The sequence below is a fragment of the Conger conger genome, chromosome 8, assembly GCF_963514075.1.
Source record: "Conger conger chromosome 8, fConCon1.1, whole genome shotgun sequence".
In the NCBI taxonomy this organism is placed as follows: domain Eukaryota; kingdom Metazoa; phylum Chordata; class Actinopteri; order Anguilliformes; family Congridae; genus Conger; species Conger conger.
This window is the reverse complement of record NC_083767.1, coordinates 33,632,990-33,686,874: the sequence shown is the minus strand read 5'-3', so window position 1 is coordinate 33,686,874 and position 53,885 is coordinate 33,632,990. Positions and strand designations below refer to the sequence as shown.

Here is a 53,885-nt window from a genome sequence, read left to right as displayed (position 1 = left end):
ATCCTAGGTTGTTAGTATCATGTCGTCCTTGTTTTTGTCTCCGCCCTTGTGGAAAAGTGTGTATGAGAGTCTTACTATGACTGACTCAAATCAGAGAGCCGGTAAGCTCTCACTTCCTGTTATTTCTTTGCAAATAAATACGAAAGTTAAACTCAAGTATATTGGTGTTTTACTGTGGATCTGTTTCATCAGACGATGCTCACATGTGATATGTAAAAAGGGCAATTTCCCAAACAAAATAGACTGATGAGTTGATAATGCAATGCATTTGATCTATAATTTTGCTAATGCTTAATACGTACCGTAATAATGCCATTCAATGTAGGTTGCAACAATACTGTGTATTGTTTTATTATAATGTTATTTGGATTGCAAAAATGAAATTGAAGTAGTTCTCTACTTACCCAGAGTACTATCTATCCAGATAATTTATCTGAGATGTAACAGATTTTCTAAGCTTAGATTTTATGACTTTTAGAGGCAGTTCACCGTGATATAATGAAACATTCACAACAAATGCCTGTTATTAATACTCTGTAAATTAAATATGCACAATGTTCATTATTTGGGTCTATCAATGTCAATAGTATTCAGAGAAAGGACTGATAACTGATCATTGTCAATAGTATTGAGAGAATGGACAGATTGTTTTTATTGTTCTTTTTTTAATGTATTTGATATAGGATTTGCGGATATGTGGGCAATGATTACTAGTAATAATACAATAATACAATAATAAATACTAGGCCTATCTGAAGAGACTTCCAAAATTGGCTGTTTTACTGATTTATGAGCATGTGCCTTTCAATAGTACATTAAGCCTTTTTACATACTGAGCATAAATAGACTCTTGGAAGACATGACAATGAATCTAGCATCATCTGTGTATTGAGGATGGTTGGTATTCAATATTAAGTATGGACACTCCAGTGAAATAATGTTGGTATTAGATGAAGATTATTAGATGAAGATTATTAGTTTCCATTGACTAAATCTACTTTGTCAACAAACACTATGAAAATTAATAAAATATTACTAAAACTAAAATTATATTTAGTTTGAAGTCTATGACTAAAACAAATTCATAATTTGTTCTCAAAATTAACACTGGGTACACACTGACAAAAATCAGTCTTCTACTAAAACACAAAACAGAGCTTGGCAAAATTGCTACTGAATTACTTGCCATTATACCTGCTTTTGTCTCATGAGTTGAAGGGTAGTTCTGACATGTCAAGAGAATATGCATAAGAAAGAAGTGAATACCAGAATACAAGATCACACTGGTCGGATGTCTTTATGGTAAATCACGTGTTTGCACGTAAAGCACCTGAAACATAACACTTCCTCTTAATCTAAAGAGATTTCATAGGAAGGGAAACTTCAACAACTTCTACTAACTACTAAAACTAACCGGTGTGAAGTAAAATTGAAAGACTTGCATTTACTTTTTACTCAATTATCAACATGTAGCATTCATTGTATTCACTTTAGTCTACAAAGTGTTTGTTGACAAAGTAGAAAGAGGAGAGTTAACTGAATTTTCAAGTAAGAAATGTCAATATGGTTGAAACATGCTGCCTTGTTTACAAAGGTTCAGCCTGCATTTTTATTTGATTATTTTTGGCCATTAGAAAATCATGTTTGTCACTAACATTAGCAGGCCAGGTTCAAACTGCCTGTCAAGCCTGCTGAAATGAAAAAGGTTAATATCCAGCCTAACATGGGGAAGAAATGCTCCATGTTGATAATTGAATAAAAAGTAAATGCAAGTCTTACAATTTTACTTCACACACCGGTTAGTTTCAGTAGTTGTTGAAGTCGTCAAACTGAATGAAAAAACTTTTGCTTTTAACTGACAAAGTTAATGACAAATGTTGATTTTACTTGGGGCATAGTGTACACCGGTCATACTGTAAATGGTTTTCAAATGTTTAAGAAAATGTCTGGTCATTGTCTCTTATGAACAGGACTGTAACATTAGAAATGAAACTGGTTCATTATAGCCATTATTGTCTTGTATTGTTCATCTTGTTTTAAACTATTTTTGCTGCAGCTGCTCCTGTCTGTTAGAACACCCAGTTTTAACTGTGGTTTCTCTTTCAGTCTTTGCTTCATCTGCTGCATCTGACCAAATTAGCCTGTGAAAGGAAGAAGCAGTGGTAATGCTACTACTCACCTTCCTACCCCTGCCTTTGCAGAATTAGCAGGGGTGCCATCAGGGTTGCGCACTACTTTATTAGGTAGACTAGCCTGTTAATATTTTATCAGTCAATTATGTGTCAGCAACTAAATGCATACAAGCATAGAGATATAGCCAAGATTTTTCATGTCAAAATGAGGAAGAAATGTGATCTAAGTGACTTTGGAATGGAATGATTGTTGGTGCCAAACAGGGTTGTTTGAGCATCTCAGAAACTGTTGATCTCCTGGCATATTCAGTTTGCAAAGAACATCCAGTGAGCAGCAGTTCTGCAGGAAGGCGTTGTTAATGAGAGAGGTCAGAGGAGAAGGGTCTGAATGGTCGAAGGTGACAGTAACGTAATTAATGCGGGCCAAGTGGATGGAGATGTTGTACGCCATATCCAAGGGGGCAGTGTCCGCTGGTTCCATACTGGCTAGTTTGTTCTGTCATGGATAAAGGACAGAGGAACCAATAGCAGACTCAGGGGTTATGAGAGAATGGCAGGTTTAATTAAGGCAGATGAAGGTGCAGACAGAGCGTAATCAAAACAGGCAAAGTTCAAAAACCAGAGTTCAGAGAAGAGCCAGGCAGAAAAAAACAAAACAGAATACTGCAAGGGCAAAAGTACAGGGACAAGGAGGCTAGAACAAGGGGGACGGGATAGAAGGACTCAGAACTCAAAATCAGGAAAAGACAAACTAGCTTAGAGCAACTGAAAAGGACAGGTATAAATAAACAGGGGAATGAGACAACCTAGGTGGGGCATGGGAGTGAGGGCGGTCTAACCAATAAACATCAGGTGAGACACATGAAAGAGCAATCATACAATGATGAGGGAAGAACGAAAACGCAGGATTGGATTCACAAAGACACACATGTACTACAAACAGCTCCGGACTAGGGAGTAGACAATTGCACAGAGTTAAGGGCGGCCTGTAGCGTAGTGGTTAAGGTAAAGGACTGGGACAGGCAAGGTCGGTGGTTCAAATCCTGGTGTAGCCACAATAAGATCCGCACAGCCGTTGGGCCCTTGAGCAAGGCCTTTAACCCTGCATTGCTCCAGGGGAGGATTGTCTCCTGCTTAGTCTAATGAACTGTATGTCGCTCTGGATAAGAGCGTCTGCCAAATGCCAATAATGTAAAGGAATGTAGTGATAGGGGAGAGCAGGTGCGAACACTTTGCTGAATCAAGGCAAGCAATTTAGGGATAGAACAGGGAGGCAGAGTTATAGAGCAGTAAAGAAGTAGAGAGTTAGTCTGTTAGTTATGTGATTAAACTATAAATACCCAAAACTAGTGAATGTTAGTTTGTTAGACAAACATAGTAGTGTGTTAATATAATTAGTACTGTACAAATTCTATGTTAGTTGTTATTAGTATATTTGTGCTATCTACAAACATGAATGGAGAAAAGCAGGAAGTAAGCGAAAACGAGAATGGGAAGGAATCGTGGGAAACCGGGAAATTCTGAAACCACCCAAATAGTGAATCACAAAGACAGGGAAGTGACTCAGACTCAGAATTATATAAAGACATAAATTATATTTTATTTAACCAGGTTAGTCTCATTGAGATTAGGAAATCTATTTTCCATGAGAGACCTGGCCAAGAAAAACACCACAAAATTACAGACACGCATAATACATCACATTAGTACAAATAAAGGAATCTAAACATTTTTAAAGAAATTAAGAGGAAAAGCAAAACCCACATCCGATTACACATTGAAGCAGACAAGATTATTTTTAACAATTTTACCTCTCATGGGTCAAAACACTTACAGCATTTCATTTTCCTCCATGCCTTTTACCCTAGCTTTAAAATGATTTAGCGAGATAAGCTCCTTCAGTTTCATTTTTCTTTGAAGCTCATTCCAGGCCAAAGGGGCAGACAACTGGAAGGCTTTTTTGCCAAACTCAGTCCGAGTCTTTGCTACTGTCAGCAGGACACTGTTTTGAGAACGTAGCTGGAAGTTGGTATTTTGCTTCAGGGTAATGAATGAATGGCTATTCCTGTGCAAAGTTAATGAGGACCAGCCTACTCTCATAAAGAGGGTACAATGATGTTTTAGAGATTTGTAATTTGTGACAAACCTCAATGCTCCATGATACATGGTGTCCAGCTTATGTAATGCTGTAACAGGAGCATGCATATAGAGTATATCGCCATAGTCTATTGCCGGCAAGAAGGTAGCCAAGACTAGCCTCTTTCTTGCCTCAAAAGAAAAACATGGCCTGTTACGGAAGTAGAAACCTAACTTCAGTTAGGTCTTTGTGTGACTAATTCTGTAAGAATTATGTAATAAATTACAAGAATAACAAACAAACTAACAGACAAAACCCAGGATCATGACAGTTTAGGAATATTGCTGTGCTCACATAGCAGAATGCATGTTGACGTGCGTAACCATCCTATGACCGTTTCCCTTGCAGGTCAGTCAGAAAACTGTGCAGAATACACTGCACTTTCACCACAGGGATAGGTTGTAAAACTAGTTTTTAGCTTATCCTGGGGGTATTTATCTGGCTGTTGTGCATACATTACTGAAGGATACGTCGGATATGTCACAGGACAGTTTTTTTAGCGTGTGCATGGGTTGAAGTTTGTTGATACAGCAGACATAGTGATTTTGGTCTGTGAATATTCCAATATTATATTTTTGCAAATAGTTTCATGTTTGTTTGCATGCTAAAATCCAACCCCACGTCCATTTCGTATGAGAAAATGATGGACTTGGACTTGCTATAGATAAACCTGTAATTGTACTAGCTAACAGGGCTCTGGTAAACCTAATTTTGAAATAAAGTTCCATTTTAAATGTGATGCAGGTTGGTTATAAAACATTAAGGCGAGTAGTCCCTTTTGGAGAGGTTTCTGAACATGATGGAGAGCTTTATAAAAACATACTCTCATATACTGAACACTCTTATAGAACTGGAATGCTTCTCAATATCTTTAGAAAATTGTGTACACAAGTTGACATCACTTTGTGCAGAAATATAAAGGACTTCTGGTTAGTCCTTAACTTAGAAATCATTTGGATATTCAGTGCTAAACAATAACAACATAAGGTGTTTTGGATTTTTTGTGTATACTGTATGTACATGCTCTGACATGAATTTGTTCCGTACCATTTCTGAATGGTACACGCCTCTTCTTTAATTTAAGTCTTTAACCATGTGTGTGCAGTAAATCATTTTTGAGATATTGACACTTTTATAGGACGAGTACAAAATAAGATAAAATCACACAGAAAGCAAAGCCCTTGTGTTGCCTTGAGGGTAAAATGACCAGCCACTATGTTTAACAGTAGAGAAAATCCCCAAAATGATCTTTTTTCAACTTGAAATTTGATGACAAAATTTGATAAGTGACAGGTTGTTTTTTCTTGCAAAATAAAAATTCAATTAAGCTGCTTTATTTGTTTAGTGAAGGCGGAAAAGGGGAAAAGGGGAGTATACAGAATGTTAAGACTACACTAGGGTTAAAAGGCTGAGAACGTGACATCTAGTTTTTGACTTCTCATTGAAATGAAACTTTCGCTTTTAATCTCACAATGCTATCAATGGCTGTGTATGATTTATAAACAATACAAATGTCAGTCAAAGAAGATTGGCTCAAAGAAATGGGTGTAATTATTTTTCTGTGCTTTGTTTGTGGGCCATTGTCCATTGTAATCTTGAGTACATTTATTTTACTGTGTTTTGGCTCTCTGGGTAAAAAATGCAGAATATGCAACCTCTGCTTTTGAGTGGTAATCCAAATGTTTTGTTTCAGCTAAAGCACTCACACTGTAACCTAGACCTTGATAGCTGGTTAGTTAATAAAACAACACATGGGGTAGCCTACCAGTTCTATTAGTCTTAAACTTTTAAAATAAGATTGATTTATTTAGTAGCCAGGCTGATTTTCAGCTAGCTAATGTTAAACTGAAAGAGTGAGTCAGACATTGTGATTGTGGCAAATGTAAAGGCTTTTTAGGAGGATCCACTGAATCCTGTTTTGTAGCTTAATATGTAGACAACCTTACTTGCTGTGTTCTTTCTGAAGTGCCCCGTTGGCTATTGTTTTCAAAATTTGAGGGGGGAGTACTTTCTCAACACGGAGGGGGACACAGTTCCTGTTTCTGTTAAACCCATGTGATTTACGATAAAGAGAACTTCACCACCAATCTGAACAGAGCAATTTGATTGGCTTGTTAGCTGGCTGTATTGCACAATTGAGTCATCAAGCATTGGAGAGAGATCCTTTACTACCATATCCTATGATGCCGATAAAGATCTGAGAGACTGAGGTGCCCATGACTGATTAATAAAAAGTAATTCTGGAACCTTCGCCTCGTCTACAAGTGCTAGGTCAGTAAGTGTTATAACTACTATATAGTACATTTGAGCTGGTATTCTAGGCACATGTGAAGCACATTTCTGCAGTCAAAGCACATGCCACTGTCTCACAGCTGCGTCTTTTGAAACATTGTCAAAATCACTTCAGTAATTTAAAGAGATTATGGAGGAATGTGAATATATCAGCTGTTGTTCAAGTTAGTTTAACTAGAGTTGTAGAGCAGCCTGTATTGTCGGTGCATCAATTTACAATTTTGAAAAAAAGGAATTGAGGAGATAGATGTACTGTCTTTCATCTTAACTGTGATTGAAATTTGAAACACTATATCAATGACTTTGTCCAATACAAAAAGAGTATATTTCTGTAAACTTGGAGTTTAGATTAAATTTAATTATACTTTAAGGATCAGATTTCCACACGTGAAACTCGCAACGCAAAATGCAAATCTGACGAGTGTGTTCGTGCGGTAGCAGTCTGGCTGAAATTAACGTATTATTTACACAGGATACAGCACATTAGACAATCAGCGAATGGGACTGCCGACAAACATTTTGCGAAGAGACGGATCTTAAACATCGCAGTTAAAACAGGTGTTTAGTGCATTGAATATCTTCACTGCGAGTGGGGATATCCATATATCGGCTGCCATGTAAAAGTATCTAGTGCACGAAAAAAGTGTACATATTCCAGCTGTGGCGGCTATTTTTATTTGAATTAATTGCGAGATGTAACGCTGCAATGAGCTTCACTATTACCAAGATAGAATTGGAACGTCGTATGGGAGGTACCAGTACATATTCTATTTCTCCAAGATGTTTGTCACAGAAGTTGCATGGGATTTTCTATTTTTTCCACGATTGTTTTGGAGGATAACCAATCAAAACAAACACACGCTTTTTCCGCAATGGACAAAAGCAGCATATCATCGCATTAGGCTGCTCATAGGACCATCAACCCTATTTTTTACTAGTGGCAAAACTGATTTTTTAAAACTTCACTTACTGTCACTACAGTTGAACACATTAGTTTAGTCACTTCCCACTGCTTCACATGATAATTTGGTTAATTTAATCAATTCGTTTAGAAATATTTTCTGTGACAGCCTTACAACACCCAGCCTTAATTATTGCTTGGCAGCAATCATTAATTCATGTTTACTATTACTATTACTAATTTGTTTGATTTCTTGCTCTGGGGGTTGAAATTGTGTGATTCTTGTTGCATTGTGTGATTATTTCTGTGCATCTTCGAAGCCTAGATCTGTGTTTCTGTCTTGCGTCTCGCTTTACACCTGCCCTATCGAGGTGGAGGAATTTGACGCACAATTCGACCCTCGTTAATTGCGTGACTCTTAAATGCATATGCATTACGGACAGAAGCACATCTTGCGATGACTCGAGTAGATCACACGCATGCTTCGGTTCTAGCCCCCTGCATCAATTTGATACGTACCATACAACATCTTTCCTGGGCATGTGTCATATCTGTGCCTGAAAATCGTTGCAAAAGGCTTAGTACATCTGGCCTTTAGTATTCTCAAGTAAAGGATTGTATACTTCAAATATATTTCTTCAGTCTAATGTTTTTTTCCTGCATAAAATCTTACGAATAATAAATGAATTACAGTAAAATTGCATGTAACAATAGAGACCATAATAAATGGAATATAACTATGTGCTCATTCAACCTCCAGATCATTGCCAGGAATAATAACATTCTTATTTATATTTTGTGGATAAGATTTATATATTTCATTTGTTTCACTTGCAATTGCACTAATTTCAGATTGTGGCCCTGTGTTATAGAGACAACAGCCTGGATCCATGATTGATGCCTTGAACCTTGTGGATTTGTCAAACAAATGTCTTGAAGAGTGAAACAGGATCATTTTCACACTGAACGATCCCCTTAACAGGCAACTTTGATCACAGGGAGTCCAAATCCTCTAATGAAAGTGCAGGTATTCACCAGTATATAATCACAGATCTCAGTTTATCAAAAGCAAACATTCATTAACACCAGCTATTACCCAGCATATCTCCTTCAGGTTCATCAATTTGGAATGGAAGGTAAGAGTCCTTTTCATCAGTGCTTTTCCCAAAGCTCTCATATGCTAGGGTAAATCAGTTTCAAATAAAGAATATAGAACCATCATGATTTTGTTGGCTAAAATTCTATTTAACAAAGGATATGTTGTGAATGGCTGAAACAGGTGATAAACAGCCAAAGGTGATTCTAGCATAAGAGGAAAAAATAAAGCGCATAGAGTGGCCTTTAGTGTCGTGGTTAAGGTACATGACTGGGACCCACAAAGTCGGTGGTTCGGTCCCTGGTGTAGCCACAATAAGATATCCTTGCTGCATCATGCAGTACTTACCAACTTCTATTGCAGCAATGGGAGGATTAATTGGAAGAATCCTCTCCATCCACAACCCATTTTCAGTGCTCTCACTGAGGGAAGGAGGTTGTCGCCCAAAATTTCCTGGTACATGGCCCCATTCATCCTCCCCTTGATACGGTGAAGTCGTCCTGTCCCCTTAGCTGAGAAACACCCCCAAAGCATAAGGTTTCCACCTCCATGCTTCACAGTGGGGATGGTGTTCTTGGGCTTGTACTCAGCATTTCTCTTCCTCCAAACCCAGAGAGTCGAGTTGATGGGTCGTGGATGGGTCTTCCAACATGACAATGACCCAAAACATACGGCCAAGGCAACACAGGAGTGGCTCAAAAAGAAGCATATTAAGGTCCTGGAGTGGCCTAGCGAGTCTCCAGACCTAAATCCCATCGAAAATCTGTGGAGGGAGCTGAAGCTTTCAGTTGCCAAGTGACAGCCTTGGAACCTTAAGGATTTGGAGAGGATCTGCAAAGAGGAGTGGACCAAAATCCCTCCCAAGATCTGTGCAAACCTGGTGAAAAACTACAACAAACATCTGACCTCTGTGCTTGCCAACAAAGGTTTCTCCACCAAGTATTAAGTCCTATTGTTCTATCGATCAAATACTTATTTCATGTGAAAATATGATATTAAATTTATAAAATTTATATGATGTTGTTATTGTGGATTATTTTGTGATATTCTGTCTCTCAATGTTAAAATGTACCTATGATTAAAATTCTACACCGTTCCATTCTTTGTAAGTGGGCAAACCTAGAAAATCAGCAAGGGATCAAATAATTATTGCTCCCACTGTATGTAACTTCTTAAAAATACATTCAAAATGAAAATGAATGTTTTTCATCATGTTACACTTGTTCCAATGTAATAAACAACATTGGAGTCAACATTGGAAATTCAAAATAACGTCTTACCATCATAAAAAAATCTTCATCATCATCCTGGTAATCTATACAACGTTATTCTTTTTTCAAATGACAATGCCCCTGGCATTTTCTAGGGTCAGCTGATCTGAGAATTGTCCTATTGGGTAAGACAGGAGCTGGAAGGAGCAATACAGCCAACAGCATTCTGGGAGAGGAGCTGTTCAAGACCTCATGCTCTGCCAATTTCCAAACACTGGATTGTGAGGCAAAAACAAAAATTGTTTCTGGGAGGAGCATTACTGTGGTCGACACACCAGGGCTTCTTGCTAATAAGAGTGCTGGTGAGGCACTAAACCCCAAAATAGTGGAGTGCATCAGAGACTGTTCTGCTACTCCTCACACATTTCTCAAGCAGACAGCAGAGGACATGCTAGTGTTAAAGACGTTAGAGGATTGGTTTGGTGAGGAGGCTTTGAAGTATGCTGTCATACTTTTTACCCATGGGGACCAGCTCAACCACATGACCATCCAGCAGTTTGTGGATAAAAATGACCAGCTGAAATCATTTCTCGAAAAGTGCAGAGGCCGAATTCACGTCATCGATAACAAATACTGGAATAACACCACCATAGACCATGATAGAAGCAATGCCATTCAAATCAAAAAGCTGCTGAACACAGTTCATGAGATGGTGAAACGGAACGGAGGAGAGCACTATACCAAGGACATGCTCAGAGTTGTGAAAAAAGGTAACAAGGCTCAGCCTAGGGCCCAAGGAAAACCAGGGCAGAAAGTGACAAAAATGTTTTTGAAAACAGGAGCAGGGCTTCTGTCATTTATTTCTGTATGGTATGCTATTTCTCATGGTGCATGTAAGTCTTTAGCAAAGGGGGCTCTGTTAGGCGCAATATTTGGTGCTGCAGCATATGTAGCTAAAGCAAGGCACCTGAACAAAATACTGATGATGCATACAAGACACAGGGAAAAGAAAATACGAAATAATAAAAATGTATTGACCAGTGAAAATAATATTTGGTTGATTAATATGCAGAATGAAATTGTTTCTTTTATTTACCAAAATACTTTAATTTGTGACCCAGACTAAGCTTGAGATACATGTCTAGCACACATTTTACAGTGCTACACACCATTTACACCATTTTACAGTGGAGACAAAATACATTAAAATCACAATCCAGTCACATTTGAAATAACACCAGAATTGCTGAGGATCAGATCTAGAATTTGCCTACATTTCAAAATTTGAATTGCATAAATACATTAAATTTAATTCCTCTGTGTCTGATGATAGATTTAAGAAATATCTTCTTCTCTGGTCGAAAATCTGTATTTTTTAATCATTCTGTGGTAAACACTTCTGTTCATTGGTATGTGGATAATAACTACTGCTGTCACCACAGTCTATAGACTACTGTTTGTTTTTCTATGGTAAATTAATATAAAATGTATAATTGTACACTTTACCCATATAAAAGTGTATATAATTCGGTATTATGTCAATGTGTCATTCACAGGACTGAATGTTTCTGAACTTGAGCTATAGAGTTGGTGTTTGGCGAGCTCTCATGTTACTTGAACAGAGGAAAATAAGAATTAATCTGTTTTCCGAAAACAAAATCTAAATTCTAGTAACTAGTCTACATGGAGAATTAAGGAAAATTTGGCTAATACTAGTTATGTTCAGCCAAGCTCCTATGGTGTTTTAAGTGTTACCCAAGGTAACTGCACCCTAGAAAGTAACAACTGCCCTGTGTCAGAGTGGCAACAGTCTGTGAAATTCAAGTGCCATCAGCTGTGGGGATCCTGAGGTTTTGAATTTGTAATTTCATAGTGAAACAATTTTTGTATATGTTTTTACTGGCAATTTCATTAAAATTCAGTCACAAGCAATGTTCCTTGTGAGCTCTTTTCTATTGTGTGTTTGTGTGTATGTGTTTCACATAGTAACAATAATATTAAAATAATAATTATACCACAATCTTGGTGAATACTCAATTCTGATTGGATGATAGGTGGTGATTACATTTTTATAATCCTTCAACATTTGGCAGGTAGTCCTGGTCAAGCCCAAGAACCATTACTACGCTGCCTGCAGTTTTGCCAAGGAGTGAGCAAAAGCCAGCAGTGTGATAAGTAAAATGATGTCAACCATGACATTGTAATGCCAAGCTATTGGCATTTTAAAAATGGTTTTGTGAAATGGTATCAGATATAACTGTGAATGGTTTTGTGAAGTACAGTAACATTATATTGAAATAGCAAATAGCCGTAAACTCTCATGTTTTGGTAGATTGCAAAAGTTACTAGCTACTATATGACTCGCTGAAATGGTTGTTTATAAACGGACAACTCTCAATTAGCAATAATCTTTTTCCTTTAGTGGCTGTCATGATATGTATAAATAATACATCCTGATACATACATGTAATGTGGAAGCCACTAGGTGGTGCTGGGAGAGTTCAGTATTGCAACCATGGAAGGACTTAAGCCACCTGCTGGACTTGATCTACTGCACGGGAACCTGTCAGAAAACTGGAGGAGGTTTCGACAAAGGTTTGAGCTGTATTTAGCAGCGACCGGAGGCGCTAGCAAGCCAGCTAAGGTACAGTCCTCACTATTTCTTCATGTTGCCAGAGAAGAGGCAGTTGAAGTGTACAATACCTTCATGTTCGAAGCAGACGACGATAAACATTAATTGCCGGAAATAATGGAAAAATTCAAAGAATACTGTAACCCAAAAAAGAACATTACATATGAACGCTACAAGTTTTTCATGTGTGTGCAAGGGGACATGTCCATTAGCCAGTACATTACGGAGCTAAAGCTAAAGGCAAAGTCATGTGAATTTGGACAGTTGCGAGAATCCCTTATCAGAGATCAGGTTGTCTGTGGAATCACGTCTGATACAATGAGAGAGAGAATGCTAAGAGAAGTAGACATTACTCTCGAAAAGGCTACGCAGCTGTGCCTTGCTTCAGAAATGATAAAAGCACAAATTAAACAAATGCATGACGAGGATCACGCACAAGCCTCTGCACGTGAAAGCAAGCATGTGGATGCAGTAAAACATAAGCAGACAGGAAAAAAGGACCAACACAATAAAACGAAAGTGAGTGAGAAAGACAAAGCAAACACGTTTGATTGCAAACGATGTGGAATTGAGCATGCATCATGTAAATGCCCTGCTTATGGCAAACAATGTAAGAACTGCGAGGAAATGAACCACTTTGCCAAGATATGTAGATCGAGGAAAGTGCATGCGGTTGATGATGACGTCACAGATCAGCAAGCAAGTCTGTTCATAGGTGTAGTGCATGCAAAGACACAGACAGAAGAATGGACTGTCAAACTAAAGTTGGAGCACAAACATGTAAAATTCAAACTTGATACTGGTGCACAAGCCAATGTCATTCCTTACAGTTTACTACAAAGAATAGTCAAAAAGAACATACTCAGACCCACAGACATGAAACTTTCAACATACACTGGAGACAAAATACCTGTGAAAGGAAAGTGCAACTGGACAGTGAAATACAAAAAGAAAGCATGTTCTGGAATTCATTTTCGTACAATCAGATGCCAAACCAATACTCCGAATTCAGGCATGTGAACAAATGGGGCTCATCAAGAGAGTGATGGCACTGAATAAAAGTGACAAAATGGATATCTTCCAAGAGTATGCTGATGTGTTTGAGGGCATAGGTTGCCTGGAGGGAGAACACACCATTCGAATTGATGCAAGCGTGATACCAAGAGTCCATCCACCTAGGAAAATTCCCAGAGATGTGACCAAGTCCCTCTTATCCAAGTCACAAGTAAGTCTCAAGTCATTTGGTCCAAGTCTCAAGCAAGTCCCAAGTATTTTTTTCTTGGGCAAGTCAAGTCAAGTCAAGTCACAGGTTATGTCAAGTCAAGTCAAGTCGAGTCCTTGGTTACGGCAAGTCAAGTCCCAAGTCAAGTCACTCCCGCAACGGTGACACAACAATAGCTTTTGCTGGTTTAGTTCACGCGCTCATACATGGCAGTTGGTGGCAGTTCGAACTGTCAAAAGTGTGACTGTAGCCAGGTCAATATTTTTGCTGGGTACTCGGTATGTCCAGCCTTATAAGTCCAAAGTCCCTGGTTACTTTTTCATAGTTTCAATGGATTTTGACTATAGACATGTCAGACTTCAATCATGTTAACGCTCTCGAGCGTGCGTCAAAGTTTAGGTAGCAAATAACAGTGCTGTATCCTTCTGACCTCATTTACATAGCTACAGAACTGTCCGATCACGCCGAATCACTGATAGAAACAAGATGAATTAATGACGATTCAGAAAAAGTATAACTTTTAAAGATTTAAATAAATCCTATGGTGGGACTTTTGCCATTTATGGACGGTACGACAGAAAATTCCGGTGCCGTCGAATTTAATCTAATGCTTTTATTTATATCGTTCGAATAACCAAGTGCCGTTAAAAAGCGAATTGTATGGCTTTGTGCTATTCGCGTATGCTAGCTACATCATGCTAACATCGTACAGGGACCAGTAAAGGCTTAGAACACACTAGCACTTAGTTATTGTAAGTTTGATCACCTCTACTGTAAAGTAAAAAAGTGGACAAATTACGTTTTCTGTGAGAAATCTATTGGCGAGCTCACGTGCACACACAGCGGTCTACATTCTAAAGCTCCATTTTGCCCTCCCTACTTGTAAAGGACCCAATTTCTGAATTAGTTCTAAAGAAAACACAGCACTATTGAGAAGTCAGGAGCTATAATTATTGCCTTTATTTTTGGTGAATTTATATTGCCTTATATTCTGCCTTATTTGAAGGACTTTTATGTTGAAATAATGTGTCCTACTCCAGCGAGTTCCTAGCGCGTACAAAGGAGAAGAAGAGAACGCAACAGTAATGTTAACAAAGACAGAAAGATAGCGATAAAGTTAAAGTTAAATATTAAATTGTTTTAGCACCCGCCGAAGAGGCACAAGGTCAGTGTTCATGAAATAATACACGGTTAACATGTGTTAATGTCTTTGAAAATGATTTTGGACTGTAATAAGAACTTTCTTACATGTGCTAAGTTCATAAACCACGTAATGGTACCGAATGTTATGCTAGGTTAATTCATGACACTGGCTAGGTAGTTAATGCATTGTGTTTGTGCTCTGCCTATAGCTCTTACGGTGGTTTATTGGTTGACAACGGAAGGATTTCAATGAATCAAGAAAACCATCAGTTTAAGTCTTGACCATTTATCGGTGGGGATGCTACACTACTAACTAATATCACCTGCGCCTATTTAGGAATCAGTCTGTTTGTTGTTTGCAACTGAGAGAGGGTGAGTCAGGGTGCCGATATTTCTGTTGACCACTAAACGCTAACACTAACATCTAAGTCCAAATGCAATACCATCTATGCAGAGCAATGTTTTGTCGTAGTATCAATAAACACTCTTTAACTGCAGCTACGGACTCATGCTCGTTCCTTGGACTCGTGTCGGACAGATCTCCCTGTACTCGCCCTCTCAGCAGCTCATAGTTGGTTTTGATAGTCGCATTACAGCCACTAAATTAATCAGCCGTTCCTCCTCCACGACACCGTGTCCTACAGCGCTTTCAAAGCGCGGGGCAGGAGGTAAGTAGAAACGGCTTCTGACAAACGTTTAGTACAAGTTATGTTTATTAAATGTGTTATTTAATGTGCATTTGGTGTCTGTGGTCTGTTTTGGGAGCTGGTAATGGAGAGTATTGGGGGTGCAATTGTGTGGGGGCAGCATCATGGTCGGGTGCTGTGGCGGCAACAGAAGGACACACGAAGAAGAAGTAATGCTCACTGAGCATACCCACAGTGTTCAGACTAAAATAACCGGTAACTTTTTGAAGCAACAAGGATTCCGATCAGTGAGCAGAGTAGAGTAGCAGTCAATACAAACTAATTTAGCCCAATGTATGGGACGTCCCGGCTAATATGGGATAGTTGGTAACTCTTGGCGGCGTTCCAGGACTTTTTTTTCTCCCCCTGACTCGAGTCGACTCGAGTCCGAGTCACAATGACTCGAGTCCACATCTCTGAAAATTCCTGTCACTTTGAGAGAAAAACTTAGAACAGAATGGAAAAAATGAAAGTGATAACAAAGATCGAAGAGCCCACCCAGTGGGTCAACCCCATAGTAATTGTTGAAAAACAAATGGGAAATTAAGAATCTGCTTAGATCCTCGTGATCTCAACACAGCAGTAATGAGGAAACACTACCAACTACCAACGGTAGAAGAAATAACTTGCAGACTCTCAAAAGCAAAATACTTTACAGTGCTGGATGCAATGTCGATGACATTTTGATTTGGGGTGAGACAAAAGACCGGCATGATAGCAGATTGAGGCAAGTGCTGGAGAGAGCAAGAGCCAAGAATTTCAAGCTAAATAAAGAAAAATGCAAAGTAGGCCCAGAAGAAATCAAATACCTGGGTCACATCTTCTCAAAAGATGGTTTGAAACCAGATCAGAGCAAGATCGAGGCTATTAGGAAAATGCCAACACCAGAATGCAAGAAAGATGTGGAACGATTTCTAGGTATGGTCACATACCTTGCAAAATTCATTCCAAACATGTCACAACATACTGAGCCATTGCGTGGACTTACCAGAGATGATGTTGAATGCCAATGGAAAGGTGAGCATCAACACGCATTCAACCAGTTGAAAACAATGCTCACTGAAGCTCATTTGCTCAGATACTATGATGTAAAGCTCCCACTAACACTGTCAGTAGATGCATCCAAAAGTGGACTCGGGGGTGTCTTATTGCAAGAGGACAAGCCAGTAGCGTATGCATCACGCGCATTGACTGAAACTGAACAGCGTTACGCAGAGATAGAAAAAGAGAAGTTGGCAATTGTGTTTGGAGTAGAACGTTTTCACCAGTATGTGTATGGGAGAGAAGTGGATGTGCAGTCGGATCACAAACCACTTGAAGTGATAATGAAAAAGCCGTTGAGCAGCTCTCCAGCTAGAATATAGAGACTCTTAATGAGACTGCAAAAATATCACGTGAACGTACACTACAAGCCAGGAAAAGAGATGTACATTGCAGATGCTTTATCCAGAGCTTATTTACCAGAGACTGGCGTAATTGATAAAGAAATAGAAGCTCAGGTGCACATGGTGATCTCCAACTTACCTGTGTCAATTGAGAAACTAGAGGAATTCAGAAAGGAAACAAAAAATGATGTCACACTGACTAAACTCACAGAAACAGTTCTGAATGGATGGCCAGAAACAAAAAGCCAAGCTGCAAAAGAAGTACAAGCCTATTGGAACTTCAGAGAAGAAATTTCAGTTGTGGATGGAATCTTATTCAAAGGAGAACGGCTCATAGTTCCTGCAGCGATGAGAATGGAAATGCTACAGCGCATTCACGAAAGTCATTTGGGCATTGAAAGTTGTAGACGCAGAGCGAGAGAGGTACTCTTTTGGCCTGGGATGTCGCAAAGTATCTCAGAGATGGTGAACAGCTGTGATGTGTGCAGTACACACCAGAAACGACAAACCAAAGACCCACATCCACACAGTGTTCCTGAAAGACCCTGGCAGAAGATAGGTGTCGACCTATTCACCTTTAACCAGCAGGAATATCTACTCTTGGTGGATTACTATTCCAAATTCATCAAGGTTGAGTGGCTGAAGTCAGACACGAGAAGTGCAACAGTCATCACTCATCTAAAGTCACAATTCGCCAGACATGAAATTCCTGAGACATTAATTTCAGATAATGGACCACAGTTCAGCTCACGTGAATTCCAAGCCTTTGCCAAGGAGTGGGAGTTCATTCACAGAACATCAAGCCCCCATCACACACAGTCAAATGGAATGGCTGAAAGAGGAGTACAGACTGTCAAACTCATGCTGAAAAAGGCTAAAGCTGATGGAATAGATCCTTATCTGTCTTTGCTGAATCTGAGCAGCACACCTTTGGAGGATATTGGAGCGTCACCAGCCCAGTTGTTAATGGGTCGGCATGTGAGAACAAGACTTCCGATGACATCACAGATGTTGACACCTCAAATGGTAACCAATACAGTTCAGAAATTGTTAGAGACAAGAAAAAATAAACAGAAGGAATACTTTGATCAAGGATCCAAAGCACTTCAGAAACTTCAGGTTGGCGAAAATGTCAGAATATGGCAAGATGGAGTATGGAATCCAGCCCAGGTAACTGAACTTCCTGACCAGCCAAGATCTTACGTTGTCCAGACACCTGATGGACAGGTGTATAGAAGAAACAGGAAGTTTTTGATGCAATCAAAGGAACAAAGTAACATACCAAAAGAAATGGACAACCAATATGTGACTCAACAGAATGTTTGTGACAGCACAGAGGACAAACATGAAATGGACACTCAAAACAAAACAACAACCAGAGATGTCAGCCCAAAAGAGCTTCCAGGTCTCCCTGGTAAAACAGCAAGTGGAAGAATCGTCTCAAAGCCAAGACGACTTGTTGAGGAGTAATAGATCTATGAACTTTTTTCAAGTTTGAACGTTGAACAAAGTAGCAATACAGAAAAAAAAAAAAAGAGAGAGATGGAAAGAAATGCTGAAATAAGTGTGAAATAAGTAATGACACCTTAATGTGTTTTGAAACCTGAGAAATGTTATGGCAGGGTAAACAGTGAGTTTTTTCTTTTGTCATACTGGTCTTTACAGTAACTTAAGTTCAGCATTTGCGTCATGGTTTTTTTTTATGTTGAAAAAAAAAAGGGAGATGTCATGATATGTATGAATAATACATCCTGATACATACATGTAATGTGGAAGCCACTAGGTGGCGCTGGGAGAGGATTAAAAGTTATGGCAAAAACCTATAACAGGTCTGTCGTGTCTGCTCCATAAAAATGGCTAGCTATCATCAGCACAAAACAGAGAAGCTGGCTATGTTGGCTATATTGTGTGATATAGTTATGTAATGTGTAGCCCAAGACGATTTTGGCATTGAAAACATTTTCTGTGGAATTTGTACATTGGAATTTACAGCACCGTAGTAGCTAAAAAAAATAAGGTGGACCAGGAATTACAGATATGAAGTGGCGTTTAAGAAACCAATTTCAGCCTTGAAAAAAATGTAACAAAGATAAAATATAATTAAAACTGGACTTAGCCATCTGCCTAGCTTCTCTATTTTCATCAGAACTTAACCAACATATGTAAGCATAGCAACATGCTGAAGCAGTAGCCACTTTAACAGCCTGAAGTAGATAGTAGGGATGGAAGGGGACCAAGATGGCGACGTAGCGTACGGTTTATGACCGGTCTATGACCTTCAATCGAGTATTGAAACTCTACAGGGCTCTGTTAATTACATTTTCGAGGAAATCAAAAGCATGAAAGACAAGATTGCTAATACAAACACCAGAGTGAGCAGCTTGGAAGAAAAGACGCAAGAGTTAGAAAACCGCGTTCTTGAGCTTTCACGCTATAAACGGCGCTGGAACTTGCGATTGTTTGGCATTTCCGAAGTGAAGGGGGAGGATATTAGAGAGAAGGTAATAAACATCTGCCAAACGATAACGCCTTACTGTAAAGGAAAACTCCCAGATGTAATTGATAGTGTCCACTGTGTTGGAAAGCCACGACAAGATGGCAAACATAGAGGAGTCATCGTACAATTTACAGTGAGACACTTTCGCGATAGCATCTGGAGAGCAGCCAAAAACAACAAGCTCCTTGAGAAAGAAAAGCTGCATTTCAAAGAGGATCTCTCACCAGAGGATCGAATGAAGCGCAGTCAGTTATGGCCACAAGTGGAGCATGCACATAAGGAGGGCAAGCTTGCCTACTTTGTGGGAGCTAAGGCCTATATTGAGAAAAAAGAAATTTTCCTACCAAAAGAGTGAAAACACTAAAAATGTGACTCCTAATTACTTTATAGTGGGTCGGTATTATATATTGTTTTCTCTTTTTATTTTATTTATTATTGCAAAGCAAGTTAATGGCATAAAATAACTGTCTTGTTTTTGTACGCACCTTGGTAAAATTACTTGAATTTCAGCTGGTTCTGTTACTGAATAATATTTCAATTGTTGCTCTCTGAGGAGAGAGTTCTGTTGCACTAAGGGAGTGCTGTTTTTTAACTCTCAGGGTAATAAGCTTAGTTGTTAGTCTATTTTATTTAAACTCGTTATTTCTTCTTTAACCTTTGTATCGTTCAATGCTCGGGGACTCAGAGACAAAACAAGGCGCAAGGCCATTTTTCTTTATGCAAAAAGCTTTAATGCTAGCTTCTGTTTGATTCAAGAAACACATTCTGGTCCAGATGACTGCAATTTCTGGAGATCTCAATGGGGACAGGATTTATGGTTTTCACATGGGACAAACTGTTCAGCGGGGATTCTGACAATTTCTTCTACCACAGACCCAAATGGACATTTTATTATTTTGGTTGTCTCTTTAAATTATGAAGTATTCTTAATTGTAAATCTGTATGGATATAATAATAGGAAAGAAAATGCTGTATTGTTTGAATTCTTAAGCACTAAAATTGATTGTTTGAGAAATAGATTTCCAGGTATAAGAATAATCATGGGAGGCGATTTTAATCTTGCTCTGGATGGTAGATTGGACAGATGGCCAGTAAGGGATGATACAGAATCTAATACATCCAATTTTCTGAATAGATTTGATTTACTAGAAATATGGAGAGCCAAGAATCCCAATTTAGTTTGAGTACACATGGAAGAACAAAAGTGGCTCCCTACAATCCAGAAAAAATAAAAAATAAAGCCCAAATTAGGGAATCTATCAAGGTGATTGGATCATTTTCCAAGGCCTCTGGTCTTTGTCTTAATGTTGCCAAATGTGAATTGCTATCAATTAAAAGCTGTTCAGACGTCATGATTTACGACATCCCTGTCAAAAGTAAAATTAAATATCTTGGTATTATAATTGACAAGGACCAGAATACTCGTGTGAAAGATAACTTCAATCCCTTGATTATTTCAATTCAACAGAGGTTTAATATGTGGCTGCAAATAGATCTTTCTCTCATAGGGAGATCCCTGGTAGCCAAAGTGGAAGGTCTATCTCGACTAATTTATTCTGCGTCCCTAAAGATCTTTGCACAAAAATAGACAAGCTGATATTCAATTTCATTTGGAAAAATAAATCCCATTATATAAAAAAGCTAATAATGATGAATAAGCTGCATTCAGGTGGCCTTGGTGTATTGGATTTCTCCTCTCTAAATGCTACATTCAAAGTGAAATGGATCAAACAATACTTAAAAAACACAACATCCATATGGAATTTTATCCCTACACATATCTTTAATTCCCTTGGAGGTCTACACTTTTTACTCCGTTGTAATTATGATGTCACAAAAATCCCGCTTAAGTTATCACACTATCACAAATGTTACTATGCTGGTCCTTAATTTATAAGCATAACTTCTCGCCGCAAGTATTTTATATGGAATAATAAAGACATAAGATTAAAAAACAAAACACTGTTTAATAAGAGTTGGTTTGACAGAGGTATTTTACTTGTTAGTCAATTGTTCAACAATGAAGGTGAATTATTTACTTATAAAGAATTTCTTTCTGAATATGTGTTTCCTGTAACCCCATGAGACTATGCTGTTATATTCGATGCAATTCCAAACGGTATCAGAATACTATTATCATCTGCTCCAAAAGGAAAAGATTGCATCATTCCTCTGTTGGGTAATGAAAATCTATTTATTGATGCAGGCTGTCCTCTAATTAGTGACGAAGCTAATAACCAATGTATTAAGAACTGAATACAAAGGGATATTGTCTCATCTCCCCCGGCAGTTTTTTATTGGAACAACATATTTGAGGATATAAAGTGGAAATGGACCTGGTTATTACCAAAAAAAAATATTTTAACCAATAAAGTAAAGGAGACTTCTTTTAAACTTATACACAGATGCTATCCAGTTAAAATGAAATTTGCTAAATTTAAATTGGACTTGGATTTATCATGTTCATTCTGCAGAAGGGAAGATGAAACATTAACACACCTTTTCGGGGATTGTTCATATACTCAAATATTTTGGACTGATTTAAAAAATTACATTCATAAAAAATTTACTCCTATTAACCTGGAGTTAAGACACATTTTATTTGGTGTTTCTACTTTGGAAATTTTGGATAACAATGCATTGTATATTGTCAACCTTGAAGCCTAATTTTTTAGTCTTTAAAATAAATTTAGATTCTTATTTAAATACACTGAAAAAATCTAATCACCCCAAAGCTGTAAAAACTTGTCAAGCCTGTGCCATTCTATGTGTTACATGAATGTTAAATCCCCAAGTCTGTTATATATTTTTCTTATTTGTTTTTATTACTCTTTTTTAATTTTTTTGCTTATATCCTGTTATGGTTATATATGTTGTATATGCATTATTTCCAATAAAAAAAATAAAAAAAAGATAGTAGGGGTGGTCCTTGTTTTTTCGTTTCACACGAGTACTTGACACAAATATTGACTTTTGTGAGTGTTGCACAAGTTATTGGATTCGTTATCCATAATGGGAGAATTAGCCTGCTTTATTGATTTTTTTAGATTGGCTGCAGTAACTGCCATTTTCCTCACTCCTTTCTTGTGCATGTCAAGAGACTGTTATGTGAAGTTGTTCCAATCATAGATTAAGGATATAACTACAAATCTTACATTATTGTATTTTGTGCATTGTCCGACCGTTAATGATAACTTTCCGACAGTTATCATTTGTCAGCAGCACCATTCATTTCACAAGCAGGCTGTTCACCAGAGAGATTTTGCAGTATGCTACACAAAACTGTTAGCCTACCTCAGCTTGAGCCTAGCATACACACACACACACAGTACACAGCATGCAGCTCTCATTTGTGTTAATTTAAAAAAATAATTGCATGCCTTAAACTCATCCCTTGTAGGGTGTTATTTCTACCAAGACTACAATTTTTAATTCAAAGCAATGCGAACAGTGGTGCTATACGAACATGTTAACTTTGAAGTAAAAAAAAAGGATTTTTTTGATTCCTTGAGTAAATAAGACAGCTTTGGAGTTGCTGTAAGGTGTATTTGTTCACTTTGAAAGAGGTAGGCTACTGACTGCTATATTTAATCTCGGTTGTCTTGTGTCTACATTTGTACAGACTGGCTCGACTGACTTCAAAACTCCTTACATAATTATTAAATGTTTTTTGCCTGCCTATAGACATACAGTACACTACAATTCTAAGTGCATAGTGTCTCCATGTTTTATTACCCTCTGTGCACACCATAGTCTGTCAGTTCAGTTCAGTTCAGTTCAGTTCATTAATTCATTTCACCTGTGTTTCACTCCCTTTCCCACACCTGATTGCCATTTCCCTCTTCTTACCTGTGTATAAAAAACCCTGTGTCTAGTTTGTTGCCTGATTGTTATGTGTCCTGACCATACTCTCCAGCGGTTATTTCTGATTGATACCAGGTACAACCCATTTTAGACTTCCACATTTAGCTCATCCTGTCTGTCTAGTTTTGATCCGCAATGAAGGTGCATTGTCTATGCTGGACGTAGCTGCACCTAGTCGTATTTTCAGATGGTGCAACAGGCATAAATATTGAACACAACTTACTGACATAATTAGTATAAATTGACACCCCCTAAAGTCCTTAAGGACCACGGAAATCAATTTCAGGCAATCTAAACAGATGGCAGAGAAAAAATACTGTGTAGCCTACAGATTTCTTTTTTTATATCATTATATGACGAATTATATGAGGAAATTAAGATGAAATATAAAACGATGTGCCAAACCTAATGAAGATCCACTGGGATCTAAACATTGTCTACAATAAAGGTGTGTAAGGAGCATATCAGTATGCAGGCTTACTTCTTTCCATTGAAATTAACGTCTAAACATTGGTAATTAGCATATTTTTGTTTATATAGGCTACATAAACTACGTATGTGCCACATAGGACTGGAATGCTTCATTGGCCTACGCATCAGAGAGATTGCTGTTTTTAGTTCCACATACTGTGGAACAGGTAAAACAAAAATAGTTTGACATATAACTGGAGGCAAAGTTATGAAACTATAGGAGAGATGTTACTGTCTGGGATTATCAAGGAGCGATATATTTTCACTGTCCTGTGCCAGTCCATAAGAAGCTGAGAACGGAAAGCACCTGACCATGTTCTGGAAGTAAGCCATGCTTTAATCTTCTATTAAAGCAATAAAGGTAATCTAAAGATTCTAGATTCTAAAGTGTCATGTTTCATGTTTGTCACGTCATGTTTCATGTTTAGTTATTGTCTTAGTTACGTTATTGTCATGTGACGTATTATGTTAGTCTAGTCTCGCCATGTTTTTGTTTTATTTCTGGTTACGTTTCATTGTCTTGTCATGTTATGTTTCATGTTTAGTTCTTGTTACCTGATCTCCTGAAATTGTGACATACAAAATCTCTAGAGTTTACAGGAAATGGTGCAAAAAACATACAATGAGCAGTAGTTCTGTGGGTAACAATATCTTGTTAATGACAGAGGTCAGAGAAAGGCCAGCCTGGTTCAAGCTGACAGGAAGGCGACAGTACCTCAAATAACCACCAGTCGCAATGGTATGCAGAAGACCATCTTTGAACACACAACACATCAAACCTTGATGTGGATGGGCTACAGCAGCAGAAGACCAATAAGTCAAATGAAGTTATCTTAAGTTGAAGGTAAGCAGCCATACAACCCTGTACCCTTCCCATGTCTAACTGCTCAAACTATGCAGCAATACCACCCTGTACCCTTCTCTTGTCTAGCTACTGAAGCAAAGCAGCCATACCACCCAATGCACGTCTCGTTTTAAATTTCTGAGAGGGCATAGTTATTCATAGGCAGAGGAACTATAATCGCTCTCGTTATAAAATGTTACACTCTGTCACTGCAAACGTCCAATAGGCTTACCATTTATTATTGCCTTATAGATCAACCTGTATATCCTCCTGGGGTAAAACAATGTAACAGGAACTCAGTAACACCCAGAAATCCCTGCATCAACAAGGTGACTGCAGTAGGATCAGGCACATTAGTTAAAGGAGGGTGGTAAACCCTTCCCTACCACAGTGTGTGGATGTGTAGGGCCGGCACCTTGAATCCTGGTAGTGGAATAAAAAATAAAGAAAAAAAACCCAATTCAGGTCACTCATCATGCCTTTCAAAGCACCTTTACAGCCTTCCCTTTAATAACAGCTATTTTCAGCTGTGAAATATAAAGATAATGGAATGTGATTAATTGCAAAAGTAATATTGCACTTTACAGCAGGCCTACTTTCATAGAACTGTAGAGCCACATGGTATTAAAAAAATGATGTTCTTATATGGCTGTAACATGTCGCTTTATCTCTGTTTTCCTTCTCCTTGCAACTGAAGAATAACATTCTTCTGAAAGCAATGAATCTAGAGTCAGGAATGAGAGATAGCTTGGGGTTTCTGGGTGGCTCATCCTGTTGAGATACTAGGATTTCAGAGCGTAGATGCTCCCCACAGTCTGCCAGGACTGACCCACAGGGGCTAGGTAGAACTGGGGTCAATCCCCACTCACGATCTGTCCTCCTCTCAGGGTGCGACTGAAGAGCAACTACCTCTGATTGGTCATGTGTCTGCAGTCTGCCTGCTTCAGCTGCATGTGATGCATAACACTTTGGTGTCACGGCTACGCAGCTAAGCCGTGAGAGACAGAACAGCATACAAGATACATCAGCAGCAAACCTTCAGACTTGCAGGACCTTACAATATTTATTATGCTCTAAATAGAACAGAACGAATATCTCAGCAAATACGAATTAGACTTGAGTTAAGAGTTTCAAAAAGTTTCAAAACAGTTTCACTTGGAGGAAGTGCGGTCAGATTCCATTGCACTTACATGATTCAATTTCACTTTAGATAAAAATGAATATAAAATAGTGATGTGCACATTATTAAAAGTATCAAACAGCGGTCAGTTATTTGAACCATTTTCACCTTTGCCAGTTCCCAGTTCTTGGGCTCTATTTGTGAAGGAGTGGGGGCGGGAGACCAAGAGCAACCGGGACGGGATCAAAGTTAATTCAGTCCACCAGATACCTCTTTAGCGGCTCACTGTACGTAATGAAACACCAAAGCCCAGAGCAGTGCCAGGAAGAGACTTAAATAGCTCTCCACGCAGCTGGCCGCAATTGGCAATGATTATATCCGCATTCCACATGCGGAAGGCAATTTGTCATGATGAACATGGCCAGCACGCCCTCTCGTGGTATTGAGAGGTAAAACCCGGAATTTGTATGTCATTTATTCATTTAATCCTCTTTACCCCGTTGAGGGGTAAAGAGCTCTCCATCTCACTCTCTTCTGGGCCAGGGCCTTAGCTTCTTGCCAGCTCACTCCGATGTTCTTCAGGTCTTGGAGTGTGGAACGTCTCCAGGTGTTTCTCGGCCTACCGGCTTTCCTCTTCCCCTGTGGGTTGTAGTCCAAGGCCTGTCTGGTGATGTTATTTGGGGCCTTCCTAAGGGTATGCCCTATCAAGTTCCACTTTCTCCTTTTGATGGTGGTAGCTATGCTGTCCTGGTTTGTCATCCTCCACAGCTCTTCGTTTGTGGTTTTGATGGGCCACCACAGCTTGAGGATGTAGCGCAGGCATTTGTTGACAAACACCTGGATCTTGCTTGTGAGGCCCTCGGTAGTCTTCCATGTTTCAGAGCCGTAGAGCAGGACAGTCTTCACATTGGTATTGAAGATCCGTAGCTTGGTGTTGTTGGAGAGTTGCTTGGACAACCAGATTGGCCTGAGTATCTTGAATGCTACCTGTGCTTTACTGATGCGTGCCTCTATGTATCTGCTCCTCCATCCCTGCTGATGTTACTCCCTAGGTAGGTGAAGTGCTCCACGTCCTCTATGGCCTGTCCCCTGAGTGTAATTGGATCATGTGTTTTCGGATTTAACCTCATGGTCTTGGTTTTTCCAGTGTTGATCTTGAGTCCAAGCTGGTCACTGTCAGTCTGTAACCTATCTGTCTTCTGTTGCATGTGTATGTGGTTTTCAGAGACTAGTGCCAGGTTGTCTGCGAAATCCAGGTCCTCGAGCCTGATAAACAAGGTCCACTGGATTCCTGTCTGTTGCTTTTCAGTTGTTCTTCGCATGATCCAGTCAATGGCAATGAGGAAAATCAAAGGAGAAAGAAGACAACCCTGCCGCACCCCTGTTGTGATGGCAAAGGTGTCTGACAGTTTGCCTTTGCAGATCACCTGGCCATTGAAATCTTGGTACATGTTTTTTATTAGATTGATGATCTTAGAGGGAAGGCCATAGTGACCTAGGAGATTCCAAAGTACTTCCCTATCCAGGCTATCAAAGGCTTTTTCAAAGTCCACAAAGTTTATGTACAGGGAGTTTTGCCACTCAACACATTGCTCGATGATAATTCTCAAAGTAGCAATATGGTCTGTGCATGACTTATCCTTCCTAAAACCTGCTTGCTCTTTTCTCAGCTGTTCGTCTAAGGCTGCTTGTATCCTATCTAGGATAATCCTGCAGAGAACCTTGCTAGGGAAGGACAGGAGCATTATGCCTCTCCAGTTACTGCATTCACTGAGGTTTCCTCTTTTAGGAATGGTGACCATTAAGCCTGTTTTCCACTCTATTGGGATTACCTCTGTATCCCAGATCTTGTTGAGGTGATGGTATAGAACCTCTGTGGTCGCTTTGGGATCAGCTTTCAGAATATCAGGGGGGATGTTGTCAACTCCTGGTGCCTTTCCAGCTAATGGTTCTGTTCTTCCCCGCTAGTTGTCTTGTGATTCTGTAAAGATCTTTCATGTTCCTCTGTCCGGCTGCTACTTCTGCCTCACATGCTAGGTTGTCCACATATCTCCTCTTGTCCTTTCTCATCGGAATTTGTATGTAGGCTGGGGAAACCATGACACTATTGTCAGATTCCCATCAGAAAGTTTCCCATCAGAAGGTTTCCCATCAGAAAGTTTCCCATCAGAAGGTTTCCCATCAGAAAGTTTCCCATCAGAAAGATTAACACCTTATCGGGGTGACTGGGGAAACGGGGATTCTGTTCTGAAACACTCGCTCTTGCATCAGAACAAAACACCAAGTCCTCAATGAACAGTAAGAAATTTCATACAATAAAGCCGTAATTGAACCACAGCTATAAATTTAAAACACACAGAAATTGTTTGATAACTACTGTAGCATTCAATTCCCTGTGGTAGCAAAAATGGCTTGCTAGTCTATTGCTAGCCTACGATGTAAACAGTCATGGAACAACATGCAGCCATGTGTAATCTTTCTTTCAATCGTCAGACCATAAAGCATGTGAACATGAACCAGTCGGATGGCGGATTTGCGATGTATTTCGAACTCTGAGAAAACTAACGACTCAACATTACTTGAAAGGGTCCATGGCTTAAAATAATTAATAGCAGTGTCTTGGGTGTATCATGCGATAAACCCATTAGAGTTTCATCTTCCATTCCCTTCAAAGCCACCTGCGTTTGCCCCAAGTCAGTTTGCGAATATGGATCTAGCAAGACATTGAAAAGACCTCAGAGTACCTCAGAGGAAAAAGACCTGCTTGTGCATGAGTCCATTAACATTGTCTGAATTAATTGTGTAATGTGATGCAAATTTGTTTTTGTTTCTAAAGAAAAAAGGTTTATTTTAAAACTTTAAACTTTGTTCTCTTAGGAATAGTCTTGTTTAGTAATGGGGTAACTTTGCTAATTTACTCAGAAAATGTTTCACACTAGCACTATGATATTTCACTTCAAACTGCTTTAAAATGTCACTAATCATTAGCTATTTAAATTATATTGATAGCATAATAATAAGGTCGAACACAATGAAAACCAAAGATTAAAAGCGTCTGCCAAATAACTAAAATGTCAATGTAAATGTACATTCATATGATCTACCGTAGTTTGTATGATTGTAACAGAGGTGTGGTCACAGATGTGAGTGGCCATTCCAAATTGGGATAGAAAAATGAAAAATATTAAAGACAAGCACAAGTTTCTGCTTACTTTAAAAGATATGGTAGACAGGTTTGGTACATTAAAAAACTTTTGCATTCAAGATATCATCTTCCTGCCTTATACTTGGATGGATGATAGAATCCAAGAACTTGATGTTGCTTCACATTTGAAGTGTGAATGTTACCACAAATGTGCTTGAGGGAACCAATTAGTACAGCAGACACATCCGAGGCTAATATTAGTTCTTATGTGTGTATGGCACATCCCGCCTCTAGCTTATGTGCGGTATGTCAAAATGAATTTCAGATGTATTTGTCATGAACCAAATTAACTTTTCCCACCATGATTCAAAACATATTTAAAATGTAATTCAAAAAAGCATTGTTTAAAACTTAACAGGCATGCCTTTATTCATCATTGAAATCCTGATTGGAATCTTTAGTTGATGCAGATATATAAATGTATTTAAAAATACTCATTGACATCACCAGGTACAGGTTATGACTAACCTCAATACAGTTATTTAGGCTCTACAGTATAGGGCTAATAATCTAAACACAGACTAATTTCAGATCAGGTCAGTAGGAATCTTAGTGTAGTTTGATCCTTTGTGGCTAATAAATTCACATGGAAGCAAGTTTGAGTGGGAACTGAAAACTGCAGCTTTTACTTCTCTTGCCTACAACAGGAGAAAAAAAGCAAGAGCAGCATTGTTTTTGAGGTACATCATTTAACAGTTTTTACATCTTGTCTTAAAGAGAACGTAACCATATGCATTTGTGAACAGTGACAGATTGTGAATTACTGGCACTGGTCAAGACCAGCAGCAGAGTAACAAGGACCCAGACCAATGATGACAGGAAAGGTGGATGAATATGGCTCCAGGAAGGCCAAGCAAGGGCACTGCCCAATTGCACTGGTGCAGATGGTTTCTAATCAGGACAGCAGAAGGTGAAAAGACACCTACACAATCCTGCATAACAATTTGTGAGGAAAAGAAAAAGCTTTATGCTCAAATCATAGTGTTGTGAGAAAGTATTTGCCCCCATTCTAATATCAACTGTTTGCATATTTGTCACACTGACTGTTTTCATATATTTAGTGTAAAATGTAATATGAGACAAATGGAATTCATCACAAAACACATTTTTTAAATTATATTTTATTTATTTAATAAATATATTTAAATATGATACAGCAATTTTAAGTTATATTCCAAATCGTTCCCTATTTCAGCAGTAATATTTTACCATTTCACAAGACTTTTCCTCTGCCACATTGCTAAGTGTTCTTTACAAACAGCCTCCATGAAAAGTATGATTTTGCATTTGACCTCAGGCTGGTATGAAAAAGAGTGTAGGATGAGAATATTAATTTGAGATTTCGCAGGAAACATCCCATCAGGCACACAGGCATCTACCTCACCTCAAGGCTGTATTTTTGGAAACTGTTTGGAAAATAAGGGTGACCTCTTTTCTGCACTACATCTCCATGCTGATGTAGCATGCATGATGGTAACCTCTTTATTCCACTTACTTCCACAATTTGATGAACAGATAGATTAGACACCTCTCTACTGGGATTCTGGCCAGCACAGTGTATACTGGGACACACAGTCTGCTCCTGTTCTACAAGTGCAATGTGCATGCGATCTTTAGTGACTACCGACCGGGAGTTGGGCCTCTCCGTGCATAGTCTAATGAAAATATGCGAAATATGAAAATCTGCTTTCAGCCAGTGTTTTTGAGTGAATCAACCCTATGCTGTAGGACGCTTGATACTGTGTGAATGAGAACGTTCAGAAAAAAAGAGAAAAAGGGGGGAGAAATAATCCATAAAGGCGTTCAGATGAGAGCTCATTAAGGAGTGTCGTGCTCTATTATGGTTCTCGTTAGCCATCATGTCTCTCATTATATGCAGCCCATTTGCAGCTCTGAGAAACTCTTCCCTCTATTTCTCATTTGATGGTTTCCTTTTTCTTCCAAGGCCCTTCTTTTACCCCTGTTCTGACAACTAAAAACAAAAGTGAAATTGACATAGAAAAGCCAACATTTCTCAAAAAAAGAAGAAGAAGATGGGGCTACCTCCTGCTGGTAAAGGTGCTATGCCTGGTAGTCATGCACTATTGTAAACCTTTACACTCTTGAAGACTGCAGCTGTCACTTCTGATGGCTTTCTTTTTCAGTTCTCCCATTATACCAGAGTTACACCCATCATCCAGGGGTGGCGCTCCACCAATCACTGGGGAATGTTTGTAAGAACCAATCAAATAACATCAGCAGGTGGATACTTCCTAGCTATTTCCTGGTGCTTCCCATAGGGATCTATGGATAATTAAGTTTTTATTAAGACAGATATGATGCCACCATACCCTGTAAGGTTACATTTGTTGCTACCTACTCTAAAACTACTCTAGTTTCTAAGCAAAATGTAACAACAACAGAGCATTATATGGCAGTGATGCCAACAAACTCACCAAAGTATTATCCCTGCAGGGATCCCAAAAAAAGCTTGAAAGTATCCTTGTTCCTTGGGATTGGTCGAGCTCCTCTCAGGGTTCTATTTCACTTTGTTTGAAGTAGGGGACCAAAGATTGACATTCCCCTAGAAGCTAGTAAACTCCAGTGGTTATTGGGGGTATTGCAGTTTATTCAGCCTCTGGTGTCAAAAAGTAGATTTTCCCATTGAAGTCCATTCAAAACTGCAAACCTACCATGGCAAAATTATACTATTTACTTAATTACCAGTGACCATTTATTTCTGAGCAGCACTGAAGATTCATTTTTAAAATTCCAATTCATCCCTTCCATCTCATTTAGGTACCGAGTGTGCATGCCCTAGGTATCCATGGAACTGTGGAAGTTTTAGAGATCTGCTGGTGCTCACTTTCACACTACCCCAACCCCACCCCACCCTGTGTCTACTCACAGAAACATCCTCACGAGACCCAACAAAACCAAACCCCTCTTGCTATTTCAGAAAATACAAGGGAGCAGAGAGGAGACACAAAAGCCCTTACCGAGTAATAGCATTTTTCTTCAGAACCTAATGGTATCATTTTTCATGACTTTGTACCCAACCAACCCCCTCCCCCCAAAAAAAACTGTGTCATGAGAAGGGAGAATAATTCATGCATTTATTTTTGCCATTTGTCTTCTTATATAAGGGAAGGACTTAAAAGGCCATTATCAGACTTGAAATCTGGAAATATAGAGGAGGGAAACTCATTTCATGGGTTTGTGTCTGGGAAGGAAAAATCCATTAAAATAGTGTGTGTGTGTGTGTGTGTGTGTGGGGGGGGGGGGGGGGGGGAACAATTAAATATTAACGACACAGGGCTATTACACTTCTGACAATATCCACTCCTCACACACAAGATTTCATGCATTTTTTATGATTGCCATCAATATCATTTGGTATTTCTGTTCAGGAGAAATAAAGAACAAATAGTTTACTGCAGTGGTCACCAACCCTGTAACTGGAGATTGACCGTCCTGTAGGTTTTCACTCTGACCCCAACAAAGCACACCTCAACAGCTAGAGCTCTCATTGACCTGCAAATTAGTAGAATCAGGTGTGCCAAATTACGGTTGAAGTGGAAACCTACAGGTAGATTTCCAGGAACATGGTTGGTGATCCCTGGTTTACAGGGAAATGGTAGATATGTTAGATCACAAAATAGTGGACATGAATTGTTCTCTATTTGTTCCTGGAGATATCAGGTTTAGGGCCACATTCCAAACAGTCTCACAGTTCCAAGGTCATTTGTGTCCTGGCCAATCTGAAGCCAAGCACAGACTCGCAAATGGCAGAATAGGCAGTTTATTGCCATGGTTATACAGTCCAAGGTCAATAGACAGAAAACAGTAGGAACAAGGATAAGGAAATTTGTAACAATAGCACAGGCAATGGTCAGAAGCCAAGCAGACAGGGCACAGGCAGAGCATGGTCCCGAGCAAGCGGGGTTCGATACCAGGAAGTCAGTCCAAATGTGGCAGGAGTGAGGAGGTAGATACAGGACTGGACAGAAACCAGGAACACAGGAGCTGGTAAACAGGAACACAGGAACAGGTAAGCAGGGCACAGGAAACAGGCAAGCAGAACACAGGAGCAGGTAACAGGAGAAAAATGCTGGAGAGTATGGCAAGCACAAAGTGGGGAACATACCAACCAGAGTACAGAAACAGACTACACACAGGTAACAAGACTCAATGGGATTCAGATGAGTGTGATTACACATGAGGGAACATGTAACAGATGTGGGGAGGCGTGACTATGGGACAGGTTCAGTGCAAACATTCATTCATTCATTCATTATCCTAACCCGCTTATCCTGAACAGGGTCAGAGGGAGGCTGGAGCCTATCCCAGCATACATTGGGCGAAAGGCAGGAATACACCTTGGACAGGTCGCCAGTCCATCGCAGGGCACACACACCATTCACTCACACACCTATGGGCAATTTAGACTCTCCAATCAGCCTAACCTGCATGTCTTTGGACTGTGGGAGGAAACCCACGCAAACACAGGGAGAACATGCAAACTCCACACAGAGACAGGGATTTGAACCCAGGACCTCCTTGCTGTGAGGCGGCAGTGCTACCCACTGCACCATCTGTGCCGCCTCAGTCCAAATAAAGAAACACAAAATGGAAGACGGAACTAGAAAATACATAGAAACAGGAACAGGAAAATGAACAAAGAAACAGCGGCATAGAACTTGACAACTTGTGACAACAAAGATGAGTGCTGTCCTCCACAATTTACATGTTGCTAAAGTCAGCTCCGACATCAGATTTTGGTGGTGATTCTGGTCCTAAATATGAGGAGCTTGCAATATTTTTCAAGAAAAAAATTAACAGTTAAATTGAACAAAATACATGGGTGCAGATAAGGTGTTAGATGTTCGAAATTATCTATGTATGCAAGTCTGCATTTAATTATTTCACCCTGTTGCAACTACAATCCTCTACCTTTCCTCTAGATCCAATTCCCACTATAGCTGTTCCTGACAGTGTTTGAGCTGATATTAACTGTAGCTTACAAGCAGATTTCCCAAGGCACTGAAGAATGGACAGTTGGACCCCCCTTTACCAAGTAATTTTACACAAACTTTAAAAATGTAAACATTGTAGAAAATACCGTTTCTACACAAATGAATGTACTACTTTCTGGAAAAGTTTCAGTCTGGTCTCCATGGGAGCAACAGCACAGAAACAGCTGTGATTACTGTATTCCTTGAAAATACCACTTCCAAAATGGCTGACACATGTGGAGTGCCACAGGGATCAATTTTGGGCCCCTTGCTATATGGCCCCCCTTGTCAATATACTTTTCTTAGCTTTGCAGATGATACACACCTATGGGTATGTATCCTGACGGTCACTCAAAATAACAATGCCACCAGCCATCTAGTTCAATGTGCAAAGAATATGCAATTGGGTGTCTAACAGTTTCCTCCAACTTAAGCAAGACAAGGCAATGATTGGGCTAAAAGTTAAAAGATCTTTGGCATTACATTTTAACCTAGAGATGTTCTCTGGTACTCTAACATAAGCTTTCAGCCCCATATAACAAGGAGGATTAAAAGGTTTTTTTTTTCGTTTTAGTTATTTTTTTGTTATTCCAGAACATAGCTAAATGGTTGGCATTTATATAGTGCCTTTATCCAAAGTGCTGTACAATTGATGTGTCTCATTCATCCATTCATACACACGCATACACACAGTCAGACGCCAATGGCAATTGGCTGCTATGCAAATTACCAACCAGCTCGTTGAGAGCAATTCGGGGTTAAGTGTCTTGCTCAGGGACAGTTTGACACACCCAGGATGGCAACCCTCCAACTGCCAGATGACTGTTCTTACCTCCTGAGCCAATGTCGCCCCAACTGCTGCAGTTTGATTCTTTCTTTCACAGGCTCACACTGAGAAATTCATGCTTACCTTTGTCTCAGAGTAGGGTTACAGTGCTGCAGCGAAAATCATATGCTCAATTTTAAATATATGTGCAAGCCACTTTCTATTCAATACCCACAGGGTATGCAGGGATTCATTTGAATACATTATGGAGGGTATAATTGCAGATCCATCCCCACACTAATAATCGAATGTGATTTATATTAATTTGTTTTAAGGTGAAAGTTAAAAACGAAAAAGCACATATATTGGCCAATAGAATGCAAGACCATTTTTTACTAAATGTAATGAGATTTTCAGTAATCCATAATTTCAAAATAAACAGTTCTGTTTTATGCAGTTCAAAGGAAATGCCTAATGGAATCACATTTTAGTCACAGTAGATTTGCTGAAACAGGAATTATGATCTGACAAAACACATTTGAAATAAATGGGCTTCATGATTTAGACATTACTGGTGCAATTAATTATGTGCACAGCAAAAATATAAAATGCTTCAATGGGGCTGGGCCGAGTCATCACCTTGTTTATGCAAGCTGGTCCCAAAAATCTCACCAGGATTGCCCTGGTGACCTCCACCATCTTTCTGTTCTTCCCTTGCGTCATTTATGAGAAACCCATGCAGCACGTAGGTGTCTGTCATCCTGCTGCCTTTTAAATTGCTGTTTGATATACACTCAGTGAGTACTTTATTAGGTATTTATTAAACTTATTGGTTAAACTAATGGTGGCATGGATGGTGCAGTGGGTAGCACTGCTGCCTCACAGCAAGGAGGTCCTGGGTTCGAATCCCCGTCGGCCGGGGCCTCTCTGTGCAGAGTTTGCATGTTCTCCCCGGGTTTGCATGGGTTTCCTCCCAAGAGTCCAAAGACATGCACGTTAGGCTGATTGGAGAGTCTAAATTGCCCATTGGTATGAGTGTGCCCTGCGATGGACTGGCAACCTGTCCAGGGTGTATTCCTGCCTTTCGGCCAATGTATGCTGGGATAGGCTCCAGCCCCCCTGCGACCCTATTAAGGATGATTGGCTGATTACATATTTGCATTAACAAGTCAGTGTAGATCTCTACCTAATAAAGTGATCACTGAGTGTAGGTGTGTGTGTCCGTCTATCTGTCCATCTGGGTTTTTTAGTATACTCAGGCAAAGAATTGGCAACTGAAAATGTATCAACGTTCTGACAAAGTATCAAGCAGATACATACTAGATGGGGCACGGGAGTGACAAGGCCTGAACAAATAAACAACAGGTGAAGAACATAATGGGGTTATGGAACAATAACAAGGGGGAAACGAAAAACGCGGATTGGATGCACATAGACCAACACGTAATACAGATGGCTCCGGATTAGGCAGTAGACAATTGCATAGAGTTAGGAGATGTAGTGATAGTGAGAGACAGGTGCGAACACTTTGCTGAAACTAAGCAAGTGATCAGTGATAGAACAGAGAGGCGGAGTTACAGAGCAGAGATAATGTTAGTGAGTTAGTTGCGTGATTAAATCTAATTGTATTAGTTAGACAGACAGTAGTGTTTTATAATTAGTACTGTATACTATCTAAATTAGTAGTTGTTAATAAGAATAGTGCGATACAACATTAACTAGCGAGAAAAGCAGGAAGTAAAGAAAGGCGAGACTGGGAAGGAATTGTCGAAATAGTGCAGCACACAGACAGGGGAGTGACTATGGCTCGAAAACATCCTGACTCAGACATAACAGGGGGTAAACATAAAACCAGATATGATAATGAAAAATTATAAATTACAAGATTGAAACAAATAAACTAACAGACTCAGAAACATAACAAAAAGTTTCAAATAGCTCCTTTAGCATGAGGTCTATTTTTCTGTCTCATAGATGGAGTCATGAAATGTAACTTGGACACAGTAGGAGAACAGCCCTGTTTCACATGTAACGAAAATGCCAAGAAGGACATGAAAATATGAATTGCTTCTACAGGTTGCTAACTTTGTCAGGGATCGGACAAAGGGGACCAATCGCAGACTCTATCCAAAATGTAGTCCAAAAACAGGCAATGGTCATAATCCAAGCAGACAGGTACATGCAGGACAGGCAGAGTGTAATCGAGAGTTCAAAACCAGGAAGTCCTCACAAGTGAAGGTACAAGTACAGAAACCAAGACACAGAGTCCAAAAACCAGGCAGAGATCAAAACCAGAAAATCCAAAAGCAGAGCAGAGCAGAACTAGACAGAAAATAACAGGGCACAGGTATGGGGAACCTGGGTAGGGAACAGAAAAACAGAAAGACAAACTAGCAACAAGAAACTGAGAATGACGGGTTTAAATACACGAATTGACATACAAGGTGAGAGACATGGTAGAAATGACAGGAAGGAAGTACATATGAAGTGTGGTTACTTGGATTTGGTTTTCCAAGATGGCGGCGCGTGCGGATGCAGCGGCTACTCTCTCGCCCGATAATGCGGTGTTTACATGTTCTTTGTCCTGTTATTCGTCGTGTATGTGTAAGTGTTCATCGTGTTTATCTGCCTCAAGGCGAACATACAGCCGTGAGAGACTGCTTGACATCGGCAGTACTGGATTTATCGACTTAAGTCGGGCATATGTTGAGGAGCTACGGGGCTTTGGTCTACTCCAGCAGCCTACTATATCACCGACCCCCACTGCTGCACCACGCCCGCATAGGACGCGCCGCAGGCAGTGCGAGAGGAGGCAGAAGCGGGGCAAGCGGGGGGGTATCCAAGCTAGGCTAGCGGCTAGCCCAAACAAGCCAGCTATACCATCCATCCTACTCGCCAACGTACGCTCTTTGGACAATAAACAGGAACACATACAACTTTTGAGATCGACACAGCAGACCGTGAGAGAGTGTTGTGTTTTCGTTTTCACAGAATCATGGCTTAACAACGGCATTCCGGACTCCGCCATTCAGCTCGATCAGCTAACATGCTATCGGGCGGACAGGACTCTTACTGAAGGAGGTAAGACCCGCGGTGGCGGAGTTTGTGTTTACATCAAAGATGCCTGGTGTCAAGACACTGTAGTGGTACGAAAACACTGCTCAGCCCTGGTGGAGTTCATGTTACTAGTGTGTCGGCCTTTCTATCTGCCGAGGGAGTTTACGGCCATCTTGCTAGCCGCTGTTTATGTCCCCCCCTGCTCTAATAACAAGGACAGAGACAGAGCACTGTGTGAATTGAACAACGCTATCAATGAGCAACAGACAGCCCATCCAGATGGGTTTCTCATCGTTTCTCATCAACCATGCAAACCTCAAGTCAGTGTGTCCACAGTTATGCCAACACATTGACTTTCCAACACGGGGAAACAACATACTAGACCTTGTTTATATAACCCAGCGAGGAGCATACAAGGCTTCACCCCTCCCCCACCTGGGTGCTTGTGACCACATCACTGTTATGCTAATGCCGGCATACAGACCAAGGGCTAAAGTCATCAGACCGGTTCAGAAGCAAGTAAGGGTGTGGCCAGAGGATGCCTCCTCTGCACTTCAGGACTGCTTTGAAATTACAGACTGGGATATGTTCAAGCAGGCAGCCACTTACAACCACCACACTAACATTCAGGAATATACAGAGACTGTTATTGCCTACATCAGTAAATGCATTGATGATGTCACGGAGACAAAGACCATTACATTACGGGCAAATTACCAGGAGCCTGTGGCGGGGGATTCAGACCATCACGGATTATAAATCCCGACCACAGACCTGTGACAGCGACATCACTCTGCTGAATAACCTGAACGATTTCTTTGGTCGCTTTGAAGCCCATAACATCACTCCTGCACAGAAGTCTCCACCCCCTCCAGATGACCAGGTGCTGTCCCTGTCTCCGGCCAGCGTGAGACGATCCCTCTCCAGGATCAACGCTCGCAAAGCTGCGGGCCCGGACAACATACCTGGTTGTGTGTTGAAGGACTGTGCAGTGGAACTCACCGATGTCCTCACAGACATCTTTAACACCTCCCTGAGCCAAGCTGCAGTTCCCACATGCCTCAAAGACACCACCATCATCCCGATACCAAAGAAGGCTTCCCCATCCTGCTTCAATGACTACCGTCCCATTGCATTGACCCCCATCATCATGAAGTGCTTCGAACGGTTAGTCATGCAGCACATCAAATCCATCCTCCCTCCCGCCCTGGACCCCTACCAGTTTGCATATCGGGCCAACAGGTCCACCGATGATGCAATCTCCACTGTTCTCCACTCAGCCCTCACCCATCTGGACACCAAAAACTCACATGTAAGGATGCTGTTCATAGACTTTAGCTCAGCATTTAACACAATCATCCCCCAGCAGCTTATACAAAAACTGGATCGGCTGGGAGTGAACACCTCACTGTGCAATTGGCTGTTGGACTTCCTGACCGGGAGACCACAGGCAGTCCGGGTCGGCAGCATCACATCCAGCACCATCACCCTGAACACGGGGGCCCCCCAAGGATGTGTGCTCAGCCCCCTACTCTTCACCCTACTGACCCACGACTGCACACCAAAGCACAGCACCAATGTCTTTGTCAAGTTTGCGGATGACACAACTGTGGTGGGTCTCATCCACAATAATGATGAGTCCAACTACAGGGACGAGGTGAGCCAACTGACCACATGGTGCGGAGACAACAATCTCACTCAATGTGGAGAAAACAAAGGAGATTGTTGTCGACTTCCGGAGAGCGCACACCCAGCACCCTCCACTGACCATCAACGGTGCGGCTGTGGAGAGAGTGAGCAGCACCAAATTCCTGGGTGTGCACATCACTGAGAACCTCTCCTGGAATACTAACACCACATCACTGGCCAAGAAAGCTCAGCAATGCCTCTACTTCCTCCGAAAACTGAGAAGAGCCAAAGCCCCAGCCCCCATCATGCTCTCCTTCTACCGGGGCACCATCGAGAGCATCCTGACCAGCTGCATAACTGTGTGGCACGGTGGTTGCACGGCGTCCTGCCAGTGCACAGTGAGAGCTGCTGAGAAAATCGTTGGAGCCCCCCTCCCTTCCCTTCAGGACATTTATAACACACGCCTGTTTCGCAAAGCACTTTGAATCACAGGTGACATTACACATCTCACACTCGGCTTCTTCAGTCTCCTGCCGTCAGGGAGAAGACTGAGGAGCCTCCGGGCAAGGACTAGCAGGCTGAGGGATAGCTCTGTCCATCAGGCTGTCAGGAAGCTGAACTCTCTCCCAGCTCTCCCCCCCCCCCACTGCTCCGCCCCCACTGACTCTGGACTAATGCAACCCCACCTCCCCTCCCCTCCACACACACGCACACACACGCACACACACGCACACACACACACATACGTGCATACATACATGCATATACATACTTTGGCCACTTTATTTGCTTACAGGGTACATTGTACCATATATTTTAAATCTGGTATTTTATATATATATATATATATTTTATTTTTATTTTTTTTATTTATTATTTATATATAGTTTTGTTTTTTTAATCTTGAATTGTTTTTGTCGTGTTATGTTGTCATTTGCTGTTTATTTATTATGCACCGTGGATGAGAGGGAAACGCAATTTCAGCCCTTTGTATGTCTATACTGGATATATTGGATTGACAATAAAGCCGACTTTGACTTTGACTTTAACTTCTTCATATTCTGCAAAAAGCATTTATTTACAGCAGAGGTGTCCAATCTTATCCTAAAAGGGCCGGCGTGGGTGCAGGTTTTTGTTTTAACCCAGCAGTAACACACCTGATTATACTAATGAACTAATCGTGGTCTTTAATCAAGACCTTGATGAGTAGAATCAGCTGTCTTAGTCCTGTACTAAAACAACAACCTGCACACACACCGGCCCTTTCTGGATAAGATTGGACACCCCTAATTTACAGCTTGTAAAAAGTCAGCATTTGCCACTGGTAAGACATACACTTTGAGTCTGATTAGCCTAAAATTATTTACAGCGGGACATTGTAGTTTCTCTCAGATGAAGGAGAAATGATGCTAACTTGAGGTACAGTCATGCAGTCAACTGGATCTATCAAAGCAAGACCGCTGACGCGATATGAATTAATCACCTCATATGTATGTGTCATATCTGTGATTCTCTCTCTCTCCCTCTCTATCTCTCCCTCTGCAGCTGAGTGGTGGTTTAAAACATTTTTCATTTAAAAAAATATAAAGTAAACATTAATTATCTCGATGATTTTCCTGTTGTATTTTCGCAGTATCCTAATTAAATGCAGCAGACAGAGGCCAGGGAAAGGATAGGTTTTTTTTTTTTAGATAAATATCGAGCTGGATGGGTGATTCCTGCCGTTACTGTCTCTGTAGACCCTCTCTAACCTCTTGGGCAGCCTCGACAACAGATGGTGAAAATAATTAACGTAAATAGCATTGTGTTTAACCAGGTTTGATACATATTGCAGTGGAGGAGCCCTACTGTCTGGTATCTGACAAACTGATAGCTTGTCACCGTAATTAGGAGCAGAGACGGCCTTCTTCAGATCCACCTCTTTTGAAAGCATCTTGACTTCTTCAACCCCAACCCCTTTTCTATCACTTTTTTGGAAGTAGAGGAGATTGGGGTCTGTAGTCACACGTTTTGTCTTTTAGTCGATTAGTAAGAGACTGCTTGCATAACAATGACAGTATTTTGTATTTAATATCTTCAATCTGTCTATGAAACTGGCAGGTTCATTTGTTACAATAGATGTCTATCTATACAATAGATAGTTACAATTAATTGTTCTGTGAAAAAAAAAAAATTGTATTCAGGTTGGTGGCACGGATGGTGCAGTGGGTAGCACTGCTGCCTCACAGCAAGGAGGTCCTGGGTTCGAATCCCCGTCGGCCGGGGCCTCTCTGTGCGGAGTTTGCATGTTCTCCCCGTGTCTGCGTGGGTTTCCTCCGGGTACTCCGGTTTCCTCCCACAGTCCAAAGACATGCAGGTTAGGCTGATTGGAGAGTCTAAATTGCCCGTAGGTATGAGTGTGTGAGTGAATGGTGTGTGTGCCCTGCGATGGACTGGCGACCTGTCCAGGGTGTATTCCTGCCTTTCGCCCAATGTTTGCTGGGATAGGCTCCAGCCCCCCTGCGACCCTGTTCAGGATAAGCGGGTTCAGATAATGGATGGATTGGTAAGCATGGGGTTAATATGAGATCCGACTGGTTGTTTTTATTCAAATTACTTTACATTTTAGTTAAGTTCATGGGAGTGTAACACCCCACGCTAACCCAATGACGGAATTTAGTGGGGGCCGAAGGGGGTTTTGCGTGCTTGTCCTTCTGGTGTTGCTGGGAGAACATTGGTAGGGTTAATTATTATCCTCCGTACAAGAACAGAGCACAATTATGTTTAAGAATATACTGGGTCCGTTGCCATGGGTCGGATATGGATTGACCTGCCCCATATCCCGCTTACAGCTGGCCAGAAACGGATCAGTACAATTCTTAATATTCTCCGTTCTCAAACGGGGCCGTATTGTACGCTTAGTGGTTACTATAGTTTTACTCGTTTATCTGACTCCATTTAAAATATAATTTAGAAATTTGGGTTTGCAACTTACGCAGACCTCGGGAGTGATTACATTCGACTTGTACCCCTGCCATCATTACTCAATATATGCTCTCGCGATTAACATTATTGCTGAAATCTCAGTTCGGTGTAGAACTCAGAGGCTGAGGGTCCAGTCAACACAATACATGCAAACCTGCCATGATAGTTGCGAGCCCAGGTCGGCGTAGCATTAACTGGGCTCCTTAGAGCTAATTTGACAGGAACCAGCGCCGTAACGCCCAGGGGTTCCCTTTGCGTCAAATTACAAGAGCCGTGCGTCCCCCGACCCTTTAAGTGGCAGAAACTTGCTGGCCTCACAGCTTAGAACTATCACATATGTGCCAAACTGTCGATCGGTCAGTCTTTGGCCTCCCTTTTCCCCCTCAATATTCAGTTGTAATTTAGGCTGAAAAGGTACAAGATGAATTAGAGTCATGGAGATCACGCAAGTTACAAACAAAATAGTTTATTCACAGACAGGTAGGTTATTAGCTTTAGAATATCATAATCAATTACAAAATACACAAATTAAGAATAGAGATAGAGTAAATAATCATACCTAGCCTGCTTGGACTACACACAAACACAGAGTATAGAATATGCCGTGTGGAAAGTCGAATACGATCTTCCGCTGCTACACATACATACATACATACATACATACACAAGACATGTTGTGTGGGAAGTCGAATACGATCTTCCTGATACTTACATACACGTACAATATGCTGTGTGGGAAGTCGAATACGATCTTCCCAGATTGGTCTGTCTCCCTTGCTTTTATGCCAAATCATACGTTTGGAACCAGGCGGCAGTGCCATAAATCAACCTGGAGGGGTGGTCAAATCTGGAATTTAGACCCCCACCGTTGGGGGTTGTTGAGTAGGGAAAATTAGATGATTACCAAGAGAGGACATGTAGGTTTTCCCTTGGGATACTGAAACTATAGTTTATTAAATTCCATTTGGTATGAAATGTATCTCATCCGATTCCTTAATTTTATCAGATCACATCCATACCAAACAGATTACCCTTATGTTTTATTATGTTGCAGTTATCATGAAACTTCCCTCCTGATTATTCATTTTACATGCAATTCATGTTACCATTACATAAGACTTAATGCAATAATACAAGGATCACATGGGCAATGTTTTCAAGGTGTTACCGGGTCTATTTACTATCTTAATAGCAGTTTTGAATATTTAATCCAAGAGAGCAGTCACCGGTGTAATGACAGCAGTGCCCAAATGAGGGCACTGTGGCATTGTCCGGAGTCTTCCTCCTTGGAAGTGACCAGGTATGGGGTCACAGGGAGGTCACCAATGTTCGGGAGGATTCTTTTCCCATGACCCAACTGGCCTTGGACCACTCATACATCTTAACTCCCCAACAGGTAGTCTAAACAACATTGAAACCCCAGCTCTCAGGCCCCTCACAAATGGCAGCCCTTCCTGACCTTAACCACTATGCTACAGGCCGCCCCATCATATCTATGAATGCTGTAGTTGGGAGTTTTCATGATAACTGCATTATGCTGTAAATATGTGGTAATATACCTTTTGGATAAACCTGATTTGGGTGAATGAAAGGAAAGGAGACTTCCCAGACTGTTTGGTTTCTTCTCCTTATCTCCGAAATCCAGGCCTTAGTTCTTGACCCTAAAAGTGAGTCACCCATCTATAATTTACAGCCAGGCCCACCAGGCAGGGGGCTAAAACACATGGCTTCTACAGAGACAGCTTTTGCCCAGTTTCCCCTCGGCTCCTGAATGGTTATGACATCAATGGTAGACTGTTACAAAAACTAGACCATTACACCAGTCGCACTGAACCAATCAGAATAACACCAAACATCACTATATTCTGACCTGGGATTATCATGAAACGTCTTTATACCATCTCCAATATTCCTGTTCTGGAATGTGAGAAAAGGGGGCCCCCAGGGCCCAAGAAGGCGCCTCTAAGAATCCTTCTCTAGCTCTCCCCCACAGGCATGTGTGCCAACGGTGGGGGCTAACAATGTATGCTCCAGGAGGCTGACCAGCGCATGAGACCAAATGTTACTTTTGACTGGTTTACAGGAGCTCCTCAGCTGGATCCTGTCTCGGCTGACCTGCGCATCTACGTTAACTTTGGGTAAAAGCAATAAAAATAGGCATTGCTACAACCCAATGTGCTGTTTCTGGCTGATACGTACACTAACTATATCGTTTTCTTTTCTATGTGTGTTTTTAGTTGATTAAATCTGTACATCAAGCATATGCAACGTGTGTTGTAATCTACTTCATGTGTTGTAATCTACCCCACCTACTTGTGCTAGCTAACTTTCACAGTCAACAAGATTATCTACTGATAGCCCACATGTTGTGGTTTAAAATTATATATGTTGTGATTTGTTCACAGCTAAACACATGACAGTAGCTGGAAAAATTTAACATTTTTAAATATGACGTGTGGTGAAAGTAGCACAAAATTGACATGAAAATCCAAGGTGTGTCAGGTGTGTCTAAGTTTGCATTTCCGTGTTTTTGTTACCTCTGTGCACACCATAGCCACCCTGTCAGTTGATTCACTTCATGTCTCACCTGTGTTTTACTTCCTGATTGTTTCCCACACCTGATTGCCATTCCCTCTTGTTATCTGTATTATATAAACCCATCTGTTTAGTTAGTAGCCAGATTGTTATGTGTCTTATCCATGCTCTCCAGCGGTTTCTGATTGATAGCTGTTACAACCTGTTTTTGCATTTTGTTTGTCCTGTCTGTCTGATTTAGAACCATAGACCTGTTTTTATACCTCGGCTTTTGTTTTCGGATTCTGTTTCTGTCTGCTTAGCCGTTTAGTTATCGACCCTTAGTTAACCCCACCTATGACCATTGCCTGGACTTTGTATTACGAACTGCCTTATCCCCACTGAATCTGTTTGCTGGCCATTGACCCTCGCCTGTTTGCCTCACCTGAACAAAATAAAAACTCTGAATGAACTTTCTGCCTGCTGGATCACTGTGACTGGGTTTGCTTATTCTACGGACCTGATAAGGTGAAAGAGGGTGTGTATGGGGGTGTGCAATTTTATTTACAGCATGCTTGTTTATGACCGGGTGACATTGTGTAACCATTGACCCCATGTCACAACAGACCCCGACCTACAGTCTTACATTGTCAGTTGAATGTGCCTGCCTCCAGTATTATTTAGATTATTTAGATATTGAAATGCACAGATGGTTTATTTTCATTTTGGATAAGATGCTACATTAATAGATAGATTAATAGAATTGAATGTGCCACTATTTTTGCTTAAGAACATTAAACCCACATGATAAAATACTGATGTGCCCATTGCATTGTTTACCCACCAAATGCCATTTTTGATCTTAAGTGAAAAAACTGCATTGGGGATCAAAATATGATTCATGTTTATAAAGACTAGAAAACATGTAGGACATTAAACTGACCCAAATAAGGTCAGTTAGTAGCTCACTTTGCCTACTTTCTTTCATGAGTATTGAGTGCCAACAATGTAGTTAATAGCAGAACATACAAGACTATTCTATTTTCTATTCAGAGAGGAAAAAACTTGCTGAGCTTGTTGCGGCAATGACTGTTAATTATTATTTTCCTTTCTTATTGCTTTTATTTATTTATTTATTCATTTGGAGGCATCACAGCCATTCAACCAGGTGGACTTTAGCTAATGTCATAGCCATTGGTGCATGTGACGCCCAGTTAAGTTGGATTTTTATTGGCTGTGTTTTTGCATCTATTTTAATTGCATAAACAGCATCATCAATTTGAATTAATTCAGCAGTACCTGCTACAAGGAATCATAGCTTGTGGGGTGCATTCCTCCCATTGCACACACCACCATACTGTATATTAAAAACATATGATAATGAATACAAGCCAATGAACTGAAATGGTGAAGATTAGCTCTGCATTATCAACAGCCATTTGACCAACTGAGTCCCTGTGTAATTACTATGAAGATACACTATATCAGTGCAAGAGACACAGGACATCAGCCACTGAGAAAAAATGGGAAACATCTTTTGGAGATTTTTTCATGGAATTAATTTCCAAATTGATTAAGGCATCACTAATGAAAGCACAGCACTTTGCTTCGAAGCAATTTTGAACTAAATTAATAATTGTCATTTTCATATTCAGCTGTTAGTTTGCTCTGTTAAATCACCTTACATTAAGATTTAATCATAAAAGTATGATAAAGTATGTTTTTCACAGTGTGTGCAAACAGTACTCCGAATGAAATTGACTTGAGTGGAGATGGTTGTTAGCATCTAAAAAAAGCATTGGCAATTACATAGTGCACAGTCAAAATAACAGCACCGCTGATGTTGCATCCCAGCTTGAACAAAATAGTTTTTGGCATGTTAGGGAAAAATGCCCTTTTTAACATTTCACAGGTATCACAACAATAGTTATTCTTCTCTTTAACTTTCGGATTTATTTGCAAAGAAATGACAGAAAGTGAGAAAGCTTACCGGCTTTCTGATTTGCATCAGACACAGTAAGACTCTTATACACACTTTTCCAGTAGGGGGGGCTTTACCAAAACAAAAAGACATGAAGCTGGCCATGAACATTTATCAGTATTTTGTCTTCTGAATACCCCTTGTTGACCTTGCTGTAAGACCAGAATGTGCTAGCTGAGAAGCCGAGATATTAAGGTCAAAGGCTGTCTGTCTGCTGGAGAGAGACAGAGAAAGACTCATGGTAAGCACTTAATTCAGAAAGTGGTCTAATAGTAATAAGAATTATCACTAAAAGGTTATTTGTAATCATGTGATTGTATTTATGTTAACACACATTGTCAATTAAGAATCAATTAAGAAAATTACCCTTACAGGCACAATCACATTTATTTTGTTCAAATGCATATTTTAATATTCACTATAAGCAAGCTCAGTTTCAGCGCTTCAAACCATTAAATCGGTTCTTGCTTAGTGTAAGGGTAATTTTCTCAATTTCAGTTTTGGTAAAGCCCCCCCTTCTGGAAAAGTGTGGATAAGAGTCTTTCTGTCATTTCTTTGCAAATAAATACGAAAGTTAAACTCAAGTATAGCTATCGTTGTTTTTACTGGGATGTTTCATCAGACAATGCTCACCTGTGAAATGTTAAAAAGGGCATTTTTCCCTAACACTAGTAATAATTGAGAAGAAAGGCAGCAGAGTCTACAGGCGAAGTTCGATGCAAACAGGTGTAACAGAGTTCAAGCAGTTTGAGAGTGGTAATACAGGCAGAGGTCCAATAGCCAGGCAAACAGAAATAACACAGGTAATCGAGCGGGTAGTCGAGGTCACAGGCGGAAGGTTGAAAACAAGAACGCACTTCAAACAGGCAGATAAACAAAGTTGAAATCCAAAAACAGAAACCGTAGAGAGAGAACCAAAGAGAGTCCAAAAACAGGGTCAAAGAAATACAAACGGAAGATCCTGGAGGCAGTGGTGTAAAATGAAACAGGTCGATACACTTGGAAACAGACAGAAAAAAACAGCAGGAATGCAAGGCGGAAGCCCATGACAATCTGGGAACGAATAACAAACACAAAGGGGTATATATACACAAGAATAAAAAAAAATGAGGGACAGGTGAGTAGAACAGCAGGAGACAGGAAGGAAGGGCAAATATGGAGCGGGAGGGGGACACTAATAGAACACAGACGAAACGAATGAATGAAGGTGCATGAACACGGAAGACAGACTACGATGGCCACAGAGGGATACAAAGAACAGAAACACAGACATATACAGTCAGGTCCATAAATATTGGGACATCGACACAATTCTCATCTTTTTGGCTCTATACACCACCACAATGGATTTGAAATGAAACGAACAAGATATGCTTTAACTGCAGACTTTCAGCTTTAATTTGAGGGTATTTACATCCAAATCAGGTGAACGGTGTTTCTATATGTGCCTCCCACTTTTTAAGGGACCAAAAGTAATGGGACAATAGGCTGCCAGGCTGTTCCATGGCCAGGTGTGTGTTATTCCCTCATTATCTCATTTACAAGGAGCAGATAAAAGGTCTAGAGTTCATTTCAAGTGTGCTATTTGCATGTGTAATCTGTTGCTGTCAACTCTCAATATGAGATCCAAAGAGCTGTCACTATCAGTGGCTGAAAAATCAAAACAAACCCATCAGAGAGATAGCAAAAACATTAGGTGTGGCCAAATCAACTGTTTGGAACATTCTTAAAAAGAAAGAACGCACCGGTCAGCTCAGCAACACCAAAAGACCCGGAAGACCACGGAAAACTGTGGTGGATGACAGAAGAATTCTTTCCCTGGTGAAGAAAAACCCCTTCACAACAGTTGGCCAGATCAAGAACACTCTCCAGGAGGTAGGTGTATGTGTGTCAAAGTCAACAATCAAGAGAACACTTCACCAGAGTGAATACAGAGGGTTCACCAGAAGATGTAAACCATTGGTGAGCCTCAAAAACAGGAAGACCAGATTAGAGTTTGCCAAACAACATCTAAAAAAGCTTTTACAGTTCTGGAACAACATCCTATGGACAGATGAGACAAAGATCAACTTGTACCAGAATGATGGGAAGAGAAGAGTATGGAGAAGGAAAGGAACTGCTCATGATCCAAAACATTCCATCTCATCAGTGAAGCATGGTGGTGGTAGTGTCATGGTGTGGGCATGTATGGCTGCCAATGGAACTGGTTCCCTTGTATTTATTGATGATGTGACTGCTGACAAAAGCAGCAGGATGAATTCTGAAGTGTTTCGGGCAATATTATCTGCTCATATTCAGCCAAATGCTTCAGAACTCATTGGACGGTGCTTCACAGTGCAGATGGACAATGACCCGAAGCATACTGCGAAAGCAACCAAAGAGTTTTTTAAGGCACAGAAGTGGAATGTTATGCAATGGCCAAGTCAATCACTTGACCTGAATCTAATTGAACATGCATTTCACTTGCTGAAGACAAAACTGAAGGGAAAATGCCCCAAGAACAAGCAGGAACTGAAGACAGTTGCAGTAGAGGCCTGGCAGAGCACCACCAGGGATGAAACCTAGCGTCTGGTGATGTCTATGCGTTCCAGACTTCAGGCTGTAATTGACTGCAAAGGATTTGCAACCAAGTATTAAAAAGTGAAAGTTTGATTTATGATTGTTAGTTTGTCCCATTACTTTTGGTCCCTTAAAAAGTGGGAGGCACATATAGAAACTGTTGTAATTCCTACACCGTTTACCTGATTTGGATGTAAATACCCTCAAATTAAAGCTGAATGTCTGCAGTTAAAGCATATCTTGTTCGTTTCATTTAAAATCCATTGTGGTGGTGTATAGAGCCAAAAAGATGAGAATTGTGTCGATGTCCCAATATTTATGGACCTGACTGTAACAGGACTTAAAACACAAATCATGACAGGACTGACTAAACAAAGTCACATCTAGAAAAGAAGTGGAATTAGCCGGTACCCGAGCATCGACACTAACTTGAGCCTAATTTTGAAATGGATAGTTCAATGAGTGTTAACAACAAGTACAGAAATATGATGTTTACATTGTCATTTCCATTCAAAATAGCAAATTTTGAACCTCAATATCTCACCTGTTTCATAACCAATCTTGTAACCTCATTTTGCAGGTCTACTACAATGGCAATGGGCTCGCCAACTATTGATTTGCGCAAAAATAACTCAGTTTAAATCCAAACATATCTTGACACAAGACCACTTCTTTTGTGAGTAATTCTAATTTCATGACTGTACTTGAATTAGATCTCAAAATTCTAAAATTCAGCGATGAATTGTCCATAGACTTAAGTGAGGGGAGACGCATGCTAACACAAATTGAATCATGAGAAACTTTATGTTCAGCTACTGTATCGCGGGCAGGCAGTAGATGACATTTAGCACACTGACAGCGGTAGCAGCAGATGGACTGTCTAAAGTGGCAAGCAAGCACTCAATTTATGAAAATGGAGTGCAGTAAATAATCGGATACAGTAAAGAAATTAAACACAAGTTTAATTAAACATCCTGCTAATTTCGCTAGCCAGCTCAGTGAGATAACAGTGCAACATTAGATAACTAGCTAGTCAGTCTAATAACATATTTGTCTATAGAATAATAAATGTAATGTTAGCTAGGTAACTTAGCTTACTTACTAGCTATAGCTAAGTTCATATGGCCAGGACCAACTGCAAAGCTTAACACTGTCTATTAAATGTTCCCTTTCATAATTAGTTAGCTAGGTAGCTAGCACTGTGATAAATTGTGTGGTCTTTTGTTCACCTAGCCAAACTAACTAATACTAATGTGTTTCATTCATTTTCATGACTAACGTACAATGTAGCTAGTAAGTAATAGTTAGACCAACAACAGCCATTCTACCTATATTAGCTAAGTTAGCTAGCTAAGTTAACTAAATGTATGGTGTTTAACCTAGCTCTAATGTTACATACTCTATACAGCCTGTCAGTTTACATGCTAATACCCAATGCTACCTAATTCTGTTGTATTCTCGTGATCTAACTTAGCCTAATGTTAGACATTTCTAGCTCTATCCAAATGTATGTATTACAGTGAGCGTGGTTAAAACATGCATTGCAAGACAATTCAACAGATAGAAAATAAATTGTATATATTACATATAAAATTATAACTTATCTATCCTACAGTTAGAAGTGGTTTGTGGGTGATACTATCAATGAGTGACTGTGAATGCACATGACTTTGTTCATTTGGTCAATATGAATAATTATGTATAGGCCCATATATGTACATACTGTAGGCTAAACATCTGCTTCTACACTTTTATCCAGAATGACATAGAGTTGACATATATGAATGAGATCGTTGCAATATACCCTCTATACTCTACAATATATACTGATGCAGAATCTATCAATTAATCACACTAAAAATTGTATGCTATGTACCAACAGTTTGTGGGCACGCTATGTTGAAAGAGTGATACAAGATATGTGGTCTGAAACGTGGACATGTTGGCAATAAAACATGCCTTAGAAAGGTGCTAAATAATATATTGCCTCTAACTTTAATATGCAAAATACATATTAATAATATGCCAATACATTTTAAAGTGCACAACCTGTTTAAGACCTCTCAAAGAATCCACAGGGGTGAGCACACATTGTTCGATGTACAGTTGGCATTATACATGGCTGTAGCAATTATCAGAGATCTGTGTTGATACCTTGATGAAGAGCAGCCTGATGCTAACTGTCAATTTAATTTCCAGGGCATTCAGCAAATGCAAACATTTCACTTAAAACATAGGTTTTTGTGATTAATGTTTTATTTCGGATAGAGAAGATTGATAACCATTTTGTCTTGCAGTTAGAAACCCCCTACAGTGTTCTATTCATCCAACACTATATATTTTCAACAAAAACACAGAACGTATCAGACAGACTGAAATCTTGTTTTTGTGAGAGCACAATGAGAGCAATCTCACAGAGAAAATATTGAGTGTATCTCAGGAGTGTAAAATAATATAGGGGAAAAAAGAACAATATTAAAATGAAATGTGATTAATGAGAATTACTGAAATGTGCTGTTTTTCAGCTGGCAAACCACTTTTTTTCGTTGTCATGTTGACAAATGCCAATACCTCTAAAGGCAATTAAAAGCCTAGAATCAAGACTAGATAATGAAAGCTTTCTTATACCTTCACTAAGGAAGTGATTGAATGCAGCTGACTAGTCAATTAAAATGGGGGGACTATGTATAAAAAGAGATGCAATTCCTACACGGGTTATCCAATACGGACGTGAATACTCTCAAGTTAAATGCGACAGTCATATTCATTGTTTAATGAAATTGTACTACTGTCCAAATACTTATGGACTGCAATGTAATAATGTATTTATATAGTTGCAAAAGAAAAAGAAATCAAATCATATGCTAACTGTATGCTGTATAACCAATATAGCATATGCCACTTAGATGTCACTGAATGAAACAGGAGAGAACAGTCTAGACGGCACTGCCCATTGACCAGGGAGAAGTTTCCCTGGCACTGTACACACAGAATAATTGTATCCTTTACAACAATGTTGGGAATGTGGGTTTCTATAAAATGAGGCACCAATTCATCTACTCTCCAATCAGAGTGCAAATAATGTTTTTGTCGGTTTAAATTACAGTCATACAAATAACCAGCTGCCAGCATATTATGTGACAGGTCCATTTTTTATGAAGGTACATGTCAAGGTATTCTACCTCTGAAAGGAGAGGTTTTTAAAATAGAATGTCCTGTGCATATGGTATGGCATGCTAAAGAAAAGCATGGCCATTTCAGAATATGAACGAACCCCGTCCACACACACACACACACACACACACACACACACACTATTCTCCTATCGTCATATGATTTAAGATGAGACATGAAAGAGCAGAGAGCAGAGGTTCATTCGCAGTGAAAGGACTGCCGTAATGTAATGCACTGCAATGTATCACATGAACAGACGCACAAAAACTGTCGTTTGAAGAGTTAGCACTTTCATTAAAAAACCCCTCCCTCTCACCCTGGAAAATGGATGAAAATGTTGATTGGAAAACTGCGCCCCCTCCCCCCACTCCTCAACCCCTAGTAGACTGGTTGAGTTTGATTTAGTACAGGAATTTCTGTCGAGTTTTTCAGTCCTGTAAACACTCACTTAAACACCTGCATTGAATGTTGTGCTCATAAAAAGCACAAGAAAACCAAAAGTCACACACTCTGAAATGAAAAAATGAACTCAAATAAAAGCCACATTGTTTAAATAACAAAAATACAACTCAAATGGAAGTAATACATAATGGGTCTCATTCATGAAACGTGAGCAGAATGAATTTGTGTGTAAAATGTGAGTAGAGGGAAATTTACGGGTTTTTGGCATTCATCAATATTTTAGTAGCTCCGATCTTTTCGTGGCTACTAACAAAATCTACACCTGCTGTTGACCACACGTAGTGCTGTAAATTCAAGAATGCACATAAATAATGCTTGTCACTATTGGAAATTTACATTCTAATTCATATTGTGCTCTGTTATGTAAACAATACGCAGATGCCTTTGAAACATGTGATATGAACATGACAAACAATTAAAAATATAACATTTCGTTAAATTAGTTGGCAATTAGCAGGTTTAAGATCCAGATTAGGTTCATGATTGTGAATTATCTATGAAAATCGACTCAATAGATTACACATTCTTTGTGATGCATTTGCTTACATAAACCGGAAAAACTTTCATTCCGTTAATGTGCAACTGATCTGTGAGGCACACGCTGCTACTCAGGCCGTTGTGGAGCGCACAAACGGGGTCTTGAAGGCAAGATGGATCTGCCTGGACAATAAAGGTGGTACCCTTCTTTATGCACCCGGGAAGGTGTGCAAAATAATATTAGCCTGCTGTGTCCTGCACAATGTGGCCATTAAACAGGGCCTTCCCCTGCCTGAAGTCCCCAATGCAGAGGAACGACTGCCTCCGGAACCAGCTCTTGGGCCTCGAAATGCGGCTGCTATACAGACACGCCAGCAACTTGTTGCTAAGACTGAATAAGCTGTGCACATTTTAGGCGGACAAGCTTTGCAAAAAGTTAGTTTCATTCTGTTTCAGTAGGCTACCTCAGT

The 53,885-nt window shown here is 40.0% G+C and overlaps 1 long non-coding RNA gene across 2 annotated transcripts; it reads left to right on the top strand.

Annotated features, from left to right (window-relative positions):
- Positions 1 to 6,404: 6,404 nt before the first annotated feature.
- On the top strand, positions 6,405 to 11,701 carry LOC133135549 (uncharacterized). 2 transcript variants are annotated; one of them, XR_009709408.1, is made up of 3 exons: positions 6,405 to 6,540; positions 8,335 to 8,598; positions 9,172 to 11,701. It is a non-coding gene; the product is annotated as an uncharacterized LOC133135549 (long non-coding RNA). The 2 variants fall into 2 exon arrangements; XR_009709409.1 differs by having other exon boundaries at positions 8,922 to 11,701.
- Positions 11,702 to 53,885: the final 42,184 nt, after the last annotated feature.